General features: G+C 35.5%; 1 protein-coding gene across 1 annotated transcript; it reads right to left on the bottom strand.

Moving 5' to 3' along the window:
* Positions 1-41,647: 41,647 nt before the first annotated feature.
* Positions 41,648-62,180, bottom strand: LOC140166156 (uncharacterized). Its single transcript, XM_072189548.1, has 2 exons — positions 61,656-62,180; positions 41,648-44,327 (listed from the first exon to the last, which is right to left on the bottom strand). Exons 1-2 carry the CDS (start codon positions 61,708-61,710, stop codon positions 43,258-43,260), a joined length of 1,125 nt encoding a protein of 374 aa, XP_072045649.1. The 5' UTR covers positions 61,711-62,180; the 3' UTR covers positions 41,648-43,257.
* Between the last annotated feature and the right edge of the window lie 9,909 nt (positions 62,181-72,089).

Raw genomic sequence — 72,089 nt, 5'->3', positions numbered from 1 at the left:
AAAAATGATTTTGAGAAGAGAGAACTTTGGGAGGGTAGCAAAAAGATTCCCCTATTCACAGGTTTTTTATTTTTTTATTTTTCTTATCAACTAAATGTATGTAAAGAAATGTTTTGTAATTTTATGGGGGGATTTTTTCAACTCCTTATAACTTATGCTTATCATCATTTATAGTAGAGCTGCGTCAAAAAGTAGGAATGGTAACAATATTGCGGAAGTTTGACAGTTCTCGTTTTTGCCACTGCCTTGCCTGTCAAAAATAAATAAAAATTAGGAATTGTCACAATTCCGGAGGTATGACAGCCACAACCTCCTCCTGATCGTGCGCTCGGAAACATTGAAATCGCAAATGCTCCTTCTATTCCAAACCGGGTTCCAAACTCTACTTGAAACCCAGACAAACGAATTATAGGCCTACCTACATGCTCAGGTGTCTGATCTATGCTCGCCCTGTATGCTCGGAAATAAGTTGTACGCCCTCTATAATTGTAATGGTTGTTTAGCAACTAAAAGCAACTTCAACTTTATTTCCAAATCATTAAGGGGTACTACACCCATTGCATTTTTTTTTGCATTTTTTGCATTTTGTGAAGAAATGAGAAAAGAAATTGGACAAAGTGGTATGCAAAATGAAGGGGCAAATCTTCTCGTTCAATTGGTGGCATCAGTATCAATGACGCGTACATACTTCTAATGGTATAAGCCAAAAAGTGGTACATCACTGATGTTTTAAATTCACTTCATTTTGGAAAGCTTACTATCAACGGATTTCGTTAAAATTTTGGATATGTATTGCTAACACATTAGGGAAATAATGTTGATATGTAAAATGGGAATAAGTGGTCCCTGGTTTCTTTTATGACTTCATGAACTTGGTGCTTCACAACTATCAAAAAACGAACCGGTTAAAATGCTTCTATTTTCAATGTTGAGCTATATTTTGTATTTTGAACTTGCGACACTATTTTACTGAAACTTAATTAAGCCATAGGTAACAGGTTATCACAACCACACTACAGCAATATTGAAAAGATTGTATTTTTGTCACCTATACCACCATATTAGGTAGTTTTCCGTAAGCTTCATTTTTGTGATTTTGGTAACTATTTTATATTTATTTGCCCAATCCATCTCAACTAGGCAATCTAAATTGTACTCACCATTTACATCCCAAGGTATTTTTTTTTATCTTTCCCACAAGACACAAAGTGCCCTGTGCTTTTATTTTCATTATATATTTTCAAAATCACAAGAATCAATAAAAATCACACAAGAAAAATCACAAATGCAGCATCAATATAAAAATGTTACATCATATAAAAGTCTACTTTACCAAATACATGTAATTTAACATTGTCTTCAACACAGCCCAGTACATACACAAAAACAAAATTAAAGGTCAAATCTCCACTTTTTATAATGAGCAGAAAGTTTACCCTTTTTTTTAGCTATGTAATACTCAGTTTCCCTGTTATTTTTAATATATACTTTGCAAGCAATAATGATAAAAGAGGGCTTCTTATTTTGAAATTTAATAAATATAATATTTTACAGACAAGCATAGATATGTAAGAAAATTGTCTTTAAAAACCCCAAACACCTTTTCAAAATTTGACATTGAAAAATTAATGTCATGTTTGTCTTGAATAACCTTTACTAAATCATCCCAAATTGGTTTTACGAGCTCACATTCACAAAAAATATGAACAATAGATTCAGGTAATGTTTTACAAAGATCACAAAGAGGTGAATCTTTACGTTTGATTTTAAATAAAAAATCATTAAAAGCAATAGCTTTATGGAAAACCTTGAAATAAAAAGAGCGGAACTTTGTATCAATATAGCATTTAAAATTACGCAAATGAATTTCTTCCCACTCAGTGTCATCAGGGTCATCAACCACATTATCGACATCAGCGATTTTTTCCCAAAATTCAACACGCCTCTCCGGAATCATCCCAAGGTATTTTAGTATATCCACCTCACACATTTCCATTATATATCCAGTAACAGACAAAATATCAAAATCGATGCCTCATTATGACATGTATGATATCACAGACTATCACATGTATTCAAAATTGATGCCTGAATTTGACCTGAACCAATTGACCTATAACCTGACCTTTGATGACCCTATAGCCTTTTTTAATCTCTTTTCCTAACAACACATTATAAAAGATACATTCATGGTGTAGTATTAAATTGTCTATGTGGAAGAGATTAGGCGTATTTAATTTATTCAGTGTTATAATCAGTGAGTACATTTCTATAGATAGTATAACAAAGGATTTAATGTATTCTATTCATGTATCTACTTGGACATGTTCAATAGAATTATGGTTTGTTATGAAACACACATCTCAGTTACTAGGATACAGTAAACAAAAAATATATAGGGCTAAAATGACTTACTAAAATGGTTTAAAAACACTTTGTATGTAGATATATTTTATAAGTTCATGACATGAGGTGATGAACATATAGTACTTTATAAATTTGCAAGAAAAAAAAGAAGAGGGGTACTGATGAAAATCAGGGTATTATTCCCCCTTAATGGATCTGGAATGAGCGTTTTGAGCGTTTCGACAGTATGTTTTGTGAAACATGAGAGCACATCAGACATATCGAATTGCATTATGAATACGAAGAATGTCTTTCTAATATCAAATAATTTTCATTTTTTGAAATTCACGATATGATACAAATTTTATGACAAATAATTATTAAAATTTGATATTTTTCACATTTTTGATATATAACAGTCCTCGAAATAAATTTTTATCAATCTAATGATATATTCTTAAGTGTATGTAGCTGGGAGGAAAAGACGACGATCAATTGAAAATTTTGACCTTTCATATTGAAGATATGGATTTTTTTCCCAAAAAGACCTCATTTTTTTTGTGTGTTTTGGGGAAATCCATATCTTCAATACGAAAGGTCAAAATTTTCAATTGATCGTCGGCTTTTCATCCCACCTACATATATACACTTTTAGTATTAATCATCAGATTTATAAAGTTTACTCCGAGTACTGTTAAATTATAAAAAAAATGTGTATTACATTGCGAATTTCAAAAAATCAAAATTATTTGATATCAGAAGGACATTCTTCGTATTCAGAATGCAATTCGATATGTCTGATGTGCTCTAATGTCTCTAATAAATACTGTCCAAACGTTCATACCCCATCCCTTAACACAAACCTTTCGAAACATTCAAAAAGATTAGGAAAGGTTACCAGAAAACATATAAATGTTGGGTTATGTAAAGAGATATAAAACGTTAAGTAACAGTTATAAACATTTTTTAAAGTTGTTGCAAGAATAATGTTATTTAAGCTGCGACCGTACTATTTAAGTGTTGACAAAATTTTGTGACAAAGTTTGGAAAAGGATATTTTACAATAACATTTTGATAACATTTTCAAAAACTTGTATATGTGAAAGGTCATCTGGGGTCAAATCTAAGAATTGCATTATCTGGACACCTGTAGGGGGCACGGGCTCAAACTCGGTGACAACAAACCTCATGACCAGGGGAACATTTTGGAACATCTTACAGGGGTCAGGTCAAAGGTCATCTGGGGAAAAAATCTTATAATTGCATTATATGGAAATCTGTAAGGGGTACGGGGCTCCAACTTAGTGACAACAAACCTCATGACCAGGGGAACATGTTGAAACATCATTTGCAAGGGTCATGTCATTTGGGGGGTCAAATCTTATATTTGCATTATCTGGACATTTGTAAGGGGCATGGGGCTCAAGTTGGTGCAGTGCCAACAAAACTCATGACCAGGGGGACATTTTAGAAAAGTTTGCAGGGGTCAAGTCAAAGGTCATCTGGGGTGAAATCTTAGAATTGCGTTATCTGGACATGTGTAAGGAGTACGGGGCTCAAACTCGGTGACAACGAACCTCAGTGTTGGGGTCAGGTCAAAGGTCAGAGCTTCAAAACAAGTTAAGGTTATGACTTAAAAGGTTAAGTCACGCAATCAAAATACTTATTGATTCTTGGTCACTTAATTAATTAAGCTGATTTTACGCGTTTTTTTCCTGCCAAAATGTCCTTCCCCGTAAGGAGTAAAAAGCTGCTTCAGTTTTCTGGTATCAGAAGGAAAACGTAGTTTCAAAATCAGCATTACTATAATTATATAAACTATGCTATATACGGGACAAAAAAGGTGAGAATTACGAGGTTGTAAATAACAAATTTGTGATTGGGAGTTAATGACATAACTAATTCTCCTATAATTGTAGCTTTAAATAACATGTCGGCATAACTACACAATACCCACCACACCATGGGCACAGCCCTGAGCTGCTTCAAAGGGAATAGCCCCCTCAATTTGATATTTTCTTGTATTTTGACAAATAATCCCCCTATAGTCACATCATAATTTCTTTTACATTTTGGTTCTTGGACAAATGTCTTCAACGAAGCGCCATCTATCTAGTAGTTGGACAAATAATCCCCCTACAGTCACGACATGGCTTTTGGGATTTTGGTATTTGGACAAATAATTTCAGACAGAGAGGGTGTGTTGGTTGAAAACAGCCCGACGGTGTTGGTCGGCGTAGACGCAGTGTCTTCAACGAAGCGCCATCTATCTAGTAGTTGGACAAATAATCCCCTACAGTCACGACATGGCTTTTTGGATTCTGGTATTTGGACAAATAATTTCAGACAGAGAGGGCGTGTTGGTTGAAAACAGCCCGACGGTGTTGGTCGGCGTAGACTCAGTTGAAAACTCATTATTTGAGTACGTCCAAGGTTCCACACCATGGGCCATTAACCAAGTGCGTCCATGTCCAAATAGGATATGCACGCAATTCTTGGTTTTATGTTGGCGCAGTCGGCGCAGACGTAGTTCTGAATTCGATAGAGGGCTTATAGGTCTTGGTTTTATGTTGGCGCAGTCGGCGTAGACGTAGTTCTGAATTCGATATGGGGCTTTGAAAACAGCATGCTTCTTAACAGGACATAGGCACACTTGCGTGTAGGTCTTGGTTTTATGTTGGCGCAGTCGGCGCAGACGTAGTTCTCAATTCGATAGAGGGCTTATAGGTCTTGGTTTTATGTTGGCGCAGTCGGCGTAGACGTAGTTCTGAATTCGATATGGGGCTTTGAAAACAGCATGCTTCTTAACAGGACATAGACACACTTGCGTAAACACAATGCACGACGTGTAGGTCTTGGTTTTATGTTGGCGCAGTCGGCGCAGACGTAGTTCTCAATTCGATAGAGGGCTTATAGGTCTTGGTTTTATGTTGGCGCAGTCGGCGTAGACGTAGTTCTGAATTCGATATGGGGCTTTGAAAACCAAAAAAAGCATGCTTCTTAACAGGACATAGACACACTTGCGTAAACACAATGCACGACTAAACATAATGTATGAGGGAATGCCTCGTTCTAACAAGAAAGCCCGACTGCGCGTTGGGACGAGAGACCTTATTTTTTGTAGTATATTTAGAATCAATCGTATCAAATTTTTACTTGAGTTGTAAAAACCATAAAAAGAGTCTCAATCAGTCTCATTAATTTTTATGTATTTTGCTGTTTGTTGGTATAAGAAAATATGTAATAGTAAGTGCAATGCATCGCAACAAGACCAAAGTCATATAATTTGGATTCTATTATTTTTTAGAATGTAGTTCAGCCATCAATTCGCGGGAGAATTTTCACAATTTTAACGTGATAAAATGGACTTTACAATCCATACCCGATGACCCCCCCCTTTTTTTTTTTTTTTTTTTTAGTTGCGGCTACCCAATGAACCCCTTTCTTTGGTTGCGGCTACCCATAACCCCCTTTTTTCTATAATAACATCATCTAAATGCAACTAAACAATGCAGAAACTGTCCAATTTTGCTTCATTTTTTCACAATTATGCCGAAAGTTTCAAAATTTTGCTACATTTTGTCACAATTTTCTACCCGATGACCCTTTCTTTAAATTTTATACTCGATGCCCCCCTTTTTTCTTTTGTTTGTACCCAATGACCCCCGTAGTTTTAAAAATAACGCTTTGTACCCGATATGCCCCTACTTCGCGACTCCGGTAGGCACATACCCGTCACTTCCAAAATTGAGTGCCCCCCCCCCCCCGAGGTTCAAGTTGGATATGGTATACAAATGTGACTCAAAGACAGAGATATACCATATACACAATTATTGTTTAATTCTTGATGGTTTATTGATAGTAATAACAAAATATACTTACAAAATTGGATGCAAATATAAGTGAGATGATTGTAGTCATACAGTTATAACAAGATTAGAATATACACGAATTTGTTTGCCTTATTAAGAAATACAGAAAGGTGTACAATAGAGTTGATAATGGTAATCATGGCTATGTGTCATTCTTTTGAAAATATGCAAGCTTTATAAGCATGTAATTGAAGATTCCGCATGTTTTGAAGGTGATAATGATACTTTTTTGATAATTTTGGCTATGGAGCACGGGCCCAAAACGGGGAGGCTGTATATTGCACGTCCCACGGCTGGTACCAGAGGATGATTTAAGCACTTCCCAGCAAGTCTTGCGGTTAGCATAGCTGTGGGGTGAACATGACACCACTGCCCGCCCACTGCATACACACGTACACGTGCATGGTTAAATTTGAATTTGGACAGATATATTTACAATAAAAACACCTTCAAAAGTTGGCCGATTTCACATTTTATGTTATCTTATCTACAGAAGGTGTGATTTATCCTTCGTGCATACATCACACTTTACATCTGAAATCGACCAAGCCCGGGCGACCAAGTAATAATGACACACGGACAATTCTTAAACAACATCTTTTGCACAGAGTTCAATGGGATTTGAAAAATATAGTGGCAGTTGAAACTCAGAGGATGATTTTTAAAAGCACTTCCCAGCAAGTCTTGCGGTTAGCACAGCTGTGTGAGTGAACATGACACCACTGCCCGCCCACTGCATACACATGTGCATGGTTAAATTTGAATTTGGACAGATATATTTACAATAAAAACACCTTCAAAAGTTGGTCGATTTCACATTTTATGTTATCTACAGAAGGTGTGAATTATCCTTCATGCATACATCACTTTAGATCTGAAATCGACCAAGTAATAATGACACACGGGCAATTCTAAAACAACATCTTTTGCACAGAGTTCAATGGGATTTGAAAAGTAAAGTGGCAGTTGAAACTCTAGTGATAACACTTTTACAATGCATCATGGGGCTTCCTTAAATCATCCTCTGGTTGAAACTCTAGTGATAACACTTTTACAGTGCATGATGGGGCTTCCTTAAATCATCCTCTGGGCTGGTACGTTCAATCTCAGCCCATTGTCATTTTGACAATTCAACAGGAAGGCCTGTTTCCATTGCTACATTCTTGATGTCTTATATTAAACGAAAGTACGATTGCCGGATTCCGAATGATATTGTTGATTGTAACACATAATAAGTTCTATGTTAAAGCTTTGTTTTACATTACCTAATTACAATTGGGTGAACAATGTGTTCGTATGTTTACTGCGCTCTGTACAAAATAGAAGAATAACATTACATAAAACCCTCCACCACTAAATACTTACAAATTCATACATGAAGAAAATAATATTTAAACTGGACTACTGCCTAACATTTTGTGTCTTGAGCTGTTTAAGGTGGTTATGCAGGCATTATAAAAGTGCTCTAAACAGATTAATTGAGTAGACCAAAGTACACTGATCAATATGCCTTTTCTTTGGAATCAATCGGACATAGGCCTACGGTTTTCAAAATACATCAATTTATATTTTCTTTGTATCGTATTGTCTTTATCAATAATCAATCAAGTCAATAAGCTAAAATGACTGGAGAAGCTCATTAACATATAATTTTTGCCAATATTTTGCTAAAAATCCATGCATAAATGTTCGGGGTACTTTTATTTTGCATAAATTTGCCCTGAAACTTGGTCAAAGTGTTTCTAATATGTTTTAATGTATTATATAGTGAAGGCCAAGTTCAATAATAAACAACATGTTTTACATCCGACTTATTCAAAACAAGGTGGAGGAAAGGGCATTTTATTTTTTAGAGCAGAATCGTGAATAGGCCTACCCATAATTATAGTTATTCTAGCATACACTATGTCTGCACAAAAGAGGAGAAATCTTTTTATTTGTTATACTGACATATAGGACCCCCTTATTTATCTCAAAACATTCCTAAAGTGTTTCTAGTTTATTAGCAAGGCTATAGGAAGAATATTTGTTTTGTTAAAATAACTGACTTTCACAAAATACAAATTTAATTGAAGAAACCTCAACAAAGGAAACAAAGAAGACGTGAAACGTGTTAATTTTGTTTATTTGGCCTAACTTAAGGGCTATATGTTTTACATCCTACAGCATTATCGTTGCTCAACAATGTAAACACGTTTTTGTAACATTCCTAAAACATTTTTGAAAACTTGGTACAAATCATTCTAAACAGAATGTTATTTTGGAGTTGCAAAAATATTTTGAAAAACATGTTTGTCCAAGTATTTACAATCACGTTTTTAAAATGTTTTCACGACCTTTATATAACGCGACATTTAAATGTTATTAAAATGTTTTACGTTTTTATAACATTCCAAAAACATTTTTGAAAACTTGGTACAAATCATTCTAAACAGAATGTTATTTTGGAGTTGAAAAATATTTTGAAAAAAAAATGTTTGTCGAAGTATTTACAATCACGTTTTTAAAATGTTTTCACGACCTTTATATAATGCGACATTGAAATGTTATTAAAATGTTTTACGTTCTTATAACATTCCAAAAACATTTTTGAAAACTTTGTACAAATCATTCTAAACATAATGTTATTTTGGAGTTGAAAAAATATTTTGACAACGATGTTTGCTCCAAATATTTCGTTTTTATAAATATTTACAAATGAAGGTAAAATGTTTCTAGTAAATGGTTGAAATTTTAAACAGGGTCAGTCCATATCAAATCAACCAATTTCTGAAAAGTTCCCAGGTGACCCTCTCAGATTTTGATGAAATTCCATCAGAATATTCTTTTGTGGCCACAATGAACCCATACAAAAATTTGGCTTCATAGGCCATGTCGTTTTTGAGAAATGGCCCTTTGAATTTTGGCCCGGACCCCCCCCCCTTTTGGCACTCGCGAGTGTCATTGGTGATTTTACCAACTTTGGTGGCTCATAACTTCTTGTTCTGAACAGATATAAAGCTGCAATCTTGGATTCTAGCTAACCTTATGTCATATTTTCAGAATCTGGCTCTAAATTTCAGATATCTGCTTTCCTTTTTAAGTTATGAGCACCCAAAGTTGGTCATTTATTCAACCGCAAGTGTGATTTTGTCATTTTGGGGTCCCCTGGTGTCAAAAATATGTGGTCATATGACTCAAATGTCATAGATACATTGTCTATAGGTACATATCTAAGCCCACAAGCAAGTTTGAGCAAATCAAACCATTAATGGAGGAATGGGCGGTATACGAAGTTGGGTTCGGGTGAAAATTTGCTGGAGACCCCCCCTCTTTCAGACCAATGGTTGACCATGTTGACAGTTGAAACATGAATTGAAATTTACAGCTTTGGTACTCAACTCCATCAAAGTTTTTTCACAAGTGTCATATGAAATTTGTTCTGGGTGTGTTTTAGAGGCTAATAAACACATCTAGAGTGGTCTGTAATGTACGACCCAAAAATATGCACATATACTAAGTAAAATTTTGCATATTTTGTTGCCATGGTTGCCGAATTCAACACCCTTAAACAAGAAATAACAGGTTTTTCTCCCTATTTTCAAGAGCCATCTAACTATGATGGAGTTGAGTACCAAAGCTGAATTTTTGTTTCTAGGTAGGTCTCATAAGTATGTTTCAGATCTGTAAATTTCTATTCATGCTCCAAATATTTCGTTTTTATAAATATTTACAAATGAAGGTAAAATGTTTCTAGTAAATGGTTGAAATTTTAAATGTTTTTGCTTCCTAAGACTATGTATTTATTATCAATATCATGCCTTATACTCTGTTTGACCAAACTTCCTATTCAATCATGAGATGGAAATTTGTTTTTAAGATGTATCCGGGAGTTGTATAACACTTTCAATTTTCATTTCATCACGCTCTAAAACAAACGATTTCTTATGTATTACTTTGTTTCGTGATGAAAATCGTGATGTTTTATTTCATCACTCACGAAAAATTGATTTCTTATGTATTACTTTGTTTCGTGATGAAAACCGTGATGTTTTATTTCATCATCACGCTCTAAAACAAACGATTTCTTATGCATTATATTTGTTTTGTGATGAAAATCGTGATGTTTTATTTCATCACCCTCTAAACAATAATTATAGTTACATGCATTTTAAGAAAAAATCTTATTAAAACAGTATGTTGTTTAGAAAAAATGTAGAAAGTGATGATGATGATGATGATGATGATGATGATGATGATGATGATGATGATGATGATGATGATGATGATGATGATGATGATGATGATGATGATGATGTTGATGATGTTGATAATGTCTCTAAAAGTGTCCCGGGTTTTTTTTCTTGCCCTAAATCGTGCGTATATCTATAAAATAAGGCACTTCAATAATCAATAATCAGTCCCGCTACGGTCTCCGCTAACTAGCTACTAACTTGGGTTATGGGCGCTGATTTTCATGTTCACTGTCACTTACTCATCAGCGAAGTACGACCCTTTGTCAATCACCTTCAGTACCCCATTTCGGCATACTATATAAGAAACTCATCATGATGATCGAACAGAGAGTACTTTAAATGTAGCTTGTACCGTTTTCGTGTGGCATTCTTCAGAAGTGAGCGGTCCGTTTACCAAAATTTTCGGTCAAATCTCCATTCAATTAACACGGGAGTTGGCTAGCTATGCCTTGCCCTCACTCACTATTTTATCAAAGTACCAAATTTCTGAACATCTAACCTATAGCTGTAATTTTAGGTCATGTAGGCCTACTTTTAATATTGGCCGGTTAACCCTAACCCTAACCCTACCACAATATACTGCCGGCCATTTTGAAAAAGTCCGCTGAACCAATGTAGATACATTTTATGCAAAAAACCCGGCAAAAAAGCTTTCCGGATTCGGTTTCAGCAGCCAAAATGGCTATAGAATCCACTCGTCTAATAAATGATTTGAAAAAAATGCTATCATTTGCCCTGGTACGGTATTGTGCAAAATTTTACTAAACAGCAGAGTAAAATCTTTCCCCTTACTCAACACCGGGTAATTTTACTCAATTCATGTGATGTTTGGTTTATAATGTGATTTTTGCTGAACCATGAAATGGTATCAGCCTATAAGAGTGAATGTTACTAGCTTACTTACTAGCTTACTTACTAGCTTACTAAGTTACTAGCTTACTGACTAACCATTTGGTCTGAAATGGACATATCTCTAAATGCCACGAAGGTATGACCCCATGAGTGGTGTCATATGAAAGAGTAAAACATAAAGAATATAATAAAAAATATTTCCAAATGCTGGAGGTCATCCAGGGGTCACAGGGGTCAAAAAGGTCATTTTAACTGAAAATGCTCCGATTGAGCTGAAATTTAAATGCAATGATCCTTATGACATTCTAAACATTTAAAAAATATTTTAAGATTCATTTAAGGTCATTAAGGGGTCAATAAAGGGGTCAAAGGTCAAGTTTTCCAAAATGCTCCGATTGAGCTGAAATTTAAATGCAATGATCCTTATGACATTCTAAACATGTTGAAAATATTTTAAAATTCATTTAAGGTCATTAAGGGGCAATAAAGGGGTCAAAGGTCAAGTTTTCAAAATGCTTCAATTGACCTGAAATTTAAATGCAATGATCCTTATGACATTCTAAACATTTAAGAAATATTTTAAGATTCATTTAAGGTCATTAAGGGGTCATAAAGGGGTCAAAGGTCAAGTTTTCCAAAATGCTCCGATTGAGCTGAAATTTAAATGCAATGATCCTTATGACATTCTAAACATGTTGAAAATATTTTAAAATTCATTTAAGGTCATTAAGGGGCAATAAAGGGGTCAAAGGTCAAGTTTTCAAAATGCTTCAATTGGCCTGAAATTTAAATGCAATGATCCTTATGACATTCTTAACATGTTTTAAATATTTTAAAATACATTTAAGGTCATTATGGGGGTCATACAGAGGTCAAAAGTCAAGTTTTCAAAATGCCAGCTTCTCACGATCAAGACGGCAATTAATGAAACAGTCTTATTAAAATTAATACTATCCTGCACAGTATTGCTGCTTGATCAGATCGTCACAGTCATCCGCCTAACTTACCTCGTGCCCTTGCAAAGGGCACAGTTGCTCTAGTTTATTTTATATTCTTTACTTTTCTTCTTTCATTAACACCACTCGGGTGGTCATACCTGCATTTCGAGATTATGTCCATTACAGACTCCGGGTGACAGTGGTATAGGCCTACCACAATATACTGCTGAAGCCACATGGTTCAGCTATGGTGCGGTTATCGCTCTAGTTGGTTTACATTGTGATATTTTGGTTTAAAATGTGATTTTTGATCAAAAAATTAGTTTTTGGTCTAAAATGTGCTTTTTGATCAATAATTTGATTTTTTGTTGGTCAAAAATCAAAAATGTGACTTTGGTCAAAATTAATGTGATTTTTGGGTTGGAAGGTGTTTTTGGTCAAAAATGTGATTTTTTTTTGTATGTATGATTTGTTTTCCTTTTCTAAAACATCTTGTTTTAAAATTGGGAAACAAATGATAATGACGTAGATATTCATTTGTTTTATACACATTACCCACCTAAAAAATGCGGACAGTCCTATATTGCATAATATGTATTTCGATTGAACATCTGCATTTTGTACCATTCAAAGAACAGTAGTTTTAGCTAGTAGTAACTATACAGTTAATATTGATGAGAATTTCAATAATATGATATTGGAATTAAATTCATAGTCCCTCTTTAAAAATAAAATGTTATCAATTTCAGACAATTGAGGCCCGATTTAAGGGGGTACTACACCCCTGGCCAATTTTGTGCCTATTTTTGCATTTTTCTCAAAAATTATAGCGTATTGGTGAAAAGTAAGACATGTATATTATAGGGGCAAGGATTACAACTACTGCACTGAAAATTCAGCAACTCAAGCCAAGTAGTTATTGATTTTAGTTTGTAAATTAAATCTAATACTGGAACTAATTTGCAACTCACTTTGCTACGTTGCGTCCGAAAACATCGGACTTCGTCAGGCATCTGATTGAAGATGTTGTGATGACGTCAGATGTTGTGACGTCAGACGGCGAGGAATGTCTCGTAACGCCGGGTCCCATGCACGTGACAACTGGAAGCGGATTCTCCCTTTTCTGTTAATGGCGGGATCCTCCACTCTCTCCCATATGGATTCTCTGACTCCTCGCTCAAACCACTTCTCCTCCTTATCTAGAATAACCGCTTCCTCAGGGTTGAAGAAATGTTCAGTTTTCTTGTTGCAGTGGTTGTAAACCGCGGAGTTTTGGGCTTCGCTGGAGCTAGGGCGCCTGTGTTGGTTCAAACGCGCTCGTAGAGATTGTTTTGTCTCGCCTACATAGGAGTCACCACAGTCCGGGGCAGCACAGGTAATGCCATAAACTAGATTGCACTGTTTATCTCTGGGGGGTTTGTCCTTAACATGCACGAGCTTCCCACGTAGGATGTTGGTAGGTTTGAAGCACGTAGTAATGCCGAAGGACTTGAAAGAGTATCTGTGTTAGCCAAGGGACTTAATTACGCGGTTGTTCCAAACAAAATTCCCACAGCAGATTTCATCACAGCTACGGAAACCGCGATTAAGCAGGCCAAATTAGACCCATCAAAGGCTGAAAATCTTCGTCACAAGGTCAGTAACACACTTCGTAACACCAAACCCCACCTCCTAATATCACCAAAGAGGAAAAGAAAGCTCTTGATGAGCTGAGCAAGGACAATAACATTGTTATCGTACCTGCCGATAAGGGCAAGTGTATTGTTGTTCTGAACAAAACTGACTACAATAGCAAGTGCCAACTGTTGCTCAAGGACAAGAAAACTTATAAACCCATAGGTTATAACCCTACCAACGGTTATAGAAAGCAAGTGTCGGAGTTTATCAACAAAATCTACACTGCTGGGGCGGTGGACCTCAGTCTCAAATTTAGATTGACCCCCTACCGAACCGAGCGTTCCAGCTTTTTATGGCCTGCCTAAGATACACAAGCCAGATCCCATACCAGTGAGACCAATAATTAGTAGCATTGGCTCGGTTACATACAACTTAGCCAAACACGCAGCGAAGATTATAGGACCGCTTGTCGGGAAATCCCCACACCATCTTGTCAATACACAGGACTTTGTAAAGAAAATCCGCGATACCTCAGTGGACGATAACGAGATCATTACTTCTTACGATGTGAGCGCACTTTTCACCTCCATTCCACCGGACGACGCCATCAAGGTTGTGAAGGATTTCTTATCGGAGGATACCACTTTGAGTGAACGCACAGATTTAACCGTTGAACAAATTGTTGAACTTGTCACCATCTGCCTCAAAACAACTTATTTCTCGTACGACAATAAGTATTTCATCCAACAATATGGGTGCGCGATGGGCTCAGCCGTTTCCCCAATTGTGGTTAATCTCTACATGGAGAAATTTGAACAACACGTGCTGAGTAGTTACCCCGGTAAACCGCCCAAATTGTGGCTTCGTTTTGTTGACGACACATTCATCATCATAGACAAAAGCGAGTCGGAGTCTTTCTTTAATTTCATTAATCAAGTTGACCCGAACATCAAATTCACTCAGGAGGAATGTGTGGACAATAAGTTAGCTTTTCTGGACTGCTTGGTTCATTTGAACAGTGACGGTACCCTCAACTCAACGGTTTATAGAAAGCCCACGCATACCGATCACTATTTACAATTTGACTCACACCATCCGCTGATCCACAAATTAGGCGTGATCAGAACCCTCCGATACCGTGCGGACACTGTCATAAGCAATTCTGAGGACATTCCGGAGGAAAAGATCACTTACAGAAAGCCCTTGAAATTGTGGATACCCCGGTTGGGCGTTTACCAAAGCGAACAAAACCAAAGACTCCACTAAATCCACCACAGGAGAGGTAAACCATGATAATCGCACACAGGTAACCATCCCATACATCGCTGGATTATCGGAAAGACTCAAGAACTCTTTCAAGTCCTTCGGCATTACTACGTGCTTCAAACCTACCAACATCCTACGTGGGAAGCTCGTGCATGTTAAGGACAAACCCCAGAGATAAACAGTGCAATCTAGTTTATGGCATTACCTGTGCTGCCCCGGACTGTGGTGACTCCTATGTAGGCGAGACAAAACAATCTCTACGAGCGCGTTTGAACCAACACAGGCGCCCTAGCTCCAGCGAAGCCCAAAACTCCGCGGTTTACAACCACTGCAACAAGAAAACTGAACATTTCTTCAACCCTGAGGAAGCGGTTATTCTAGATAAGGAGGAGAAGTGGTTTGAGCGAGGAGTCAGAGAATCCATATGGGAGAGAGTGGAGGATCCCGCCATTAACAGAACAGGGGGACTCCGCTTCCAGTTGTCACGTGCATGGGACCCGGCGTTACGAGACATTCCTCGCCGTCTGACGTCACAACATCTGACGTCATCACAACATCTTCAATCAGATGCCTGACGAAGTCCGATGTTTTCGGACGCAACGTAGCAAAGTGAGTTGCAAATTAGTTCCAGTATTAGATTTAATTTACAAACTAATGTTTTGAACTACTGGATGAATAATCTACACCAAGATATAGTTATTGATTTATTGATCAAATATTGGGTTTCCCTCATTTTTGACTGTAACTCCACAACTGTTGTCTGTGCTGAAATAAAATTTCCAGTGCAGTAGTTGTAGTCCTTGCCCTGTAATATACATATCTTACTTGTCACCAATGCGCTATAATTTTGGAGAAAAATGCAAATATAGGCACAAAATTGGCCAGGGGTGTAGTACCCCCTTAAGGAAAGTTAAAAATGAGAAAGAATCCTCACTTTGCAGTTTTTTATGTTTCTTATTATTTTGTGATGATAAAAGTAAGGATATTTTAACACTTTAGAAATTTCTCGTTTGTTATGTTTCTTATTACTTTGTGAGGAAAAGTAAGGAATTTTGTATTACTTTGGAAATTTTTCACTTGTTATCATCATGTTTTGTGATGACAACAGTGAGAATTATTTTCATCATTTCGCCAACTTCTCATTTGTTATGTTTAACGTTTCTTATTATTTTGTGAGGAAAAAGTGAGGATTTTTTATCACTTTGGAATGTTTTCATTTGTTATATTTCTTATTATTTTGTGATGAAAAAGTTGTTCATTACGACGCCAATTTTTCATTCATTTTTAAAATTATTTTGTGATGAGATACGTGAGGATTTCTATCACATTCGAAATATAATTAGATATGGCACGATTTGGGGGAGAAATTTTGGCACCTATTTTTTGGACATCATAATAATTCATCACTTTTTTCATCACTTTGAAAACAATATTACAAAATGCAATCAAACAATATCAAGGCATGGAATAATAATATGAGCGTTTATTGCGTTTCGACAGTATTTTTGTGGGACATGAGAGCACCTCAGACCTATCGAATTGCATTCTGAATACGAAGCATGTCTTTCTGATATCAAATAATTTTCATTTTTGAAAATCACAATATAATACAAATTTTATGACAAATTATAAAAATTTGATATTTTTCAAATTTTGATATATAACAGTCCTCGAATAAATTATATAAATCTAATGTTATATTCTTAAAGAGTATGTAGCAGGGAGGAAAAGCCGACGGTCAATTGAAAATTTTGACCTTTCATATTGAAGATATGGATTTGTTTCCCAAAAAGACCTAATTTTTTTGGCGTTTTGGGAAAAAAATCCATATCTTCAATACGAAAGGTCAAAATTTTCAATTGATCGTCGGCTTTTTCATCCCACCTACATACACTTTAAGTATAAATCATCAGATTTCTGAAGTTTACTGCAAGTACTGTTAAATATCAAAAATATCAATTTTTAATGATTTGCCATAAAATATGTATTAAATTGCGAATTTCAAAAAATCAAAATTATTTGATATCAGAATGACATTCTTCGTATTCAGAATGCAATTCGATATGTCTGATGTGCTCTGATGTCCCAAAATAAATACTGTCCAAACGTTCATACCCCAGCCCTTAAAGCAACATTGTACATTATACAGAAAATTTAAAAAAAATCCGAAGTAATTTCAACATCTTTTTTCCATACAAAATAATGTGAAACGTAACAAATGAAAAATTTGCGAAGTGATGAAAAAATCCTCACTTTTGTCATCACAAAATGATAGAAAACATTAAAAATCCAAAATATAAAAGTAGTAAAAAATCCTCACTTTTTTTCACCAGAAAAAATATAAGAAACATAATAAATAAAAAATTTGCAAAGTTATGACAAAATTCTCACTTTTTTCCTCACAAAATATTAAAAGACATAAAAATTCAAAATGTGCAAAGTGATGAAAAACTATCACTTTTCCTCACAAACTATAAATAAGAAACATAACAAATGAAAAAATTACAAAGTGATGAAAAATCCTCACTTTTGTCATCACAAAATAATAGAAAACATTAAAAATCAAAAATATAAAAGTAGTAAAAAATCCTCACTTTTTTTCACCAGAAAAATATAACAAACATAATAAATAAAAAATTTGCAAAGTTATGACAAAATTCTCACTTTTTTCCTCACAAAATATTAAAAGACATAAAAAATTCAAAATGTGCAAAGTGATGAAAAACTATCACTTTTCCTCACAAACTATAAATAAGAAACATAACAAATGAAAAAATTACAAAATGATAAAAAATCCTCACTTTTTTCCTCAAAAAATATTAATAAGAAACATACCAAATGAAAATATTACAAAGTGATAAAAATTTCGGGTTGGTACAATTTGTGACCCTAACTTCTCATACCCGACTTTTCAACCTAAAAATTTCAGCCAATATGGTACATATTTTCTAATGATTTAAGCAAAATATTTTTTTAATTCTCAAAACCCAACTTAACTAAATAACAAAAACTGATGCTAAACTTAAAATGTGTATCCATTATTTAAATTCAATCAATCCCGGAAATTAAGCATGTTATTAAAACCCTAAGCCACGATGGGTAGATTTGTTTTTGATTACCCAGATCAGCTATAATGCGTATAATAAAGGCTACTGCATGGAGGTGAGGTTTATGACCAAGAAATGTAAATATTGACTTTCCCTCTGTGTGTGTCATCACATGAACAATTACGTAATCGTATTGACTTTTGTTGAACCATGGTTGAACTTGTTAAAAGGTCAGTGAACTCATCATCACTCCTGCCAGAGACCATTTTCTCGGGGGGTGCCCTGTGCAAGGCAACATGATTCAACTTTGGCCCTTCAGATCTGTAACCTAACTTTTCCAAGCTGTCCCAAACAATCTCTTTTCCCGTGAAAATTTGCTATCAATGCTAAAATGCGAAGGGGATACCGGAGCCAGGGGCCAAAATTTCCACATCGCATCGTTCAACTAAAAAACATTAATTACCAGGACAAATGCGCGCGAAAAAATTGCAATGAACAAAATAATCATGTGCCATAAAATCGTGCCAAAGCCCACCCCTATAGCCAAAGTCATCCTTAAAGAACTAATATCACTTTCAAAACATACTGAATCTTCAATTATTAGGGGGGCTGAAAAATATGTAGGGGGGGTTATAAAATTTTGGAGTTCTGAATATAGGGGATTCAAAAGTTTTGGGTGTATGAAGAGGGAGGTTAAAAAGTTTTTGTGCACTTAGAGGGGGGGGGGGCTGTAAAAAACTTTAGCAACATTAGTCCTGAAGCAAAAAATAAAGAATAGCCTGCAATATTTTCGTAAATGTTCCAGTATTAAAAACCAAAACAAAAGTTCATTCCAGATAAGGGTATTTATTTGATACAGTTAACATAATTTAACTACGTCCACGCCTAAACGCAAAACCTGCTATTTTTGAACTACGTCTGCGCCGACTGCGCCGACATAAAAACCAAGACCTACGGTCCAAACACTGCATGTAGCATCAAAACACTCAAACACTTCTGGTATCAAACACAAAACAACATACCATCCCAATTCAACTTCAACGGGGACAAATCCCCCTCCAACACTGCGTCCATGCCCCATTTATAAAATCACCCATTTTAATTACGACCACACCCAAAGCCCAAACATGCTAAATTTCGACTACGTCTGCGCCGACATTAAACCAGGACCTATACTTTGTCCAATTTACATGTACCAACAACAAATTCAAACACTATCAAACACAAAACAACATCTTGTAGGCCTACTCCTTCAACGCCATTGGGGACAAATCCCCCGCAATACTGCGTCCACGCTCCATTTTTAAAATCACCACTTTTAACTACGTCCACGCCCAAACGCAAAATCTGCCATTTTCAACTACGGCTGCGCCGACTGCGCCGACTTAAAAACCAAGACCTATGTCCAACATACTGTTCATGTACTGCCAGTCTGCCACCACATTCACACACAAGGGCACAAATCCCCCAAACACTATGTCCCATTCATAAAATCACCAATTTTATCCACGTCCAAGCCCAAAGCCCAAACCTGTTAATTTTCAGCTACGTCTGCGCCGACTACGCCGACATAAAAACTAGACATAGAATTTGTCCTAGTAGGCCTATACATGTACCAACAACTAATTCAAATACAATCACACAAAAAATACCACATCTTGAACTCCTTCAACGGTATAACGGGGACAAATCCCCCGCAATACTACGTCCACGCCCCATTTTTAAAAACCTGTCAATTTTCAACTACGTCTGCGCCGACTGCGCCTTGTTAAAAAACCGACACCTAGGGCCTATAGGCCTACTCCCGAGTAGTACCAGCAAACATACTTCCTTTGTTTCATCTGCAACTTAAATAATGCATCTACGCTGCATTGATCAACCCGCCAATTTAAACTGCGTCCACGTCAAACGCCAACTCTGTCGGTTTTTCGACTACGTCTGCGCCAACTGCGCCCACAAAAAACCAAGACCTATACTTAGTCTCCAGAATAACACACTCACAACATTACCATACACAAATCATTAAAACAGAATACCCCACTCAAGCACAAAACACCCTATTCCAATACATACAAACATGTTACAACTTTATACAACTATACCCCCGAGAGGGGTATTCTGTAGTTACTCCAACATGTCAAGGTTAGACTTGAAAAATATCAATAATTCCTGGAAACATTTGTTGTTTTCTATTGTTTTTTGTTTTTTGTGTGATCTTCCAAGGTCATTATCTCGAAAACAACAAGCGTGTAATTATTAGCCCACGAAATGGTCATCGGAAATTTCGCGAAATGTGGGGGGGGGGGTCTGTAACACAGACTACCCGCGCATTTTGTTTCTCAGTATGCTTATGCCTTGGAACATTGCTTTAGACGCATTACAGCACAGATGATGAAATTTTGATCAAAGGTCAGGAATTTAAAAGAAAAAAGTGTTTTTTTGTTGTTGTTTTTTGGTTTTTTTTAAAGAGATGAACGGTCCATTAACTTATAGTGTTACATTTTCCCCAAATACCAAAATGGGGTAACGAAATTGACATGGATGCTAGTCAAAAATTAGGTATTGTAGAAATTACTAAATCTTAACAAATACCTGACAAAATTCCAGAATTATCAATAGTTTCTAAGTGCGAAAAATTTAAAATTTCAGAATTTTGACAATGGTAACTGTCAAAATTCACAGATTTTGACGATAGAAACTTTAATAATTCGTTGAAAATATCAGTATTTTAACATCTGCAAATTTTTTTCGACCGTTGTCGCAATAATTTGACATTATATTCCAATAACCTCTTACATCTTGAGATACTTATCATGCTTATTGCAGCTCTAGTCTAAATATATGCAGAGGATCCTGTTTTAGATATAAATTGACCAATTTATATCAAAATGACGTCATATGATGACAATGCTTTTTTAAAATTTAATGGGCGAGTTATTAATTGGACTGTGTGAACTGAAGATGGTATAAGTTATATAAGTTTTATGTGTATCTTTCAAAAAGGCTGTAGACATAATGGTGACGTGTCATGTCAAAAGGAGACCCTTTTGGGCAGGATCGTAAATGGAGAAATAGCCAAAAATCTGCCCGGGGTGATTTTTTCACAATTTGGGTTTGTTGCGAATTTGTGATGTTATTAATGTTTAAAATATTGTCTTATAGTTTCAGACCAGAATATAACTGGTATCTTGTATTTTTTTGAAATATTTTCCTATATTTAGCCTACTCTGAACATTGTCAATAATATTTTAAAAGGCCGATATCTCAATTTCCAATTTTATAATACCATAACTTACAAACTCAATATCTTCGCTAAGGAATGTCCGATTTAATTGGGGGAAACGGCGTTGTGAAGCAAAATATCTCTTTATGTAAGATATGTAAAAACCTCAAAATTGATAACCTGCCCAACAGTGTCTCCTTTTGACATGACACGTCACAATTTGTATAGAAGCAAACATTGAGGCGTAATAGTCCATAGGAAAGGTTAAAAATAAAACAATTACGATTTTGTTCCTGTATATGTTATAGCTAAAATGCATTCTAATTCATCCCAAATGAATAAGAGAACAAATAGAATTATTGAATTATACCCACGATTTAGCCCACGAACAGATCATACCCCTTTACACCAATTATACGCCCATTGTCACGATTACGTGATTGGTGATCATGAAATTTACGATGTTGATGCTCTTTCTGCGTCTTACAGACGACGAGCCTGTAAAAGAACAGTCCACTTTATATTCCATCGCATGGGGCCGTGCACACTCTACTTGCAGATGTCCAGCACCTCCTGGAAGATATTGAAGTGATGCTGCAGCCAAACAAAATTGTTTCGCTAGCTCAAGATCTCAACAGTTGGAGAAGGCTTGTAGTCGCCTGCTCCGCAGCCGACTGATGATGCTGCTCTTTAATTCGATATAAATAAGAATTCCCAGTGGAACTTATTATGTTTGTTGTAATTTAATGACGTCAATTTTACGTCATGATAATTATAGCAAAAATTTAATAGTGCAGGCCTATGATTTTGCGTTGTTGTCAAAGGCCCGTAGGAATAAGAACGGGAGACAAAATACAAATTTTTATTCTGCATTTTGAAATATGGTGGTAATTGCGAAAAGCGTCCACAAAAATATCTTAATTCAATTTCCTGAGCAAAAACAATTCCATGCCATGAGGATTATTTATAAACTCTTTAGGCCACCGGCCCATGAAGAAAAACAAAAATTATACAACATTGTCCTTGGAGAACTTTATACAAAAAGCAATGGGTTGTTTTGCAATTTGGGCTGAGCACCATATTGTGCCCTCTTTCAAATATTATATTTACTTATGATTAAAAGTTGCCATACCTAATTATTGCCCCCTGTATATTAGTTCCACCTACAGCAACGAAGATGCTTAGAAAATATAAATTTCTGTATAATTTTGGGACAAAATAGCTTCTGACATAACCAGTGATAACGTGAAAATCTGAACACTTGACGCCGAAAATTTTTACATATTTCCTATTGACCAATATCCACAACAAAAAAACAAATAAATTGAGGAAAACTACCGTAGCCAGCAAATACACAAGTTTTTAACAGGTTATATTTTGGACCTTTGGTTTAGGTAAAGACGTTTTAATAACATTAAATGCCAGATTACATTAAGGTCATGAAAACGTTTAAGAAAACACACTACAAAAATATTTTTAAAATGTTTTCAAAATGTTATTGTAAAATGCAAACATTTTTTGCCAAATATTATGTCAACACTTAAGATTTTATGTTAGAATATTTGCAGTAAGTTTTTCAAAAAAACGTTTTTGAATGTTATGAAAACGTTTTATACCCTTTATATAACCCAACATTTAAACGTTTTCTAGCAACCTTGATGTCGAATGATGTCGAAAACGTTTTGTGTTTTGCTGGGTAGACACTTTTTTCATCCCCAGTGAGACAGTCGGTGTCCCCTGATTGTAAAACAACCCATATTATAAGAATTTGGAAAAATGAACTGTGATATTTAGCGAGTAGGCCAGAAATGTAATGTAAGTAAAACACACTTTTAACACTATCTTGTGTTAAAAACATAAACATCTTCATATTTTTACGTGTTTTAGTGTTTGTAAATTAACACCCCTATAACTTCACTGTTCAAACCTTAGCCATTCAAGTGTTCCAAACATAAACATAGAATAATTTTGGGACAGGGTTAATCCACACTCTCTAAATTCGTAAGATTAAAAATGCTAATCTAGCAAGCGATTAAAAATGTTTATAATCTATTATAAGATTTTGTCTGTTTTTTTACTCCAAAATTGATTATAAGAGAATAAGAAACGGCGATATTAGCAAGGTATTGTCTTCCTTGTGTAAGTATTGCAACTGTAATATCCCAATACCGCTCCCTGGGGGTTAAGATTTCCCGTCGGAATTTCTCTTCCTGACTTCATGCATTCTCTTCCCACACACGTCAGAGCCCGGTCACAATATTTTTTCCATGAAAGATGGAGATAAAAAAGACTAAATCGCGTCTGACGTCATCTGTCAATCAAACTCGAGCAGGGTTTGTTTACAAGTGTCTTATTGTTATTTTTGCACCTTCAACTTGAACATACAACCCAGCAAACACAAAATGTTTTCGACATCATTCGGAAAAGGTTATAAAAGGTTGTCAGAAAACGTTTAAATGTCGGGTTATATAAAGGGTATATTAAGAGTATAAACGTTTTCATAACCTTAAACAACATTTTTGATAATCTACTGCTCAGCAAACAAAAATGTTTTACAGAAAACGTTTAAATGTCGGGTTATATAAAGGGTATAAAAACGTTTTAATAACATTCCAAAAACATTCTTGAAAACTTGATACAAAACATTTTAAACAGAATGTTATTTTGGGGTTGAAAAAATATTTGACGAAAAATGTTTGCCCAAAATATTTTCAATAACGTTTTACAAACGTTTTCATGACCTTTATATAACCTGACATTTAAATGTTATTAAAAGGTTTTGAAAAAAACATTTAAAGAACATTTTTGTGTTTGCTGGGTTCAAATATTATAACATAATGTTATTAAAGTATTGACACAATATTTGGCAAAAATGTTTACAAAAATAGTTTACAATAACATTTTTTGAAAACATTTAAAAAATATTGTTGTAGTGTGTTTTCCTACAAAACGTTTTAAAACGGTATCATGACCTTTATATAACCCGACATTTTAATGTTATTAAAACGTTTTTACCTAAACCAAAAGCTAAAATATAACTTATTTAAAACGTTTTTAAAACGTTTTTGTGTTTGCTGGGAACCCATCTCAAAAGTTTTAACTTTTAAATAGTAAGGTTCCTATACTATAAAGACTTTATAGTATAGGAACCTTTCTTTCCCGAAGGCACCGGTGTCAACAATGCCTATCTTTTCTGAGATGAAATTTCGTCTCAGGTGCTTTTTGCCTTGTAAAAGGTAACTTTTCGCCATTTTCTGCTATTCCTTTTCGATAAAAGTTTAAAAAAATCTGTATGAGTGATAGTGACGAAATATTAACTGTATTTTCGTGTAATAGTCAAAATTTGATCTCTCGATGAGATATGAATTGTTCCATTTCGACTCGCTGTTTCGGCTTGTGGAATGGAATAATCCATCTTTAACAGTCACATTTCAACATGTTTAAGGGATCGGGTAGCAACGTTTGCGCAGTATTTTTGTAGGACCTGAGAGCACATCAGATAGACCCAACTGCATTCTAAATACAAGGAATGTCCTTCTGATATCAAAATTCGCGATATAATACATATTTTATGGCAAAGTATTAAAATTGATATTTTTGATATTTAACAGTCCTCGAAGTAAACTTTATAAATCTATTAATCTAATGTATACTTAAAGTGTATGTAGCTGGGAGGAAAAGCCATCCATCATTTGAAGATTTTGACTTTTCGTATCGAAAGGTCAATAACATTTTTTTAAATACTGTGCAAAAGTTGTAATCCGATCCCTTTTAAGGCTTAAAAGCCACGTGAAACGATTGTTTTACTATTTGAATTTTGTTTATCAAAAGACTTGTGACTCGTTTTCAAAATATTTTTCAGTCACATGCACATGCAGTCCACAACTCACCGACACCACATCTCGGGATTTAGATCTCCCTTCTGAATTTCTCTTCTTCATTCTCCTCCCACACCATTTCTGCTTCGCTAATCAATCACTAAAACCTTTATCATGTTTATAGACATCCTCTATATTTTACAAGAAAGAGTCCGTCCCATGGAGAATGCGGGATTATACTTTTACTGATCCACGGATCTATTGTAAATTTAATACATTTGTATCTGATATTTTTAATCTGTTTGATTAGTTTACTGTACCTCCATTTATATACATGGCTTGGTTTTCTCCGTAATGAGGTCATTTAGGCAAACAGCACTCATTGATGAAGTCATTGTTAGGTACATAGCTCCCACTGAGGAAGTCGTCTTAGGTAAATAGCACTCATTGGTGTAGTCATCGTAGGTAGATATAGCATTCATTGATGAAGTCATTGTTAGGTAGATAGAACCCATTGAAGAAGTCATCTTAGGTAGATAGCACTCATTGATGAAGTCATCTTAGGTAGATAGCGCCCACTGAGGAAGTCATCTTAGGTAAATAGCACTCATTGGTGAAGTCATCTTAGGTAGATAGCACCCACTGAGGAAGTCATCTTAGGTAAATAGCACTCATTGGTGAAGTCATCTTAGGTAGATAGCACCCATTGAAGAAGTCATCTTAGGTAGATAACACCCACTGAGGAAGTCATCTTAGGTATTCATTGATGAAGTCATTGCTAGGTACATAGCACCCATTGAAGAAGCCATCTTAGGTAGATAACACCCACTGAAGAAGTCATCTTAGGTAAATAGCACTCATTGGTGTTGTCATCTTAGGTAGATAGCACCCATTAATGAAGTCATCTTAAGTAGATAGCACCCACTGAGGAAGTCATCTTAGGTAGATAACATCCATTAATGAAGTCATCTTAGGTAGATAACACCAATTAACGAAGTCATCTTAGGTAGATAGCACTCATTGATGAAGTCATCTTAGGTAGATAGCACCCATTGATGAAGTCATCTTAGGTAGATAGCACCCATTGAAGAAGTCATCTTAGGTAGATAGCACCCACTGAAGAAGTCATCTTAGGTAGATATCACCCACTAAGGAAGTCATCTTAGGTAGATGGAACTCAAGTTTTGGAATTAAATGAAACTACTGGATGACTAAGACCATTCACTTATTTGTAGATGGCACCCATTGATGAAGTCATCTTAGGTAGATAGCACCCATTGATGAAGTCATCTTAGGTAGATAGCACCCATTGATGAAGTCATCTTAGGTAGATAGCACCCATTGATGAAGTCATCTTAGGTAGATAGCACCCATTGATGAAGTCATCTTAGGTAGATAGCACCCATTGATGAAGTCATCTTAGGTAGATAGCACCCATTGATGAAGTCATCTTAGGTAGATAGCACCCATTGATGAAGTCATCTTAGGTAGATAGCACCCATTGATGAAGTCATCTTAGGTAGATATCACCCACTAAGGAAGTCATCTTGAAAAATTTTAATTTTATATTATTTGTTTTGTGTTATTCTTATCTCATAATGCCATTGGTTTACCTGACAAGTTGTGGTTTATTTAACATCCTTATATAACTACTTTGTTTGACACGGTCTCTTAAGCTTTCATGTTTCTATTCACTCATGAAATGTTGATTCGTGTTAATTTATCATTAGTTTATTAATTGCTTTGATTTTGTTTACAATGAACTCAGTCATGGGTAGCATGATTGACGGGAGTTTGACCAGCTGTTTTAAGTAGGTCAGACCTCTTCAATCATGGTATCCATGGCAGAATCCTATGGCATGGTTGATGAAAAATTTTATTTTATATTATTTGATTTGTGTCATATTATCTCATACTGCCATTGGTTTCAGGATTGATTGATGATTGTCCTGCTGTTTTATGTATGTTATGGTATCCAGAGTCTTGTCACATTTAAATTATTTTGTGATTTTGTGATATTGTGAGCTTAGAGCAATCCTTCATTTTTCATCACTTGGATTGCTCATCCATAATCTTTGTAAATTATATTATTTTGGATTATATTAGTACTTTAGTCCAAATTGGTTTACATTATTTGTTTGTTTTGTTATTCTTTTTTTGTAATATTTTTGGTGATAACAATAGTGTTTAATATATTTATATTTTCTTATATATATTATGTCAAGTGCACAAAAATGTTGTATTATTTGTTCCAACTGTATTAATATAAATGATATAAGTTTTTCTTGTACAATATGTAACTCATTTGCTCATGATGAATGCATTAGAAGTGATAGACAAGACCTAGCTTCAAATTACTGGAATTGTAGGGCATGTATTATTCGAACTAGTTTCCCATTCAACCATTTCAATAATGATGATGACTTCAATAATGCTATTCAAGGCTTTGATTCAATTGTTGAGCATGATCAAATAGATATTGATATCACTAATAACTTTGATCACCTCTGCTTTAATCCACTTCGACAAGATGATGATTTTAATGCGGCTAGTTGTGATATAGATTATGTTTGTAAGTACTTTACATCTGACAGCTTTAACACAAATGTAAATAACAACTTGATTAACAATGGTATATCAATGTTCCAGTTGAACATCAATAGCATGAACAAAATTTTGATGAATTGAAATCTCTCCTGCAAGTATGCAAACATCGTTTTTCAATAATTGCTGTGACTGAAACATACTTTAAATGTATCCCACCTGAATACTATAAGCTTCCTGGTTATGAATTTGTTTATAAAAACAGAGAAGGTATGCGCAAGGGTGGTGTAGGTATGTATGTGAGTAATGATATCAAATATAAGATCAGATCTGATTTAAATGAAATTCATTCATCATCATTTGAATCATTCTTCGTTGAAATCGAGGATGAAAAGAGTAAGAACATCATTGTGGGAGTAATCTATAGACCACCAACATCAGGAAATAGTATTGAGCTTTTTAACTCTGATTTTGATTATGTTCTAAACAAACTCAGCTCAGCTGAGAACAAAATCAGCTATCTCTTGGGTGATTACAATATTGATTTGCTTAAAGAAAAGAGCAATAAACATATTAGTGATTACTTGAGTATGATCTATTCTTATGGTTTTACCCAACAATAGATAAACCGACTCGTATTACCAGAACATCTGCAACTATTATTGACAATATTATTACGAATAATTGTTGGGCCAATCACCAATCTGGAATCTTTGTAGTTGATATCAGTGATCATTTCCCCATTTTTACTAATACTAATATAATAATAAATGGAAATAATGCTACGCCTAATAAAACTCAAACTGTATATAAAAGACAAGTTACGGATGATAATATAAATTTGTTATTAAAAAGACTTTCATTAGTTAATTGGAATGTCGTACTAACTGACGAGGTGGATGTAATGTATACTAATTTCATATCTAAATTCAATGACTTGTATGATGAATGCGTACCAAATAAAAAAATTAATCGTAAAAAAAATCAAGAACCACATTCTCCATGGATAACAAAAGGACTCTTAAAATCAATTAACCATAAAAATAAATTGTATAAATCGTTTCTGAAACATCGTACGACTGCCAAGCAAGATCGGTATAAAATTTACAGAAATAAATTAAATTCACTCCTCAGGAAAGCCAAAAAAGTTACTTCACAAATAAACTAAATAAATACAGAAACAATATGAGGAACACCTGGAAAATACTTAAAATATTCTGAATAAAAATAAAAGTTCAAACTTCACCACCAAATTTCGTGATAATAATAAAGTATACACAGATCCAAATGACATTGCAAATGGCTTTAATGATTACTTTGTTAACATAGGTCCAAAATTGGCTTCTTCAATTGAATGTATTCCAGGTATTGATTACTCGCATTATCTGTCAATGAGTAAAATCAGTCATGACAACAGTATGTTTTTTACACCTATCACTGAGCATGAAATCCTTAAAATTATCAATGGATTGGACTCTAACAAAAGTCCAGGGCATGATGGACTTGGTTCATTTATAATAAAAAAAGTTGCTCCAGTGATAGTAAAACCACTTCAGATAATTTTTAACGAGTCTATTTGTACTGGTAAAATACCTGACAGTTTTAAAGTAGCGAAGGTAATTCCACTATATAAGAAGGATGATAATGACTTGTTTTCGAATTATCGACCAGTATCTGTTTTACCAATTTTCTCAAAGATTCTGGAACGACTTGTCTTTAACAGGTGCATGTCATACTTAGATCATCATCGCATTTTATACAAACGTCAGTATGGTTTTAGGAAAAACCACAGCACATATATGGCAGTGATTGACTTGGTTAACAAAATTACTGTAGCTGTTGACAATGACTATTTTACAGCAGGTGTCTTTTTAGATTTATCAAAAGCATTTGATACTATAGACCATACAATATTGCTTGATAAACTCTATCACTATGGTTTTAGAGGTATTACACACAAATGGTTTGAGGATTATTTGAGTAATAGAAAACAATATGTTTATTATAATGGTGTTTCATCTCAACAGCAAAATCTTACTTGCGGTGTGCCTCAGGGTTCAATACTGGGTCCACTGCTTTTCATCATTTACGTTAACGATATTCACTTAATTACTGATTCACTTGATGTGATTTCATTTGCTGATGACACCAATTTATTTTACTCTCACAATCAGTTTAATGTTGTTGAGGAGGTTTTCAACAAAGAGCTTATTAATGTGAATAGATGGTTCCAGGTAAATAAATTATCTGTCAATGCTAAAAAAACTAATTATATGTTACTCGGTACCAAGAAGAACACAAAACCCGAGTACAACTTGTTACTCTTTCTTGATTCTGACAGGCACTCTACAGCAAGCACACCGCTTGAAAGAGTGCCAAGCACTAAGTTTCTAGGTCTACAAATCGACCAGAATATCACTTGGAGAGAACATATTGATAATATTGTAAAAACATGTTCAAGAAATGTAGGTATCATTAATAAATTAAAAAACTTCCTCCCACATGAGGCGTTACATACATTGTATTGTTCGTTGATATTACCGTATATCAACTATGGTATTTTAGCTTGGGGATGTGCATGTTCATCATACATAAATGATCTTTTTAAAATTCAAAAGAGGGCACTTCGTATTATAAGTGCAAGTGATTATAGAAGTAGCACTAATCCCTTACTGATTAGGTATAATACTTTAAGTGTCAGGGACATGTATACATTTGAACTTGGTTTATTTATGTACAAGCATGAAAATGGATTTTTACCAAGTGTTTTTGATGATTTGTTTATAAAACAGTCTAAAATCCATGACTTAAACACCAGAAATAAAGATCGTCTGAGGCTTCCTTTTATCAAAAGAGCTTTCTGTGAAAAATCCATCAAATATGCAGCTACTAAGTTATGGAATAATGTTGATAACAGCATTAAAAGTTCATCATCGATTAATCAATTCCGCCATGTATTTAAAATACATCTTATGCAAAGTTACTATTAACTCTTATTGTATCTGGTTTATATGACCACATTGGATATTTATATTGTATATTACTTATTTGTGTTGTGCATTTTCTTATTTACTATTGTTAACTGTTATTTTTTTTTTTTTTTAGGTTAATTCATATCAAGATATGACAGCTTACTGTTACTTCATTGAAGTGACAGTCTGCTGCCATGTCAAATGATGAATTAACCAATCAAGGGATCAAGATTTTCAGGCCTCTCCTTGGCCTTTCCTGTGATTCCTTCACTCTCACTTATATTATGATTTTGTATGTATTCTTGCTTTTTGTAATTTGATGAGTGAAAAATAATAAATGAATGAAATGAATGAATAGATAGCACTCATTAATGAAGTCATCTTGGGTAGATAGCAGTCATTGATGAAGTCATCTTAGGTAGATAGCACCTATTGATGAAGAATGCTGTTGATGTATCATATGATAATACTGTTTCTTGCAATCTTGCACATTATGATCCTGTTAATGAAGATGATGTTGTTGATCTTATCAATAAGTCTGCTAACAAAAGTAGTCTTTTGGATCCAATACCCAATTGGTATATCAAGCAAAATATGTCTGTTTTTGTACCTGAAATCCACCGTATTATTAATGTTTCTCTTACGACAGGGGTATTTCCAGACGCACTCAAGCAAGCTATTATTAACCCATTGATAAAGAAGCAATCCCTGGATCCAAATGTTATGAAAACTATCGTCCTGTCGCAAATATTCCGTTCATTTCAAAACTGATCGAGAAATATGTTTTCAGATGCATCAATCTTCAAATTGATAACAATGTTATCATTCCCTCTGACACTGTTCCTAATCTGGGTGTCCTCTTTGATAGCCAGCTTTCCATGTCAACCCACATTACAAGCTTGTGTAGTAATGTCACTTACCATCTTCGTAACATAACACGTATACGCCGGTTCTTAGACAGAGACACATGCCACCACATCGTTAGGTCGTTAATTCTTTCTCGTCTCGACTATGCAAATGCAGTTCTACTTGGAGCAAATGCAACTGACATCGCGAGACTTCAGAGACTGCAAAATTGGGCGGCAAAACTAATTTTCTGTGCAAAGAAGCGTGATCATGCAACACCGTTCATCAAAGAGCTCCACTGGCTTACTATCAAGAACAGAATAACATTCAAAATCCTTGTCATTGTTTTCAAGTGCCTAAATGGCTTTGCTCCATCATATACCTTGCCTGCAACTTGTCTCTGTACTCACCTGCACGAACTGGCTTACGATCTTCAACTGACACTACCAGACTCACTGAACAAACTTACACACCTCGCACTCTTCAATCTGCTGCCGACAGATCATTCGCATATGTTGCTCCTCGGTTGTGGAACACTTTACCACCTGCTCTGCGCTCTGTGGCATCACTTCAAATGTTTAAGAAAGGACTTAAAACATACCTTTTCACACAATGATTTTTCTTTTGTTCCATATTATTTGCTTGCTTTTATTTTTGTTTTGTTATTTATTATATAGTGTATCATCACACACGCTGTGATATCTATGAAACAGCGTGTCATAAATAATTTGTATGTTTGTATGTATGTATGTAAGTCATCTTAGATATAGCACCCACTGAGGAAGTCATCTTATAGCACTCATTGATGAAGTCATCTTAGGTAGATAGCACCCATTGATGAAGTCATCTTAGGTAGATATCACCCACTAAGGAAGTCATCTTAGGTAGATAGCACCCATTGATGAAGTCATCTTAGGTAGACAGCACCCACTGAGGAAGTCATCTTAGGTAGATAGCACTCATTGATGAAGTCATCTTAGGTAGACAGCACTCATTTTATAGTAAAGAGGCTACATCGGTCTATCTGCTCTAGTTAAGGTTTTCATGCAACATTTTTGGACAAATTGCCAGCCGGGTTAAAATTAACCATAAGAGTCTTATCCTTCTGATTAAACCCGGCTGGTATTTTTTAAAGTGACGTGAGCTGAGGTATTTGGGTTGAAATGCAGTTTTGTGATTTTTTCCCTTTTTTTTACCAAGAATGCCAAATATTAAAACAGATTATATAACTTTGAAAGTAGATATGGTATGAACTTCATATTTGCTGTGGAGAATACATGTCACATGTGTATTAAATTTTTTTAACAAAACAAATTTGCCTTTATATCTTGATGCAATATTTATGGTGAATAGGTCACAAAACTTTTGTTTTTAGGAAGTTGTCGTTATTCACTTTTTTGATGTACACATTCATATCAACCTATTTACCTAAGATTACTTCATCAATGCATGCTATCTACCTAAGATGACTTCTTCAATGGGTGCTATCTACCTACGATGACTTCATCAATGAGTGCTATCTACCTAAGATGACTTCCTCAGTGCGCGCTATCTACCTAAGATGACTTCATTAATGGATGCTATCTACGCAAGATGACTTCATCATATATCAATGAGTGCTGACTTCATCAATGGGTGCTATCTACCTAAGATGACTTCATCATCGAGTGCTATCTACCTAAGATGATTTCATCAATGGGTGCTATCTACCTAAGATGACTTCATCATATATCAATGAGTGCTATCTACCTGGGATGACTTCATCAATGCGTGCTATCTACCTAAAATGACTTCATCAGTGGGTGCTATCTACTTAAGACGACTTCATCAATGGGTGCTATCTACCTAAGATGACTTCATCAATAAGTGTTATCTACCTAAGATGACTTCATCAATGAGGCTGTCTACCTAAGATGACTTCATCATTGAGTGCTATCTACCTAAAATGAGTTAATCAGTGGGTACTTTCTACCAAAGATGACTTCATTAATGGATGCTATCTACCTAAGATGACTTCATCGTTGCGTGCTATCTTCCTGAGATGACTTCATTAATAGGTGCTATCTACCTACGATGACTTCATTAATGAGTGCTATCTACCTACGATGACTTCATTAATGAGTGCTATCTACCTACGATGACTTCATTAATGAGTGCTATCTACCTAAGATGACTTCCTCAGTGGGCGCTATCTACCTAAGATGACTTCATTAATGGATAATAGATGCTATCTACCTAAGATGACTTCATCAATGAGTGTTATCTACCTAAGATAACTTCATCATTGAGTGCTATCTAACTAAGATGACTTCATCAATGGGTGCTATCTACCTAAGATGACATCTTCAATGGGTGCTATCTACCTAAGATGACTTCATCAATGAGTGTTATCTACCTAAGATGACTTCATCATTGAGTGCTATCTACCTAAGATGACTTCATCAATGGGCGCTATCTACCTAAGATGACTTCATTAATGGATGCTATCTACGTAAGATGACTTCATCATATATCAATGAGTGCTGACTTCATCAATGGGTGCTATCTACCTAAGATGACATCATCAATGGGTGCTATCTACCTAAGATGACTTCATCAATGAGTGTTATCTACCTAAGATGACTTCATCATTGAGTGCTATCTACCTAAGATGACTTCATCAATGGGCGCTATCTACCTAAGATGACTTCATTAATGGATGCTATCTACGTAAGATGACTTCATCATATATCAATGAGTGCTGACTTCATCAATGGGTGCTATCTACCTAAGATGACTTCATCAATGGGCGCTATCTACCTAAGATGACTTCATCAATGGGCGCTGTCTACCTAAGATGACATCATCAATGAGTGCTATCTACCTAAGATGACTTCATTAATGCGTGTTATCTACCTAAGATGACTTCCTCGGTGAGTGCTATCTACCGAAGATGACTTCATCAATGGTAGCTATCTACATAAGATGAATCAGCCAATGATGACTATCTCTCTATGATGCTTCACTGATTTATAAATAAAGAAAGAAAGAAAGAAAGAAAGAAAGAAAGAAAGAAAGAAAGAAAGAAAGAAAGAAAGAAAGAAAGAAAGAAAGAAAGAAAGAAAGAAAGAAAGAAAGAAGTAAATAGATAAATAAAGAAAGAAAGAAAGAAAGAAAGAAAGAAAGAAAGAAAGAAAGAAAGAAAGAAAGAAAGAAAGAAAGAAAGAAAGAAAGAAAGAAAGAAAGAAAGAAAGAAAGAAAGAAAGAAAGAAAAAGAACTAATCAAGTAGACGGTAATGGTGTTTTTATCGATTCCAATCGTTTTATTGAGTTTTATCTTTTATCATAATGACGTCAACAATTACATCAATTCAAAGTTTTTTTTTATGACCATGTATACAAAATGTGTCAAAATAACCTCTTTACCATGGCAACATTATTGTAAGTATGAAAACAAATTAGTCACGCTATATAAATTCCTTATCAGCGTATCACATTACATAAAATTCATCTTAACAAACGCTTTCACTTTTATTCAAGGCTTTACTGCACTATTCAAAATTAATACTTTTTATGGTTGTTATGCCAGTCAATTGATGTTGAAAAATAATGTTGCTCTTGGCCACACACGTACTTCGCATAGTCATATAGATTTGTACTTTTGGCAGAAATATTGTGTCAGTTCCAGCTATTTAATTTTTACAATGATTGACAAAATTATTAAGCACATTCTTAGAAACTGTAAGGCCTATTCATCAAGGTGCAATTATAGCCAAGTATAGTGTTACTATATAGCTATACTTTAATGACAAAAGGCATAGGCAGTGATTTAGAGCATTTTTCTTGAAGTTATTGTGAAAACGGGAACAACCCATTAGTCCGAAACTCGGAGAGCCATTATTACTAAAAGGGTTAAGTTAAGGTTTAGGGGATTTAATGTTTGACTTAGGGTAGGCCTAATGAAAAAGGATAGGATTAATATAGATTTAGCATTTAGGATTAGGAAGAGTGGAGCCGCTAGTATAATAATTCCATTTGAAATCCATACTCCCCTCTGGAAAATATTTCCAAAATCATTCGCAAAAGGTTATAAAAGGTTGTCAGAAAACGTTTAAATGTCGGGTTATATAAAGGGTATATTAAGAGTATAAAACGTTTTCATAACCTTAAAAACTATTCTTTGATAATCTACTGCTCAGCAAACAAAAATGTTTTACAGAAAACGTTTAAATGTCGGGTTATATAAAGGGTATAAAACGTTATAATAACAGTCCAAAAACATTCTTGAAAACTTGATACAAAACATTTTAAACAGAATGTTATTTTGGGGTTGAAAAAATATTTTGCGAAAAATGTTTGCCCGAAATATTTTCAACAACGTTTTAAAAACGTTTTCATGACCTTTATATAACCCGACATTTAAATGTTATTAAAAGGTTTTGAAAAAAACATTTTGAGAACATTTCTGTGTTTGCCAGGTTCAAATATTTTAACATAATGTTATTAAAGTATTGACACAATATTTGGCAAAAATGTTTGCCTAAATAGTTTACAAAAACATTTTTGAAAACATTTAAAAATATTATTGTAGTCAGGCCCGTACACAGGGGGGGGGGGGGGTGCGGGGTGCGACCGCACCTCCCCAAATTTGCAAAAGTATACAGAAAGTCCCAAAATTTAAGAATTTGCGAGCGTGGCGAGCAAAAAAATCAGGTTTTTAATGGTTTTTTGGTCAAAAAACGTCCAAATTTTGGGGGAAAAGTCCACTTTTTACAAAATTGCCCCCCCCCCTTTGGAAAAAAGTCCACTTTTTCAAAATCAGCACCCCCCAAAAAAAAATCCTGCGTACGGGCCTGATTGTAGTGTGTTTTCATACAAAACGTTTTAAAACGTTATCATGACCTTTATATAACCCGACATTTTAATGTTATTAAAACGTTTTACCTAAAGCAAAAGCCAAAATATAACTTATTTAAAACGTTTTTGTGTTTGCTGGGGGGTACCAATATGTTAAATTTATGTTGCATTAATGTAACATTGGCACTGCACGTAATTCCACTGTACAGTCTTCCTATAGTGGTGTGGTCCCTTAAGGAACTTCAAGGAAATTTTGCACCCATGAAAATTATTTTCGTTCAAACTATTTCATTTCCGTTTCATTTTATGCTAATGATCTTCCCTGCAGGTGCTATATACCAGATTTGAATATTAATGTTATTTCTTGATTGCCCATGATAAATGAAATAATTACCCACTTGAACCATGGACTTCTGGAGCCGGGTTTTGGAGAAGCATACATTTTAAACAACGCTGCATGATGTAGCTTCTAGACATATTTTATGAAAAGCCAAGAATTTATCAAAATGGCTATACGGGCATTCAGTGGCGTAGCGTCATAGGGGCACGGGTGATCAATCGATCAGAAATTTTTAAAATCCCATAGGAAAATTGGATTTTTACGGTTTTTGGTCAAAAAGGTCCAAATTTCCCCAATCAGATCCGGGGTCCCCCTAATCATGGTCGATGCCCCCCCCCCCCCTCCCCAATGTGATGACCACGATACGCCACTGGGCATCTTAGAATTGCAAAATTTAGTCCACTTCCAAGTTAGATTTAAGGGTAAGGGTTTGAGCTAGAGTTAGAGTTTTTAGAGTTAGGACTAAGGGCGGAATACATTCTGCAATTATACCAATATTGAAATATAGCAATACATTATACTGGATGTCTTGTGATTCGTGTCTAAGGTAACAAAGAATGGTGAACTTGGGTTGTTTTAATCATCAAGAGCCGCAAGACCTTGGGTCCATTTCACTAAACCCTTCGTAACTCAAGTAACCGTTCGTAAATTTACGAATACCCAATACTAGACGTAACTTTACGAAGGGTCCCTGTAGTAAATCACTATTCTTGCGAAGGGGGCCGTTCGTAAGTAAGTTTAGTGAAATGGAACTTACGACTCGTCGTAAAGTTTAGTGAAATGGACCCCTTGAGATACATTTTTTTACATAAAGATAGTCTCTTCAACAAGAAGTACCGGTACGTATGTGAAAAGATCCTTAAACATTATTTTAAAGCAGAGTTACAGCTTAGCTATTCTTTGGCTCACAGTAAGTTTGGTTGTGACATCAATGCTTTTTCACGACTGCACTGCAAGCGTGCTGACAAACCGCCCTTGTACACGTACACGCTCAATGTACATTAACTTTATACACGCCATTCGATACTGCGCCAGCGAAATACGCACCTACGTCACTGCCAAAATGAAACCAATGTATAGTTAGTCGCTATTGATGAGCCATTCGGATGTGACCAAGGAACTGCCTTGGTGTTGTTGATTCGCTATAGAACGAGCCCGTTCTTTGGCCAAATATAGCTACCGTCCGTTGCCATAGCGACTGTACAATAGGGCGTTTTAAGATATCTCTACACCTATGACAGCGTTTGTTATCTATAATTATTTATAGTACATAGCTCTTTCTTCCCTGATATTTTCAAGCTTAAAATCTTACCCATGTGTAAATATGCCCTCGGTTCAGTTTGAAATTAAATACAGACTATACATTCACGTAACCTTTTGGACAGGACATATTTCAAACTAATACACGGCCAAAACGTTCACTATACGCCGTAGAAGTGACGTCATAATCGGATTAACTACCATAGCAATAGATTAATACAATTTTTGAATATACCGCGCTGCACTGCAGCAGGTTGCACTCATCACCTGTCTTCAATCATATAATAGATTGAATACAATACCGCTCTTTTCGAAGAGACTAATCTTACAGGTTCAAGTGATTAGCATTCAAACCTTGCCCAACCCATGAGGTTGTCCACATGCTACCCACACTGTAAATCCAAGTGTTTAGGGTTTCTGTATCACTTTTTAAACACTGCAAGATGTTTAATTTTTCATTTACACAGTAAAGGTATAGGACACCTAAAATTGTTTAGAAAGTAAACACACTAAATGTTTATAAAGTAAACACAGGTGCGTTTACTTTCCGAACAATATGAAAGTAAACATGTTGAATATTTAGAATCTAAATACTCTCATGTGTTTACTCTTTGTGTCTTTGTGTTTACTTTGTGTTTACTTTGGTGTGTAGGTGTCCTATACATTTACTGTGTAAATGAAAAATTAAACACCTTACGGTGTTTATAAAGTGTTAACGAAACCCTAAACACTTGGATTTACAGTGATTGCAGCGGTTAGGTGAAACGACACTTTTACCCAACTCGCACACCAATTGCGTGCGGGTATAATTTTGCTGTCGGGCGGGTAGTAGCATAACCAGAGTAGTAGGCAGGGGGCCAACTACCCCGCCCCCTCGGAAAATTATTTTAAAGTAAATTCGGGACTTAAACAATTAGAATTTTGGATGCTCTTGTCCTCTAATTTTCAGTGACCTGACCTGAACTTACGACGAGTTACGAGCCATCGTAACTTTACGACTTTACTTAAAGGAGTGTTTCGTGATCCAAGCATCCTCTTTTTATGACATTTTTCAGTACATATCCACGAAAAAGCCTATCCCCAAAATTTCAGTTGATTCCGATTTTGCGTTTGCGAGTTATGCATGATTATGTGTATTACACTGCTCCATAGACAATGCGTTGTTATTTCGTTCTGGTGCACCAGAACGAAATTCAAATTTCACGATATCTTTGCAAAACGAATTAATCTGCAAGAAATATTTTGTATAAACATTATGTAGCCAGAGGTTTCCAGTGATATAAAAATCTCAACTTTTTTTGAGAAAAGTGGGGGGATGAGGCTGTGGATCACGAAATGCCCCTTTAATAATGCTACAATAATGTGAAAATCAAAACATGCCCCTGCATGGTCAGATAATGAGGCTGGTAATTTTAGTGATCGAGCCGGTAGTGTTTTAAATACCGACTTAACCCGTGACGCCACTGACTAAAAAAAAAAAATACTAGGTCTACAGCCATTAGGAAAAAACCTCAGTATTTTTAACATATCATTATATACAAAGCACACAATTACACTAAATAGCACTTGTTTTTAGGATAGCACCAATTCATCACCATATAACACAAAGCCTTATAAAGGCACTAGTGTATAATATTACTTATTTATTAGTTTATTTACACGAGGTGCAAGGAAACAGAACAGCTTTGCAGCTATATATTATCAAAAAAAATGTATCAAAAATATGTGAAAATGTCGTGCAAAAGTTACTACATTTCGAGCTTATACGTGTGATATGTAAGCAAAATGATGTGTTTATCTTCAGAAATGCCTTTGAAATTGAAATTGATTTTTTTTTACAAAGAAATATCCATTTGGCATGCAGAAAATTTCTTTACAAAAACCGGACCCAATTGAATCGCCATCATTACTTTGAAAGCTTTTAACAATACCATATTGTTGAGAGCTTAGTAATCAACTATTGTTTCACCGTAAGTGTCTAGAGATTGTTGTTTTGAAGAGGTTCAGTCTTTAGTTTTGCCGACAACGCGAGAAATAATGACTTTATAAAATATATTTGAGGGAGTCAAAATTGTTGGAAGGTTTCATTTTATATTTCTTTAAATCAATAATGAATTTTGAACATCTTTTGAAAGGCTCGCTTACTCACGATTGTAACTGAAATTATAAGCTCAACTCAAAGTATAAATTACACGGTGAAATTGACTTTTCTTTATTTAGATTAGGCAATAAAGCAACATTTGCTCGAAAGAAATAACAGAAACAATAGCTTCATGTCTTTAATAAAACTCTGAGCAACCGATTCTGGTCTTTTCAAATATATAATACCATGTTATATTTTAAGGGATCGGATATGCATTGTTTGCACAGTATTTTTTTGCAGGGTTGGCACGACGCTAATTAAATCGCGATTTAAATCAAATGATTTTTTTAAATCACTGATTTAAATCAACTTGTTCAATTTTACCATTTTTTATCAATTTAAGTTAATTTCATTCTTAAATTGACTGTTTTACTTCATTCCTAATGCTTCTACAACTTTTGGATACGATTGGAATACCCTTACGTTGTCATTTTATCTATTGCTAAAACTTCATCTTCAAGGTGCAGAATTCAACAGGTTTTTCCCATGATTTTACCCAATTTTTTCTTTAAAATTTTCACATGTTTTCACATGTTTTGATTTTTTGTAAATACCTGATAGGATTGCACATAAATTATGTCTAGCATTCCACTGATCTCTTTTGACTTTATCATGGGGTAAAGCGGTTCTTGGAATTTAAAAAATCAAACAAAAAATCGATTTAAATTTTTAAAAAATCCGATATAAATCAAATAAATGGATTTTTTAAATACATTTTTAAACCCTGATTTTCTGTGGGATATGAGAGCACATCGAATTGTATTCTGAATACGAGGAATGTCCTTCACATATCAAATATTGATTTTTTTTTAAATTAGCAATATAATACAAATTTTACGGCAAATTATTAAAAATCTCATACACGCTTAGGAAAAAAAAGGTCTGTAGAGTTTTATACCAGACAAGTCAAGAGAGCACATCCAGATCTTGCAAAATGTGTTTATTTCTTGACTATCGACCCATGTTTAGTCAGTCTATTATCAATATTATGAAAACAAAGGGGAACCTATAGAAGTAATAGAAGTGTCGCTTTATGAAATGAGGTGATGCATCATGTTGCAAAGGATTCTGGGAAGGGTAAGATATCTTCTCTGGGCGCTAAGACCAGAGCCAGAGACATTCAGAGATCGTTATTCCCAAACTACACTCTAAATAAATAGAATAGTAAAATTACTCAATGTTAAGTAAAAAGGGAACATAGCAACAAAATTAGCAAAATGGAATTCAATTTTTGATTAAATTTTTACTCAATTTGAGTTCTATTTACTCATTTTGCTGCTCTGTTCCCTTTTTACTCAACTTTGAGTAATTTTACATTTGCAGAGATATACACTATTCCGCACACATCTTCGTCTACTTCACATACTGTCGTACTCAATAGGCTGCCTTTTTTTTAAATTATTGTTATCTAATTGTGATGAAATACATTGTAAAATTAACTATATAAAAATTTACATTAAAGCCATATTATAACATTTCCAAACAAAACTACGGCTAAGCAAAGAAAATTGGAATTTACTACCAGCGCACATGTCGCCAATACGTACCACTCCTTCGGTCATGTTGTGGTACGACCCTTTGTTGTGTATATCACCGTCCCGCACGCCGTGTACGTACTCTGTGTTATGAACATCGTGTAGGCCTATGCGTTCGACTGATAATTCCATCGTAATAATAAAGCGCCGGTTCCGGTGTTTTATTCAAAATCTCGGATTTTGACAAAACTACAGCACCTAGAGTCTTGATTTTTGCAGGGTATATTGGTTTAATAAAGTACAATTAAATCGTGTAAAAAAAGGAATTTTAAAAATTCAGTGAGGACGTCTTCCTCAGCAAATGTTATAATATGGCTTTAATTTGGAGGCATTATCACAATAGACGAATCCGCGAGCCAAGTGATGGTCAGAATTCAGTCGGCCATTACTGGGTCCCGTCTGCACCAAACTGGTGTTGTTACTACCCAATTAGATGGATTAAATCCGCTTAAAAATCGATGTTGAGTTGTGTTATGCTGTAAACTTTCATCATTCTTTTGTCTACATGTAACACGAGTAATGGAATGCAGTTTAATATCCCCGCCAAGGCCACATCATTTCACATTTTAGGTGGAATAGACCTACAGGGGGACCCAGCTATGGCTTCCATTGAGGTGTAGGAATGCGTGAAAATGGATTCGTCTAAATTACAGACGCATGTCCATTCATAAAAGAAAGAAGCACGCCGAAATCCTAAAATAACAATATGAAATACAAATGATGATAAAAAAAAATCACACAAGGCAGCCTTTTGCGATACGACATTATGTGATGCAGACGACGTTGTATTTTCTTTTGGAATATTCGTGAATGCAGTATAGATAATCCCTGCAATGAATAAGCTACACTGTGTTTTCACATGTTTCATGTCAAAGAATGATACAAATCTTAATTCTCTCTATGCCCGGGCATTATAGGACTTCCGTGAAAATCCAATAGGGAGGAACATGGTCTCCAAGGCAGAAGTGAGACGTAACATTTCACTAATGTTCTAATTTTGACAACACATCTGAAAAGAAAATAGTTTAAGGGTATTTCCCCGATTTACCAACCATTTTAAAGCTACTTGCAAAATTTGGGGTCCTCAAAAGATCTCTAAAAAGTCCCTTTAATGCAATTCCACGGTAATACTTTAAGAGGGAACGTTCAAATCACTTTAAATCACTATTTTCAAATCTTAAGAAGCTACTTTTTTCATCTTCAAATTTCACCCCGGGCAAGCTATGTAAAAGTATTACACTTATAAACATGATGAATGATAAAAGATAACGTTAACAATAGTGTTTACCTTCACACTTCTAGAAGATTTTTGTAAGGTTTTAAAATATTGATTCACATTAAAAAGTGTAGGGTATAATCGAAGTTACAAAAGTGAACAATATTTACTGAAACATTAGTTGGTTCGACTTAGAAACATTACTGTTCATATCATTACAATGATTTCATCACGTTTTTGAATACAAGTTTGTTTCTAAAACATTACATTAGTACATTACTGTTTATATTCAGTCACAATTTACATTAACACAATACTAGTACATTTTAACATGGCAATAATGACAACTTCTTATGTCCATGCTTCGGGGGTCTTAGCACTTAATGCAAATTCCTTCTCGAAGATGAACCCCGTTGGAGACGTCGGACGAAGTTGTCGCTCCAGACGGGTCAGGACACTCTGAAAGGCACCAGGTAGGTTAGTCTGAGGTCTCCTTTGCTTAAGTAATGAATAAGCATCTTTAAGTCTCATGCCTTGATATTGCATCAAGTACTGAATCGCGATGGTAGGCGCAAGACTCGTCCCATTAAGGCAGTATACCAGAACGTTTTTATGAGTTTTATAGGCACCATGGATAAACTGATTAATTTCATCAAAATAATGCACCACGTCTTCTTGTATGGAGTCATCTATAAAGATACTCAAACGAATTCGGGTATGTTTCATAGGAGATGCACATACACACGGACAGTCTTTGAGTTTGATGGTTTTCCTTACTTCATGCGGGGATAGATTGATAAGCTCCACTACGCATTCGACGTTCAATCGACATAGAAGAGGCTCCCGATTCGCCGATTCTAAATCGCCGATAAATAAGAAGTCTAAAACCTCGGCAGCATTGCGATCGCTAAAGGGTACGTGAGGCCCAGTGTCATCGATTTTGATTTCTGGAATAACTTTGGATATGTCCAATTCTGTTGACTCGTCACACGAGATTGTTTCGTTTTCTGAAGAAGATCGAAAAGAAGACACTGATGAAGAAGTATTACGATGTCGTAATTCCCCACGATGAGGGGATGCTCCACGTGATGAGCTCTGCGATAATCTATGCCGAGAATAAGACTCCGTTAGTGCTAATCTTTGACTTGCATCGCTTAATGTCACTGTCAATTGCAATTTTCGGTGAAATTCTTCCATTTCAAGTGGCTCGCTGCGGACGAAGAGTAGATTTGGACAAGACATGGTGCCTTTTCCATTGGGATTGACGGTCCCGGATGTGACTGTGCCAGGGAGGGTTGGACTAGCACCATGGTGGCCGGGATGACCGGCGGAAAAAATGGTCGCTGAACGACTTCTTACTGGCTGTTGCACTGGAATCCCTCCACTGTTGTTGCTGTAAACAGACATCTTGGCAAGGTTATCTGCGAAGAAAAAAAGAACAAGATGACATTTTTACGAACGAAAACGTTGGAATGTAACAACAAGACATACAAAATGCAAGAAACATGATGGTGGTGATAAAATAATAAAGAAAATGCAGAGACTAAAAGAAATTGGGACGACGGCTCGAAAACGCACCAATATGATGAGTTCATTCGTTATCGTAGATGTTTTTACCGTGGATTTTGGTACCACTCTTAAAACAGCGCGGTCAAATTGACCTCGTATGAGTTAACTATGCACGTACCTTACTCCTAAATTTTGGTAAAATGTTAACCTTTTTGTGGTTAAACTTTGACCACAATTTAGGTGCATAGTTGACTACTTACACGGTATTGGTATTTATCATGTTCATACTATCATAGTGTTTGTATCCGTATTGTGTGACAAGTATAGTACATAGTCAATTTTCAATTTTCCGGTATCTCATAAACATAGTAAAGATACATTCTTTCCCTCTTGCTGTTGTTGTCTATGGCGTTGTAGATGTTGTTGCTGTTGTTGATGGTGGTGGTAGTGACAGTGGCGTAGCACGTACCCCTCCCCCATCGGTTTGAACATTTTGGAAAATTTCCGAAAAACAATCACCCCCCCCCCCTCCCTTCACCTTCATCATCCAACAGGATGACTCACTCTATGCCACATGGGTAGTGATGTGGTGGTGGTGGTGGCATTGGTGGTGGTACTGGTTGTGGTTGTCAGTGGCGTAGCGTGGGTCATCATATTGGGGGTGGGGGCACCGATCATGATTGGGGGCACCGGGGCTAATTGGGGGGGGGGGGCACAAGTCATTTTTCGGCAATTTTCCTATGGGATTTGCTAATTTTCAGTTTCAAAACAATTCCTATCCTTGAGCAAGTGACCTATTTTTTCTTTCATAGACCACTTGGGCGTTTATTTTCTGTGCTCAGAAAAATATATACACGAAACACGCAAAAATACACAGAAATTGTGACTTATGATCAAAGGAGTTTGTCTCTGAGGCATGATTTACTAAAAGATGTCAACATAGAGCAAACTGTCGTGCGATTTGTGTAAAACGAGATGAATAATTTACCACGTACCGCTATTAAAGCCATAATGTACGATCTTATAATATGAAATTAGTTCATTTTTTTTTCAAATCTGATTTTTTTTGGCATATTTTATTATTTGTAATGTTTACACATGTCCCAACTTACACCTAAACGGAATCAGTCAAATTTGTTGTGTTTGTACACACTTAAAAATAGGTAGTCAAAATTTTGACTAATTTAGGGGGTCAATTTGAAATAACCCTGGATGGGTCAAATTTTACAACCATAGGGATCATTTTCAGTCGTTGACATCATATTAAATTGACCCCTAAAAGTGTCATATTTAAATGACCCCAAATAGTCATTTTTTGACCCACGTTCCGGGGTCATTTTCAAACCGGGACCCCTGAATGTAGTCATTTCAACTACGTTAGGGGTAATTTTTCTAATTATGACCCCCGGATATAGTCATTTTTTGACACTAATAGGGTTATTTTTCAACTGACTCTGTTCATTTTTTGACCCTAAATGTAGTCATTTTAAACTACAATTTGGGTCAATCTTTTGACTTCATGTACCGGGTCAAAAATGACTTCAATGAGTTCGGTGCATAGTTGACCCTGCATATGGGGTCAAAAATGACTACTTTAGGGTCATTTTTGACTACCTATTTTTAAGCGTGTAGGTTAACAGAGCAATCTTGACATAAAGTCATAATTATGACTTTATTGGGAACAATAACCTCATATCGTGCACTACCTAACGATATAGGCTACTATCTTCAGTATACCATGATACATGACCAGTGCGTGTATTTCAGATTGTACTCCAATACTATAATGAGCTATAATGGTACACTCATAGAAATGACTTGTTCGCCTTATTGGCGCAATTCAAAAGGAGTAAGTTTGGACAACTCAAAAATAGTGTAAAAGTTGCCAAAACAAAATTCATTTTAGTTATCCGAACTTAAAAAATGTTGAAAAAGCTCAAAAAGTTCCGTCAACTAATCAACTTTGTTGGCATTACTTAAAAAGTTGATGTAAGTCGTTGCGTCAACTTTTTAAGTAATGCCAGCTTCTGAATTCAAGTTCAGGGAACTTAGAAAAATAAACAAGGTTCAAAGAACCAATTAGTTGAGTTATTGTAACTCAACATGTAAGTTGATGTAACTCGTTCATATTAAGTTACTGGTACTTATTGTTTTGAGTTTTTCCAATTTGGTACTTTGTTACTTAATTCACGTAATTGGATCATTTTCTGCACAATTAGCAGTATTCAAATATTTATTTTTGTAATCAGTGCAAAATTGTGTATACTATAGCACACCTCTATAGAACATTATGCTAACCTAGTTTCATTTTCTGAGTTGTAACAACTCAATAAAGTATGTGCAAATGAGTGCGACCAACATAATGATATCGAGTCAGCGTTACTCAAAATTGTACGCGTTGGCATTACTCGGAAAGTTGACGCAACGACTTACATCAACTTACCGAGTAATGCCAACGAACAATTTCTATGAGTGTATACATAGCAGTTTGAGGATGCTATCTTCAGTAGATAGCACATGATGCTTGCAGCAGATCCGAGTAGTGGGTGTATATTTAAGGGATCCAAAATGAGCGTTTATTGCGTTTCGACAGTATTTTTTGTGGGACATGAGAGCACCTCGGACCTATCGAATTGCATTCTGAATACGAAGCATGTCTTTCTGATATCAAATAATTTTCATTTTTTAAAATCACAATATAATACAAATTTTATGACAAATTATAAAAATTTGATATTTTTCAAATTTTGATATATAACAGTCCTCGAAGTAAATTATATAAATCTAATGATATATTCTTAAAGTGTATGTAGCAGGAGGAAAAACCGACGGTCAATTGAAAATTTTGACCTTTCATATTGAAGATATGGATTTTTTTCCCAAAAAGACCTATTTTTTTTTGGGTGTTTTGGGAAAAATCCATATCTTCAATACGAAAGGTCAAAATTTTCAATTGATCGTCGGCTTTTCATCCCACCTACATACACTTTAAGTATAAATCATCAGATTTATAAAGTTTACTTCAAGTACTCTTAAATATCAAAAATATCAATTTTTAATGATTTGCCATAAAATGTGTATCAAATTGCGAATTTCAAAAAATCAAAATTATTTGATATCAGAATGACATTCTTCGTATTCAGAATGCAATTCGATATGTCTGATGTGCTCTAATGTCCCAAAATAAATACTGTCCAAACATTCATACCCCAGCCCTTAAGAATCCATACACAAAATAAAATAAAACAACCTAGTCGCTATATGGCTTTCATTTTACTAAGTAACATAAATGGGCAATCGGTATGTGGTATAGGGACTTCAAGCAAACTATAGGTATGAGAGGCAAACCTTAGTTAACACATTTGCTGGTCAGCCAAATTCGCCTAGACCGGGGCCCAAACACAATACACCTACATAGAAATTTAAAAGAACAGATTGGACAGGCTGGTCAAGGAACCTACATAAATATGTTTTCTATACTTCACTTGACCCAAATATATGATTTTTGAGACACCCGCACATGGAATTTTAGAGGATTTTGATAGCAGTTCCATTAAAAAAAAGCTGCTATCATCATGAGACTAAGATCTAGAAACACCACCGAAATGCTGTTTTGGGGGAATTTTGCTAGCAGAATCTTTTTGATGAAAGTCAATCTTTGACAAGATGTAACTTTGCTACGGAAAGTGCTATGACAACAAGGTTTTCAGTTTTGTCTTTCTTTACTCAAGGGCTTGAATTCACCTAGCATACCTACAAACTAAACCCAATTTATTATATTGTTAGTGTAAACACACAACCTGTAAATAAAATGGCCTTCCGTATTATATAAATACGTAAGCATATGTTAATATTTTCACAATATTACGATGAGTGACCATTGAACAAAAAAGCTTGTTCCCTAAAAGGCAGGCTGTACTATAAAATGTCATAAAAGATCAGAAATATGTGTAATTGGTGTACAAACGAGATTCATTTATTCTGATTCGTAATATATAGCGAGATTTTATGTTTTTTGTAACACAAATCAATGATTTTGTTACCAAAAGCGCAAATCACATGACTAGAAAGGTGATGGATGTTATTTAAAGACATAACAAATTTGTTCATATATAAAAAAGGCTCGAAATAAAAGCGCAAGCATATAAAAACAGACTGAAAATATAAAGATGCTGATGAGATTCTCCGGTGAGATTCATTCCAGCATTGTTTGCTAATGATAATTGTTCAAATATGATGTAGGCCTACTACTACTAAGAGGATGAACTATGCTAATTAGTAATTAATTGGGCTCAATGACCTCTAATAGTTGTAATTCCATATCAGTGATATACACAGTACACACGACAATATGCAAACCTATTATCTTGGTTTGATCAGCTCAAATTCGTGACGTTTAGAAAAGATTTCTTTCCTCGTGTTTCTGGTGAGAAAGTTTATACTGATGAAGCATAACTTTATTTATTATTATATTATGAAAAAAGTAAATAATGATGTAAATGATGACATCAATGGCCAACGATGATAGTTATTTTAATATCATACTGCAGTTACTGTCCGTTTTCCTATACACAATACACAGTGTTCTTACCATTGACGCGTAACCTCTACAAATAGCGTATGTTAGAAGTATGGGTAATTGCCTAGTTAACGTCGCTGTGTGAAAAATAACCGGCCAATATTAAAAGTGCTCTTCTAAAATTCTAGAAAATATAGTTTTGTAACATGTCCTAAATTTTTAGCTAATTTAGATGTTTGGAAATATTCGTACTTTGGTGTTTTAGTGTATGTTATAGGTAATAGTACATTGCCTAGTTAACGTCGCTGTGTGAAAAATAATCGGCCAATATTAAAAGTACTCTTCTGAAATTCTAGAAAATATAGTTTTGTAACATGTCCTAAATTTTTAGCTAATTTAGGTGTTTGGAAATATTCGTACTTTGGTGTTTTAGGAAGGATATGTAAACGACAGATAACACCAAAAAATATGAAGAAATTATTTCCAAACCGTGTTAAGTCTGCAAACCACCATGCTTCTCATTTTCAAGAACGCTGGTTAGCAATAAGCAGAGCATTGTCTCATTTCGTAAACAAAGGCCCACACAGAATTGTTCTCTAGCGTTCGCTTTATAATCGTTCACCCAACTGAAAATATAATACCAGCTCATTGCTCCATTGTACATGTAAAGCAGAAACATATGTTGTGTGGATTTTAACCAGAGAAGATATGATTTAATCAGTTGAGCTGTTTTCAATGAGTGTTATCTTGGTTTAATAGCTTTTAATGGGGTTTAAGTCCTGCAAAGGTCGTGGTGAATTCTACTGTAGACATGACTGCATCATGTATGATATCAAACCGTGCTATATGGGCTATTCCAGTTAACATACATACACCCCCTATAGGATATGTCCTGAATCTCCCACACATGCAGTGGTTGTAGATTTCAAATGGAGTCTTCCATTCATGAAATCCCATTTGAAATCCACACTCCCTGTGTGTGAGATTAAGATCATGTCAATCAAGAAATCTACATCATAGAATGCACGTGATGGGAGGATCTTTCGACAACGACGATGATGATGATGATGATGATGATGATGATGATGATGATGATGATGATGATGATGATGATGATGATGCCTATACGCTCGATTGTATGATAAGGTTCAAAATACTTAATTATATCTTCAGTAGACAGCATAGCCTTTGCATTATGTTTAAGCAATATAAAAGCCGTCATAATTATATTATATAGGCCTATAGTTTACATGAAGGTCGTTCGTTTCATCTGTTTTCATGTCTGCAGCATCTTTTCATAAGTAACAGTTGCTTCATCTGATCATACAATAAAGATCAACTCAGTAATCAGATCAGAAATTAGGACACAATAATCTATATATATATAACTTCAATATTATATATACCGTACGTATACGAAATTTAATATTCAAACCTATCCTATAATCTTGGTTTATTCAGCTCAAATTCGTGACGTATAAACAAGCTTGCTTAAGAAAATATCCTTTTTTTCGCCAGAAAGATTCTACGAAGATAGCTTTATTTGTAAAAGGTCGCTGTTGTTGATGCTGTTATTTTTTAGACGATGATGATGTAAATGATGACATCGGTGGTCAACGATGATAATGATCTTAAAAACATAGGGACGGGGGCACGTGTCCCCAATCGACTGCAAAATTTACAAAATATCATATTGCCAAAAAACGGCTTGTGCCTCCAATCATATGCCCCCCCCCCCCTTATAATGACTCACACTGAGCCACTGAAACAAGGTGATTAATATTTTCAAATACATGTTTTGTTAATCACATAATAAACAAGACATGTTATTTTACATAAAAACAAAAACACCAATCAATCAACGATTAGATATTATTACGTTTTGCTTAATTTCCCCCTTCAATATCACAACATATTATCATTCGCTCAATTGTATACTCCGATTAAGACTTAGTATATCTTCCGTAGACAGCACAGCCTTCGCATTGGGCTTAAAGCCACACTTTGAAGAAGAAAAAAACAGATGTGGAAATGAGAATATAAACTAATATTAAAGGTGATTTGCTCATCCGGATGATCGTAAAAATCATCAAAATTCAGATTTTGGTACCTTTGACATTGTCATAAATTATGTGCTAACATTGCCTGCATGTGGTTCATCCGAAAGCTTTGTATTTAAGACCAAATAAGGCATTTACATGAATCTGCTAGGTCTATATATTAGCTAAATGTATTTGAATGGGGCTTCAACTTCATCAATATTGCTGTTTACTTCGTTGTTTGCCCATTTTTTTCATTTCAAAAATACTAAATGACAATTTGAATGACTTATCCTTTCACTTTTAAGCAATTTATAAATAATTTTAATTGCGGGGTCACTGAATGGGTGTAGGCCTAGTCCTCATAATGCATGGCATATTGGATGACCTAGGGGATAGTTAGCCCATTATATCCATGCCTTCAAGTTGAAATAAACCTTACTCGATGCATCTGGCCATGGTCTGGCTGCTTGTTTTCCTGGGAAATGGTGATTTTCAATGTGGGGCTTTAATTAACCATACTCAGTCGTCATAACGGTTGGTGGTTCGATTCACTAGCATGTCTAGTGCAGTATGGTATAAAGTGTAGCATGGTAAGTGTAGTAGGCCCTATATATATCTTTTATTTAATAACTACTCCCCATTCCAGAAAAATACAGCACTAATTTTTGGGATCAAAAATATTATCAAGGTCTGCCAAATGAAACTTATTTCAGTCCTAATCATTTATTTAGTACTAATTGGAGATAAAAGAAAAAGTTCACTAATTTTACTAATTTCTTGAAAAAGAGCCAAAACATGAATTTCAGCATGTGTTCTGACAATCGACTCACAAAAAAATCAAAGACTTGGAACAAGTCTAAGCATTCAAAATCTTGAGCATGTTGAGTAGATGCCGCAATTTTGATCCAATTCCCACTTTTTTGTGTTACTATAATTAAATAATTGGTTATAAAAATGAAACATATCTTTTCCAAAAACTAGAATGCATAAACAGAAATTAATACAGGTCTTTGGGCTTGATTGTCACACTCACAGCATATGAAAAACACCCTAAAAACGCATGTTTTTGGCCCTTATTTCCAAAAACTGGCCAAATATTAAAATTCACTATGATTGCCAGTTAGGACTAACCAAAGGATTAGGATTTAGCTATGTTTCATTTAGCAGAACTTGATAATATTTTTTTAATCCCAAAAAACTAGTGCTGTATTTTTCTGATGGGGAGTAATAACTATAGCATTGGCATAACAGTTATTTGACTATTTCATCATTACTGTTGAGACAGGTGTATAAACCAGACATACTACACGTCAGTAAATAAATGCATTAGGATAGCATGACTACAAGAAAAATCCGGCAAATGTGGCCGCTTTTTTTCTTTAAATTTGAATGTTTCTGAATCAGTCTACTGCCAAATAAAACAAGTCATGTAATTTTTGTTTGGTTCCAGAAGTAAAAACAGAAAAATTGACAAAAAAATCGACAAAAATTGTGACCATACGGGAGCCCCCTCGAGTCCGCTCAAATTTGTGGATCCCCCTTGTTTACCCTCTTTTTTCCATTTAAAACTTAACATCCCCCCTTCATGACCCAAGTAATTTTTTTTTTCAGATTTCCTCCCTCAAGACCCCTCAGTTCAGTCAGAATCCCCTTAAACATGTTAAAACTCCCATCCCTCGAGTAAATGATAACGGTCCCTTAACATAAATTTAGATATATTATATGTGTAAGCTAATTGCGACGTGGGTTCTTATATAATAATGCAGTTTCTCAGTATATACAAATTATCGGTGCTTCCAAATTAGCAATTTAATATCGGACAAAATTTGGTGCAGTGTTGTATAATACGGTTGCCATGGTGATTTCAGAAATATACCAATCATTCAGCAATAGGGTTCTAATGTATACGGACAATTCACTGCATGATAAACAAAAATTGTGTAGAAATCACAATTTTAACTGATTGTATAGATAGAAGTCGTGTTCCTCCGTGACAAAAAAACCACCATGGAAACAAAAATATTTATGCAGAATTTCGTGGAACGTAAATCAACAAGCTAGAGACCGATTACTACAAATTCGTCGGAAATAGCTGACCTGATTTCAGTAACCGTTTATTTCACGTTTTTCCACTAAACTGTATTTCGTTCATAACACATACTGACACAGTAAAACCCAACCAAATAATATAATGTATTTCATGGAACATGCAATCTACACTTGTATTGACTGTTTTTATCCCGAGGTTTATATAACTCGACCATTCGTATGTATCGTGGCGTATAGCTTTGTGCCTTTGTAGGCAGAGAGTAAAATATAGGTTTTACTTAGCCTTTTTCCTGGAAGTTTGAGTGAAAACGTGATTTTACTTTTATTCTCAGTTGGCTAAAGAATGCCGATTCGGATGTTGCGATTATCAGTTTCAGTTGACACATATGCACGGTAATTGTTGTAGCGAGGTTAAGGATTAGGATTAGGGTTAAGGTTCGGGATATAGGGTTACGGTTAGGGCTCGGTTTAGGGTTAAGTTCTCACATGCATGAGGCTTGTACTCGTCAGCTAACCAAAATCTTCTTGTTGAACAAAAACATCCCGGTCACGAGGGACAGATCATTTGCTGTATATTTTCTTATCTATTGTATATTTCTGAAACAATTTGAAATATGAGTAAAATACTTCCCGATTTTCCAACTTTATGTTTGTTTATTTGTTCGTTAATTTCCTTCCCAGGAAACACGAAACGTTTTTAAAACGTTTTAAGGGGGTACTACACCCCTGGCCAATTGTGTGCCTATTTTTGCAATTTTCTCAAAAATTATAGCGCATTAGTGACAAGTAAGATATGTATATTATAGGGGCAAAGACTACAACTACTGCACTGAAAATTCAGCAACTCAAGGTAAGTAGTTATTGATTTATTGATCAAATATTGGTTTTCCCGCATTTTTGACTGTAACTCCACAGCTGTTGTCTGTGCTGAAATAAAATTTCCAGTGCAGTAGGCCTAGTTGTAGTCCTTGCCCCTATAATATACATATCTTACTTGTCCCCAATGCGCTATAATTTTTGAGAAAAATGCAAAAATAGGCACACCTAATTGGGCAGAAGTGTAGTCTCTTAAACAGGTTAGCCTATATTTTGGGTTTTAGTTTTTGTAAAAAACTTTTAATAACATTAAATGTCGGGTTATAAGGCCATGGAAACGTTTTTTTATGAAAACACACCATAACAACATTTTAAAAATCATGTTTATGTCATAAAGTTATTTCAAAATATCTTTTGTAGGCCTAAATATTTTTGCCAAATATTTGGTCAGCACTTAAATAATATTATATTAGAATATTTTGCAGTAAGTTTAAACAAAAAATGTTTTTGAACTTCTATAAAACGCATCATACCCTTTATATATAACCCGACATTTAAACGTTTTCTGATAACCTTGTTCAACCTTTTCCGAATAATGTTGAAAACGTTTTGTGTTTGCTGGTTTATCGTGTTTTTTTTATCCTTTTCTTTTACTTTATTCATCATTTTCTTCGCATAGATATTCAGAAGATCAACAAGCTGTATATATCATGCATAAATTCCCCCGGTCAGGGTCATTGCAGTCAAAATTACATCAGAAGAAATCCGTTCTATAACAAGCTTGTAAAGCGGAGACGCAACATCTATACGACTGTATTTATCGTCCCTGATAGCAACGCAGCGTGTACTATACCCTTTACAAAGAAGGTAAATTTTCGTTGTCATAGAAACGGGTTGGTTTTCAGCTTTCATGCTAAACTGCTTCACTGTGTTAATACCACTTCATAAACTAGCAACTTCGTTGTGCTTTTTTGTTTTTTTGTTACAATCGCAAATTTCCAATTTGCGATTGTACTTTTTTTTGTTTTTGGGGTGTTTTTTGGGGGGGGGGGGTTGAAAGAGAGGAAAAATCCTCGACACTGACCATTATTAACACAAATACTGTTCTTTATTAGTTACGGGCTCTGTCACCCACCTTCGCACAGTATTTGTTTTTGTTTTTTGTTTTTTTTAAAGAGAAGAACAGACCTCGATACTGACAATTATTAACACACAAACTGTTCTTTAATTAAGGGCTCTGACCCCCTTATGGGTCAGTCTAGGTTTCTTGTCATACGGCTTTCGGCTTAGCCACATCTGATATATAGTTAGGTCAAAAACTTCAATGACCACTCTCTGGCTAGTATTAAAGGTTTGACGATTTAATCGTCAACCTTACTAGCCAGAGAGTGGTCACCAAATTGAAGTTTTTGACTTAACTAATAGCAAACATGGCAAAGGTGGAAAAAAAATGAATTTTGACGATTTTGAAAATCGCTGAATAGGTAGGCCTATTTAACATGTTTGATTGTGATGGTCATGTGTACCATCCAAAAATCTAAATCTGCAGTTTTAAACTCTTTCAACGTGTCTAATTTGGTCATAATTTTAATTTACCGTTCTCATGCCAGAAGCCATTAAAGAGTATGGCTGCGATGTACAATAATAGTAACAATAGGCCTATCATGTTTACATGCGTCATAATTTTGGTATTCAAGTGTTTCGGGCAGGGCTTTGTTCTCGATAATTAGGTAGATCTGATCATTAATGTTTTTGTCTTTTGTCATCTATATGCTTAATTAAAAATAAAAAATGAAATTTATTTATATGCTTAATTAGTTGCGTTAATTAGAAACGACTGGTTTGATTGTTTTTTTGTTGTTGTTTAGGTCGTGTACTATTCAAATCAACGCATCATCATCAATGACGTCATCTTTACACCACAGAAACAACAACAACATCATCAACATCATCATCATCATCATCATCATCGTCATCATCATCAACAACAACAACAACAACAACAACAACAACAACAACAACATCATCATCATCATCATCATCATCATCATCATCATCATCATCATCATCATCATCATCATCATCATCATCATCATCTTCATCATCATCATCATCATCATCACCACCATCAAATAAGCAGTGGCGGCACCAGGATTTTTTACCGGGGGGCATTGGGGAAGTGAATTTCAAGGGGGGCAAAATCGACAAAAGTGGACATTTTTGGGTTTTGCCTCAAAAGTGGGGGAGCAAACGGGGGGGCAAGAAAAATATTTGGGGAATCCCCTAGCACCGCCACTGCAAATAAGTCTGGTCGCTCTTTTCGTCTGCATCAGAGAACCTTCAACCTTCAATCTATCTGCTGCCGCAAACAGCTTCAGAAGAGAGCACCATCCGCATGCCGCATTGACGTGAGAAACACCAAGAATTTATTGCAATTTAAGACAGCTCTCAAGTTCACACAATAATATAGAGTTAGATTTGAATGTTTACTTGGTGAACCTGATCATTTTTACTTGGTGAATCAGATAATTTTTACTTGGTGAACCTGATAATTTGCATTATTTTCGAATGAAGCTGTTTGTAAATTATGTGTTTAATTTTCCTATGTTTTTAATATTCTTAAGTACCTCTGTAGATACTTTGTCCTTTGATTATTATGTACTTACGGCGCCTAGAGAGGCGTATAAGATAAAGTAATGTAAAAAGGCACTTTATAAGTGTCTTATTATTATTATTATTATATTATTATTATCATCATCAACAATAACAACAACAACAACAGCAGCTACAACAAGATCCTTTTAATAGCCTCCTCGATATCTGAAAATCAATCCAAACTAAAAATATTTACTAATTAAATCGCCATGATCATGTCTCCTATTGTTAAATTACTAGATGTTATGACCCTGAGTGTAATATGGTCATAAGCAGACCAAAAACGGTTTGTCAATGAAAGCCAAGTCGCCACGTAGCGGAAAAAACATGCGCGTATTTTTTTTTTTTTTTTTTTGGGGCGCCAGCCCCCCGGGGTCAAAGTAGATGGCGGCAAAAATGAAGGGGCGGCAGAAGAAGAAGGGCGGCAAAAACAGGGGCGGCAAAAACGAAAGGGGCGGCAAAAAGAATGAGTAAATAAAAAAGGGCGGAAAAATTTGATAAAGCATAAAAATTTGTGAAAAAATGGTACTATACATGCAGCTTTCGGGCGCTAGCGCCTGAAACCGTTTTTTTTTTTTTTTTTTCTTCCCTTTTTCAAACGACCGAGAAAAAAATTGGGTAAACCTTTTCGGGCTGCTAAGGAAGGGCCGTCAAAATTGAATTTTCTTCAGCCCCCCGGGGTTGGGGCGGCCACGGTACGCCACTGAAAAACATTAAGAAAAAGTGGGCTAAAAGCACACTTGCACACGTCCCTCCCCTCAGACACAAATACGATCTCGATCCCTCTCAATTCTGCATGTGTTTCCTTTAATTTGGAACCAATGACCCTTTTCTTCAATTGTGCCTTTGTTACATAAAGTTCCTTTCATAAGTTTTATACGTCTTTACAAATAAATTATCTCTATCCTTGTTATACCAGAGGACGTTCAAAATTTACAACAGGGGAAGTTTTAAGGGGAATCCGATTTTTGTGGGGTCTTGAGGGAGAATCTGAATATTTTTTAACCATGAGGGGGAAAAGTTTTAAATGGAGAAAAAAGGGAAAACAAGGGGGAATATAAAAATTTGAGTGGACGCAAGGGAAAACGTGAATGTTTTGTCGATTTTTTTGGGTCAAAACTCCCACCTCTGCATGGTGTAAATATTAAATTGTCTCTCATGTGGTACACCTTCTCACCAACAATATCATATATTTTATGTTGTTAAACATAAGCTCTTTCAGGCTATTTAAAACTAAGAATTAAAGGCAATTGCTTCTTGTTGTACACCAATCACGTGATATTTTGCTCATGGGCGATATCTTTTAGTATACCTGCCTTCTTCAGGGACAAGCTTTTTTGATCAAAGGTCACTCGCTCAGGTAAAATGGCCATACTGTTAAATGGTCGTGAAAGAATGATATTTCAAAATGTGCATTAAGCTATTAACGAATTGCGGAAGGTAATTTTCTTGCCGGTTCCGTAATCCGCTGTGTTTTTTTGCACTGATGGTAATGGGGTAATGAGGTATATACAGTCTGATGTTATGATCTGAATATATCCCATAAATACATGCACTGCTGGGTGCCATTATGCTGTCTACTGAAGATAACATCCTTTACGCTGTGTATTGTGTAGTATAGTATCAGGGTACAATCCACACTTGATTGGAATAATTTACCATCCCAAATCAAAGCTATTATTGACAAAAATACTTTTAAATATGCCATAAAAAACACCTTAAGTGCGTTAACCCAAGAGTCAGCTGCATTTGTGTAACCTGTTCCTTTGTGTCCTTTTGCTTGTTTTGTCATCCGTCTCAGGCACCGTCTTGTCTTTATGTTGGACCCCATTGGAAATAAGTTTACACATTTGCAGCTAGACTTTATGGGTTATCCTGGCATTTCGGCTTTTTGGTGTCTTTGCTTGTATCCATGTATTTCATATATGCTAAATTTGTGATAATTTGTGATTGATTATAGTTATTGTTCTTGTCGATTTTGCCGAATAAATATGAATGAATGGATGAATCCGAAATGCACGCAATGGTCATGCATCATTGTGCTATCTACTGATACATTGTCAACCTGGTATAGCGTCTGAAATGCACGCAATGTTGTACGTCATTGTGCTATAATACTACTGAAGATAGCATCGTTATGTGTCTACGCTGCACATTGTCAACCTGGTATAATGTCTGAAATGCACGCAATGTTGTACGTCATTGTGCTATCTACTGAAGATAGCATCGTTATGTGTCTACGCTGCACTATGTCAACCTGGTATAGTGTCTGAAATGCACGCAATGTTGTACGTCATTGTGCTATCTACTGAAGATAGCATCATTATGTGTCTAAGCTGCAAATTGTCAACCTGGTATAGTGTCTAAAATGCACGCAATGTTGCACGTCATTGTGCTATCTACTGAAGATAGCATCATTATGTGTCTACGCTGTACATTGTCAACCTGGTATAGTGTCTGAAATGCACGCAATGTTGTACGTCATTGTGCTATCTACTGAAGATAGCATCATTATGTGTCTAAGCTGCACATTGTCAACCTGGTATAGTGTCTGAAATGCACGCAATGTTGTACGTCATTGTGCTATCTACTGAAGATAGCATCGTTATGTGTCTACGCTGTACATTGTCAACCTGGTATAGTGTCTGAAATGTACGCAATGTTGTACGTCATTGTGCTATCTACTGAAGATAGCATCATTATGTGTCTAAGCTGCACATTGTCAACCTGGTATAGTGTCTGAAATGCACGCAATGTTGTACGTCATTGTGCTATCTACTGAAGATAGCATCGTTATGTGTCTACGCTGTACATTGTCAACCTGGTATAGTGTCTGAAATGTACGCAATGTTGTACGTCATTGTGCTATCTACTGAAGATAGCATCATTATGTGTCTAAGCTGCACATTGTCAACCTGGTATAGTGTCTGAAATGCACGCAATGTTGTACGTCATTGTGCTATCTACTGAAGATAGCATCGTTATGTGTCTACGCTGCACATTGTCAACCTGGTATAGTGTCTGAAATGTACGCAATGTTGTACGTCATTGTGCTATCTACTGAAGATAGCATCATTATGTGTCTACGCTGCACTATGTCAACCTGGTATAGTGTCTGAAATGCACGCAATGTTGTACGTCATTGTGCTATCTACTGAAGATAGCATCATTATGTGTCTAAGCTGCACATTGTCAACCTGGTATAATGTCTGAAATGCACGCAATGTTGCACGTCATTTTGCTATCTACTGAAGATAGCATCATTATGTGTCTACGCTGCACTATGTCAACCTGGTATAGTGTCTGAAGTGCACGCAATGTTGTACGTCATTGTGCTATCTACTGAAGATAGCATCGTTATGTGTCTACGCTGCACTATGTCAACCTGGTATAGTGTCTGAAATGCACGCAATGTTGTACGTCATTGTGCTATCTACTGAAGATAGCATCATTATGTGTCTAAGCTGCACATTGTCAACCTGGTATAGTGTCTGAAATGCACGCAATGTTGTACGTCATTGTGCTATCTACTGAAGATAGCATCGTTATGTGTCTAAGCTGCACATTGTCAACCTGGTATAGTGTCTGAAATGCACGCAATGGTCATGCATCATTGTGATATCTACTGAAGATAGCAACCTTAAGCTGGATGTATATCATCCTTTGCTTACGCTGTAGGTTTAGTATCAGGGTACAATCTAATACATGCATTGAGCCACATCATTGTGCTATCTACTGAAGATAGCAACATTAACCTGATGTATCTATATACCTTTACTTACGCTGTATGTTGCGTATAAAGTATTGGGGTACAAATAACTCATACCTAATGCTGTCTACTGAAGATAACATCCTTTACGCTGTGTTGTGTTGTATAGTATAGTATAGTATAGTATAGTATAGTATAGTATAGTATAGTATAGTATAGTATAGTATAGTATAGTATAGTATAGTATAGTATAGTATAGTATATATAGTATAGTAGAGATCACTTTATTATCAAAATACATATAAAACCATTGAACAATAAAGGAATACAATATTAAGCCCTGGATCGTATAAAGGATAATGCAGGGCGGACAAATACAATATAAAAACATATAAGCACTGAAAATAACAATATTAAATAAAAGACATATCTTTATCTTATTATGCATTGAGCAAATTGCACTGGTCCCAAGACCTTTCGTCTTTGGCATGGTAAATGACAAAAGAGGCAATGATGGACAATTTGGAAACCTTGTCGCGGAAATCCTTGAAACAAATCGGGGAGTGAACTAAAGAAATGGATGATTTGAGCCTGTCAGTATAGAATAGTATTATATAGTATAGTATTATATAGTATAGTATTATATAGTATAGTATAGTATAATATAGTATAGTATAGTATAGTATAGTATAGTATAGTATAGTATAGTATAGTATCAGGGTACAATCCGAAATTCACGCAATGGTCATGCATCATCATGCTATCTACTGAAGATAGCAACCTTCAGCTGATGTGTCTACCTTTTTGCTGAATGTTGTGAAGAGTTTGGGTACAATCTAAAATGCACGCACTGACCCGGCCCCGTACAGCATTATGCTATCTACTGAAGATAGCAACCTTAAGGGGTCGATCACCCACCTTTGCACATGTATTTTTTGTGGGGCCTGAGAGCACATCAGACACACCAAATTGCATTCTGAATAGGAGGAATATCCTTCTGATATCAAATAATTTTGATTCGCGAAATAATACAATTTTTATGGCAAATTATTAAAAATTTATATTTATATTTGTGATATTTAACAGTCCTTGAAGTAAACATTATAAATCTAATGATATGTACTGGGAGGAAAAGCCGTCCATTAAAATTTTGTCCTTTTGTTGAGGATATACATTTTTTCTTTTGGGAAAAAAAGAATGCCAGAAAGTTGTTCGAGAATGTCAGACAGAAAGAGAAAAGACTTGCAAGAATACGTAATAAGAGGCACAGACTTCAAGATACATACAAGCAGATATAAGAGTAATATTGTTTGTACTATAGCAGTCTTATACTATACCAATGTATACGTATAGGTTCCTGGCTCATCACCTTATACAGTGCAAGACACACGCCAAAGCATGCATTACTGTCTTTTCAATGACACGATGGAAGAAAATGCAGAAGGCTTACCTTTGAAAAATGATGCCTGGCTACCAGTCCCTCCTAGTGCAGGAGGAGGGCTCATATGAGACCCCTCCTTGGCATCACCAATGTATCTATAGTGTGCCAGGTTTGGTGTTGAATCTCCCCAACTAGTTTGTAAGATAAGTCAGTCAGTGGTGTGTTATACAACGCCGAAATAAATTAATGCAATTTCCGCGTAAAATCACAGTTCTTGTGTCACATAATTAATGACATTCATTATTTTTCACTCACGGCGTTTTTTAATATGCCCAATGATTATTACAACCGTGTGTTAAAGTGTCATATCTCATTATTACTCCAGCAGCCCGTACTTGTTCAAACACCGATGAAATTGCCAGTTGTGACACATCCATATGTTAATAATCTCTACGGTCTCACTGAAGCAGCCGTAAAAAGATATACTTTAATCGTAGCTTTGTGTTCGAAGAAACGTCGTGTTTTGTGGCGATGCTACAAGTATACCACGAATCGCTGAAGAGTAGAAAAGCCCATTGCATGTAGCGTGGGATACAAAATTTGAAATTCTGTTGAATTCCGGTCGGCTTTTAGCTGAATTATATACCAACTCTCACTGGACTAAAAGTTGGCTTAAAAGCATACACCAACACAGTAAATTTATACATAAATTTGCAGTTGAGTTGAAACAAGGCATGATTAAAATGCATTTATAAAGCAACCACGGTGACCAACCCAAGTGCTTCAAGTGTACTATAAAGCTCTACGTCAGTTTGATGAAAATTGAACGGTTTCAGTAATTTAAACACATGTAGCGTGGTAACCAACCATTCAAAGCATCGTCAAAATCTCTGGCAGCGTATGGCGTTGTAATTCGTTAATGACGGAGCACTCCTCAGTTTTTAGTCATTAGTTATCCAATCAAGCAATTAAAATTGTGACGTCATACTACAGCTCACAGCTCTAAAACCAGCAGCGTGACAGACCAGTCACATTTTGAAAATAAAATTTTAATTGATGACATGTGCATGATGACGTGATATATATTATTTAGATACAAAAATTGTAATGGATTTTTACATTTTGTCAGCCTGTGTTGCAACATACTGTATATAGGACTTAGCATTTTTGTCGTATGGAAGATAACCCGCTCTCTATAAACTTCAAATTATATCGTTTTAAACCATACAGAGACAAGATAATATACTCCAAAACGGTGTTTAGCCTTTGAACACGTTCTTGCCTTCACTTTGTAAACATGATTAGAACTTAGTAAACATTACATATCAAATTCCTAAACATCAATGTATGTTCAATGGCTAAACATTATCTATCAATGCTCTGTACTTACAGTATGTACATCACTTCCTGGGAGATACTGAAGGGATGCTGCAGCCAAATAAAATTGTTTCGATTGCCCAAGATCGCAATAGTGGAGAAAGCTTGTAGTCGCCTGTGCCGCAGCCGACTGATGATGATGATGCTCTAAACATATTTAGCGAAGGCAAGAATGTGTTTAGAAAAGTGTGTTTCGCTAAATACTGTTTTTGCAGTGTATAGGGCCTCCCAAGTAAACACAGTTTACATCTGCTTTGGGCTATTCCAGTTGAAATCCGTACCCCTCCTATGGAAGACATGACCTTAATCACCCACACAGGGAGTGTGAATATTACCTGAATGGGTTATTCCATTTCAAATCTGGAATAGTCCTTTGTAAATGAGGCCAAAAACATTAATTCTTTATATTTTGTTTTTACCTTTTACATACCATGAATATATTGCCACCTTAAAAATTGACCGTAACCTTTTCAGGGCATATAATATTTATAAAAACTGCTTTATGAGCAATTGCGAATTCCATGTTTCATGTTGAATACGTCATTTTGCTATCTACTGAAGATAGCATCGTTATGTGTCTACGTTGCACTATGTCAACTTGGTATAGTGTCTGAAATGCACGCACTATTGCAGGCCCCTACGTCATTGTGCTATCTACTGAAGATAGCATCGTTAATAAGCTGCTGTGTCTACGCTACACTATGTAGTACAGTGTCTGAAATGCACGCAATGTTGTACGTCATTTTGCTATCTACTGAAGATAGCATCGTTATGTGTCTACGCTGCACTATGTCAACCTGGTATAGTGTCTGAAATGCACGCAATGTTGTACGTCATTGTGCTATCTACTGAAGATAGCATCGTTATGTGTCTACGCTGCACATTGTCAACCTAGTATAGTGTCTGAAATGCACGCAATGTTGCACGTCATTGTGCTATCTACTGAAGATAGCATCGTTATGTGTCTACGCTGCACTATGTCAACCTGGTATAGTGTCTGAAATGCACGCAATGTTGTACGTCATTGTGCTATCTACTGAAGATAGCATCGTTATGTGTCTAAGCTGTACATTGTCAACCTGGTATAGTGTCTGAAATGCACGCAATGTTGTACGTCATTGTGCTATCTACTGAAGATAGCATCGTTATGTGTCTAAGCTGCACATTGTCAACCTGGTATAGTGTCTGAAATGCACGCAATGTTGTACGTCATTGTGCTATCTACTGAAGATAGCAATGTTGTACGTCATTGCGCTATCTACTGAAGATAGCATCATTATGTGTCTACGCTGTACATTGACAACCTGGTATAGTGTCTAAAATGCACGCAATGCTGTACGTAATTGTGCTATCTACTGAAGATAGCATCATTATGTGTCTACGCTGTACATTGTCAACCTGGTATAGTGTCTGAAATGCACGCAATGTTGTACGTCATTGTGCTATCTACTGAAGATAGCATCGTTACGTGTCTACGCTGCACTATGTCAACCTGGTATAGTGTCTGAAATGCACGCAATGTTGTACGTCATTGTGCTATCTACTGAAGATAGCATCATTATGTGTCTACGCTGCACATTGTCAACCTGGTATAGTGTCTGAAATGCACGCAATGTTGCACGTCATTGTGCTATCTACTGAAGATAGCATCATTATGTGTCTACGCTGGACTATGTCACCCTGGTATAGTGTCTGAAATGCACGCAATGTTGTACGTCATTGTGCTATCTACTGAAGATAGCATCATTATGTGTCTACACTCTAAATTTCAAGGATTTAAAATAAATCCCAAGGGACTGTGATTAGGGACCAATCAAGTGTTCGATTTAAAATTAAATCTTTAAGATTTAAAATTAAATCTTTAAGATTTAAAATTCAAATCTATAAGATTAATTTTAAATCCAAAATTGATTGGTCCCTAACTACAGTCTTAAGGATTTATTTTTAAATCCTTGTAATTTAGAGTGTACGCTGCACTATGTCAACCTGGTATAGTGCCTGAAATGCACGCAATGTTGTACGTCATTGTGATATCTACTGAAGATAGCATCGTTAATAAGCTGCCGTGTCTACGCTACACTATGTAGTATAGTGTCTGAAATGCACGCAATGTTGCACGTCATTGTGCTATCTACTGAAGATAGCATCATTATGTGTCTACGCTGCACTATGTCACCCTGGTATAGTGTCTGAAATGCACGCAATGTTGTACGTCATTGTGCTATCTACAGAAGATAGCATGGTTACGCTGTTGTTTCTACTCTGCATGCACTATAGTGTCTGAAATACTGGGACGTGTTGCCTAAATAGGTATGTTTTTCACTGCAAATATCCAGGCATGAGGGTAGGTTTTTCACAGAAAATCCTCAGAAATGGATCCGTGATTTGAAGCAAAATGGGACAAATTGTTCACAGGAAATCCTTAGACATGGGTCATTTTTCGGGGGAAAAAAGGTTATGATGCCGTCGCATAAACAAGTTGAAACTGGTCTGCATCAGATAATCATGAACCAGAATGGTCAAAACATGAAACCTCACAAGTTGCGAACAGCTTGTGATTCATATAATGAATATAATTATAACCATCCAGGCAATGGCAGGGACATATTACGTAATATTGGCGTCATCATCATTACAATGATTACCGATAGTTCAAGAGATTTCAGTTCAGTTCATATGCATTACTATCGTACAAATCGTGTTAAAGTTGCCGTATTTGGCAAAGAAATTATAGGCCTATAGAGATTAATCTAAGCTCTGGGGCCATTTCAAGAACACCTCTCAAAAGGTCATTGAACTTTGCACAGTAGGTCAAGTTCAAAGTTATTCAAACTTACTCAAAACCCACACCATCGTCATCCTCTGGCCATAAGGATTCAGGAAAAGTAGTTTGAGACCATCTTCATCAAAATCGGAGCAATTTTCATTTTCGCCCCCTGTGAAGCCAAATTCGATCTATGACGTCACAATGTAACCTATTTGCCCATAATTCCATAACCGTACGTCGAAGATAGGTTAAACTGTACTTTTAAAAATCTTTTTGAGCAGAGGAACACATTATTGTTGCCGGTTTTAACCAAGTCCGAGCAATTTTGAACTTGATCACCGTGTAAAGTTCAACGACCTTTTCCCACAAAATATGGGTGTTGTTTGAATGACTCCATAGCCTTCAATGATTAGTTCTATAAAATACTGTACAAATATGGCAAATTTAACATGATTTGCACGATGCTTGCGGCAATCTATTGGACTACGATCTACGTGCATGACGTGTCGTGTCGTGCAATATTAAGGCGAGTAGGATGGCAGGATCCACATTTGTCCAGTTTATAGCCGTTTCAAGCAGTAGCGTAGCCAGCGGTGTGTGTGTGGGGGGCACAGACACGTAAAATGGGGACGGAGAAGCGAAAAAATGGGGACGAGAAGGGGAGAAAAGAGAGAAAGAAGGGGAAGGAGAGGAAAATAGGGACGATACCGACGTTTGCCCCCCCCCCCGGACTGACATTGCTGTCTACGCGCCTGGAGTCAAGGAAGCCACTCGCATATTTAAAAAGTAACGTCATGTTCGATTTCGCAGTGGCAGATTCGAATCGCGCGTTAGCCTAATCCCACCGGGGTGAGGAATACACATGCGTATAGAAGGGCGACTTGTCCTTACGCTGGCGACGTAACCGACATGAAAAATGTGCAACTACCTAATCCAACATGCATACTATCAACTTCAGACGGGACACAATGCCGTAGATAGGTTAAACTGTACTTTTTTCTGAATCTATAATAGGTCATACTCCCCTCCGACTCGCCTTATTGTGTCCTCTGTTTTTCCGACGATGAAGGAATGGTTAAGGTCGATTACCTTTTGTGTTCATTTTTTCAATACATGCAAATGATAGTCACTTTGGAGATTCTCGGAACAAAATCACATAATCAGGTTTAAATTAATTTTAAATAGCAAACAATAATTATCAACATAATCATGAACACCTGTTTAGAAGTATACTTAATCAACACGTGCAACATGCAGGTAGACTCGCATGATGAAATGAAGATTTAATTTAAATCAGGTCAACCAGACCTGCAGACATACCTATTTTTGACGGACGAATATCTACATTTACTTTTTTTTACTTCATCAATACCAATATCAGCAGTAGATAGCTACTTCATCAATGCCAATATCAGTAGTAGATAGTTACTTCATCAATGCCAATATCAGTATAGTAGATAGTTACTTCATCAATGCCAATATCAGTATAGATAGTTACTTCATCAATGCCAATATCAGTAGTAGATAGTTACTTCATAAATGCCATATAGTTACTTCATCAATACCAATATCAGTATAGATAGCTACTTCATCAATGCCAATATCAGTAGTAGATAGTTACTTCATAAATGCCATATAGTTACTTCATCAATACCAGTATCAGTATAGATAGCTACTTCATCAATGCCAATATCAGTAGTAGATAGTTACTTCATCAATACCAATATCAGTAGTTGATAGTTGATAGTTACTTCATAAATGCCATATCAGTAGTAGATAGCTACTTCATCAATGACAATATCAGTAGTAGATAGTTACTTCATAAATGCCAAGTAGTAGATAGTTACTTCATAAATGCCAATATCAGCAGTAGATATCTACTTCATCAATGCCAATATCAGTAGTTGATAGTTACTTCATCAATGACAATATCAGTAGCAGATAGTTACTTCATAAATGCCAATATCAGTAGTAGATAGTTACTCCATAGATGTCAATATCAGAAGTAGATAGTTACTTCATCAATGACAATATCAGTAGTAGATAGTTACTTCATCAATACCAATATCAGTAGTAAATAGTTACTTCATCAATGCCAATATCAGTAGCAGATGATAGTTACTTCATAATAACAATATCAGTAGTAGATAGTTACTTCGTCAATGCCAATATCAGCAGTAGATAGCTACTTCATCAATGGCAATATCAGTAGTAGATAGTTACTTCATCAATGACAATATCAGTAGTAGATAGTTACATCATCAATGTCAATATCAGTAGTAGATAGCTACTTCATCAATGCCAATATCAGTGGTAGATAGTTACTTCATCAATGACAATATGACAGGGTTCGAGGTTTGAGTACGGTTTTACTGCCAAAATGGGGGAAAATGAAGTTCATGTTATCATAACATTATACATGTTTTCTGGACTAGAATTTTGTGCTAAGTCCATTTCTGAAGTTTTTAATACACAGGGTATCACCATTTTAAAGATATGTAACAAATTCTAAGCGCATGTTGTTTTTACGAAGAATCCTGGGAGTCTACTTGGAACACAACTGTATTTTTAAAAAGTTACAGAGCATTATTACTTCAGTTAAGTTGTTTTGAATCTATAAATATGTTAAACAAACTATAAAGACTGCTTAAACACTGTTCTCATCTATGAAAATGAAATGATGTTGGTAATGAGGCCCCTGTATTCCTATATATTTAGTAAACATATAGCGGTCAGGTTTGATGTCTAAACTCATAAAGAAATTATGTTCTTAAAGTGTTAATGTATAACTGATTACCTTTACACAATCTTAAAATGTTTATACTGAAGCATAGCACTTTATTCACCCCTGACATCAGAAATGGCTTGTTGATAGCGCAACTGAATATTGTGTGATCTAGCAGCATGGGCTGCATCAACTTTTTTTTTGATAAATGGTTGATGTGATGAGCTGGTACAGAACTAAAGTTCTCTTCACCATACCACTTGACTCTTACTTGATTCTGATTCAGTTTTCTCAGGATAGAACTTCAGATAGATGTTCAGGTACATCAGTTGGGGAAATGACTTTAGCTGGATACCAGAAGCAACCATGCTTTGCCCATACTACATCTCCCGGTGTGAAAGATTCTTCATCATCGGTGGTTGTATTATCATCAGATCATCCCTTTATAATTACATATTTGAGGGCACAACATGAAAGGCATTGACTGCTCTTCCTGGAATAACTTTTATGGGTGTGACCTTTGGGTTTAAGGGGTTGATACATCAGAAAAATGGCGTGAACCTCAAAATGGGGCAAAATCTGAGTCGTAAAAAAATTATTTTGAAAAAAGTATACATGGCATCATTCCACAAATCTAATCGATTGTGGGGATTGGTAGAGTGCACAATCGATCAACTTTTCAGAGCTGTACCTCCATAAGTTTTTCCGAAATAATTTTTTTTACAATTTGCCATATTTTTTTCACGCTTAGGGGTATGGGTAACATTTTGCAATTTTCTTCAATTTCTCTTTTTTTAAGGAAGTTAAAATTATTATCAGTGTGTGGCAAATTGAAATATCATTAAAATGAGGGGTTAATGAGGTCTCTAGCCTCTTTGGATCAAATTTTATTGTGAAACTAAGATACAAATCTCTCGAAAATGACCTTTTTTGGGCTTCGTTTTTTCACTTTCAAGTTCAACTTTATCCGGGTATGGTATACAAAGTAAGCGATGAAATCAATTAAAAACAGTTTTATTTGAACAAATAAACCATCAGGTAATACAAAATAACAGAGAAAGACAACATTTATCTATATAGTAGAAAATATTAGGGATTAAAAATTAATGGTGAATTTTTTTTCACCTAAAACTGGTCATTTTCAGTAAAAAATGGCCATAAATCCATGTTTAACCCAAAAACGACTTAAGATACAGTATTCCAAGTTAGAAAAATTGAAAATTCAGACATTTTTACCTTAGAAATACTATATATGCTCATTTTTAGAAGTATTCTTCACACCTAAATATTTTTTTCACACATTTGGCAGTGAAACCGTACTCAAACCTCGAACCCTGTCATATCAGTAGTAGATAGCTACTTCATCAATGACAATATCAGTAGTAGATAGTTACTTCATAAATGCCAATATCAGTAATAGATAGTTACTTCATCAATGACAATATCAGTAGTAGATACTTACTCCATCAATGCCAATATCAGTAGTAGATAGTTACTTCATAAATGACAATATCAGTAGTAGATAGTTACTTCATTAATGCCAATGTCAGCAGTAGATAGCTACCTCATCAACAACAATCAGCAGTAGATAAGTACTTCATCAACACCTGTATCATATCAGCACTATCATGACTACAACTCCTTTATGATTTAGTTTACTAAATCAACCCCTAAAAGAAATACCTCCCTAAAACCACCTCATCAAAAATGGTTCATTGGACACCCAAGCATGGGAGGCGGAAACCTGGAAGACCTGCTCTGACCTACATTGACATTCTGAAAAATGACACTGGACTGGAGGCAGCAGACTTCAAGACAGCAATGGAGGACAGGAAGTTGTGGAAAGCCATCACAGTTCGAGGACACCACTCGAATTAAGTAAGTAAGCAAAACCACCTACAAATATACATTTTCAATCCCCCGGATCCACTCTCTGAATAGTGTAAAATTAAAAAAGTTGTAGCTATCTACGTTTGGTATTGGTATTGATGAAGTAGCTAACTACTGCTGATATCAGTGTTGATGAGGCAGGTTTCTACTCCTGATGATAGTAGTATATAGTGTCGAAGAGGCAGCTATCTACTGCTTGATATTGGTATTTATAAAGTTGCCTAATACTGATATTGGTTTGATGAAGTAGCTATCTACTGCTGATATTGGTATCGATGGAGTTGTGATCTACTGCTGATAAAGCAGCTATCTACGGCTGATATTGATGAAGCAGCTATCTACTGCTGATATTGATGAAGCAGCTATCTACGGCTGTTATTGATGAAGCAGCTATCTACTGCTGATATTAAGGTGGCATTGACAAAGCGCTATCTACTAATGATATTGGTACTGATGAAACAGCTGTCGTGGGTATCTACTGCTAATATTGGCATTGATAAAGTAGCTATCTACTGCTGATATTGGCATTGATAAAGTAGCTATCTACTGCTGATATTGGCATTGATAAAGTAGCTATCTACTGCTGATATTGGCATTGATAAAGTAGCTATCTACTGCTGATATTGGCATTGATAAAGTAGCTATCTACTGCTGATATTGGCATTGATAAAGTAGCTATCTACTGCTGATATTGGCATTGATAAAGTAGCTATCAGTAGTAGATAGCTACTTCATCAATGCCAATATCAGTGGTAGATAGTTACTTCATCAATGACAATATCAGTAGTAGATAAATGCCAATATCAGTAGTAGATAGTTACTTCATCAATGACAATATCAGTAGTAGATAGTTACTCCATCAATGCCAATATCAGTAGTAGATAGTTACTTCATAAATGACAATATCAGTAGTAGATAGTTACTTCATTAATGCCAATATCAGTAGTAGATAGTTACTTCATTAATGCCAATGTCAGCAGTAGACAGCTACCTCATCAACAACAATCAGCAGTAGATAAGTACTTCATCAACACCTGTATCATATCAGCACTATCATGACTACAACTCCTTTATGATTTAGTTTACTAAATCAACCCCTAAAAGAAATACCTCCCTAAAACCACCTCATCAAAAATGGTTCATTGGACACCCAAGCATGGGAGGCGGAAACCTGGAAGACCTGCTCTGACCTACATTGACATTCTGACAAATGACACTGGACTGGAGGCAGTAGACTTCAAGACAGCAATGGAGGACAGGAAGTTGTGGAAAGCCATCACAGTTCGAGGACACCACTCGAATTAAGTAAGCAAGTCAGCAAAACCACCTACAAATATACATTTTCAATCCCCCGGATCCACTCTCTGAATAGTGTAAAATTTAAAAAGTTGTAGCTATCTACGTTTGGTATTGGTATTGATGAAGTAGCTAACTACTGCTGATATCAGTGTTGATGAGGCAGGTTTCTACTCCTGATGATAGTAGTGTCGAAGAGGCAGCTATCTACTGCTTGATATTGGTGTTTATAAAGTTGCCTAATACTGATATTGGTTTGATGAAGTAGCTATCTACTGCTGATATTGGTATCGATGGAGTTGTGATCTACTGCTGATAAAGCAGCTATCTACGGCTGTTATTGATGAAGCAGCTATCTACTGCTGATATTAAGGTGGCATTGACAAAGCGCTATCTACTAATGATATTGGTACTGATGAAACAGCTGTCGTGGGTATCTACTGCTGAT

The sequence above is a fragment of the Amphiura filiformis genome, chromosome 12, assembly GCF_039555335.1.
Source record: "Amphiura filiformis chromosome 12, Afil_fr2py, whole genome shotgun sequence".
Lineage (NCBI taxonomy): Eukaryota > Metazoa > Echinodermata > Ophiuroidea > Amphilepidida > Amphiuridae > Amphiura > Amphiura filiformis.
The sequence above is the reverse complement of the archived record's forward strand: the minus strand, read 5'-3'. Positions and strand labels throughout refer to the sequence as shown.

Bases quoted from the DNA above. Each gene is read 5' to 3' on its own strand.
- LOC140166156 (XM_072189548.1), bottom strand. From the start codon at position 61,710: ATGAGCCCTCCTCCTGCACTAGGAGGGACTGGTAGCCAGGCATCATTT. The intron at 44,328-61,655 runs GTAAGCCTTCTG...TTTTCTTCGCAG, and splicing joins CCAGGCATCATTTTTCAAAG to ATAACCTTGCCAAGATGTCT.